Here is a 72,089-nt window from a genome sequence, read left to right as displayed (position 1 = left end):
AATTAACTAAAGCCATCTGTAATCTTGCAGTAATCTGGTTTCTACTAAACTACTCAAATTATGGGTGCTTTAAGTACTGTTTACAGAATGAGATGACTTCAAAATGATTAGTACCTAGTGGATTTCCTAAAAATCAAGGAAAGAATTCCAAATGATAAAAATACATTTGACTATGAAAATTTGTAAGACTAGAGTTCCCTAGGTCCTATAAGCAGCACAAACATTTTCCCACTGAACTTTAGCTATTAAGTCACAAAGAAACCACACCTTCCAGCACTAGAGAAACTTGAGCTCATTGGCAGGTGCCAAATGCCAATCTTCCTCTGGAAACATAGCTTTTCACTCTTCTCAACACAGCATGTGAAGTGAGTCACAATACCATTTTATGAAATGACAGGCATTTCTCCCATCAAAATGCCATGGATTCTAGGTCTTTTCATATTTCTTTCGTAGAGAGACCTACCTATTTAGCTTTCTGTGTCTCAGTCTTTTCATCTTTACAATAGCATAGTGTTTCTTACACATGTTATTGTGATGATGAGATGAGGAAGTGTGTGTGAGAGCACATATATATGAATACAAGAACAACAAAAGACACCTGTGCCTGTGCTAGGAGCAGGAAGGAAAAGCAGCTAGAATTCATTGTGTTCATGTTACACACACACACACACACACACACACACACACACACACACACACACAATTGTTCTAGGTGACCCATGTTAAATTTTAAACTTCCATTAGATCTATGGGATATTCTTAGTTGGTACAGGCTACAGGTGAAGAAACTAAGCCTTATAAAAGGAAATGGTACATATTCAAATGCTAAAAAATTAAATAACTAAAAAGCAAAACAGAACCAAGATTCAACACAGCTGGATGACTCCAAGTCCCAGGCATGTCTCTAGCTGGTTTGTTGATTAAACTTGAAATAGTTTATTTCTACCAAAAGAATGTTAAAATATTTTCTTTCAGAGATAGCATAATGGCAAGCCCTAAAAAAACGAGTTATAATTAGAATGTTTTGATCATGCATGTATCAGTACCACGCATACATAAGAATTCACATACCCTAGCCCTGCAAAGTTGTCAGTGTATACAAATTATTTTTCTCAGTATGTACATATTTAAAAATGGAATAACTTTATGTTTTACACTATGAAATGTATAAGTCTACACTCTGAAGTTTTATGAAATGATTCAAGAACTATCCCACTGCAGAGAAACTAAAGCCAAAGTCCTATTGTGTACAATACAGTCTTGCAAAGTTGGGCACAGAGGTACTGGGATATTCCATATGTATAGGTTAAGAGCTGTTCTTCCAAAGGATTCAGGTTTGATTCCCAGCACCCACTTTACTCCAGTTCCAGGGGAGCTAATGCCCCATTCTGCCCTTGGATGGTAGCAGGCATGTACGTGATGCTCAGACCTGCATGCAGGCAAAACACACATACACATAAAATAATGTTTAAAAAATATAAAACTAAAAACAAAAGTGCTAGAAGGTCATGTGACATCACAAGTTTTTTTGTTTGTTTGTTTGCTTTCTAATTCAAGCAAAACAAACAATGTGGTTGGCTAGAACTAAAATGGTTTTTATAAACTGAAGTATTGTTTTTCTTTTTTAATTAGAAACATCTTATTTTACATATCAATCCCAGTTCCCTCTCCCTCCCATTCTCCCATGCTCCCCCCGCCACGACCTCCATCCCACCGCTCTTCTGCTCCATAGAAAGGGTGAGGCCTTCTGTATAGGAATCATCAAAGTTTGTCATATCATTTGGGGCAGGGCCTAGGCCCTCCCCAGTGTGTCTTGGCTGAGAAGGTTTCCCTCTTTGGGGAATGGGCTCCCAATGTTCATTCATACACTAGGTATAAATGCTGTTCCATTAGCAGGGGCCAGATAGACTGCCCAGGCCTCCTAACTGACACCCATGTTCAGGGGGCCTGCTTCTGTCCTATGCTGATTTCCCAGCTGTCAGTCCATGAGCTCCCCCTTGTTCAGGTCAGCTGTTTCTGTGGGATTCCCCAGCATGGTCTTGACCCCTTTGTTCATCACTCCTCCCTCTCTACAACTGGATTCCAGGAATTCGGCTCAGTGCTTAGCTGTGGATCTCTGCTTCTGTTTCCATCAGCTACTGGATGAAGGCTCTATGATGGCATATAAGGTAGCCATCAATCTCATTATAGGGAAGGGCATTTAAGGTAGTCTCTCCCCTATCATTTAGATTCTTAGCTGGGGTCATCCTAGTATATCTCTGCACATTTCCCTAGTGCAAGATTTCTCTTTAAACCTACAATGGCTCCCTCTATTAAGGTATCTCTTTTCTTGCTTTCCTCGATTCTTCACGACTCAATATTCCTGGTCCCTCATGTCTTCCTCTCCACTCCTTTTCTTCCCTTCTCTTTCTCCTAACTCCCTCTCCTCTCACCAGCCTGTGCTCCCAAAACACCCCCAGAGAAGCTAGGAAACAAGGAGACATACATGGTCCCCCAGAGAAAGGGAAAGGGACAAGTTTTTGATGACATTTTGTAGGATGAAAACAAGGCTTGAGGACAGGAGTACGATGTTACAGGAATTCTGTCAATGGTCTGTTATCCAATTGAGAGGAACATTTTGGTCCAAGAGGAAGGATTTTTACTGGGGATGGACATCACCGAGGAAGAGGCATCTTTTTGAATGAGAAAAGAGCAGAGCATGTGTAAGTGGTGGCTTGTGACTCAGCTCAGGTTCCCCATTTGTCCCTTAATGTTTGTGCACAGATTTTCCTTGATGAGAAATGGTAAAGAAATCATTTATCAGTACAAGGTAGATGCCAGTTGTAGATATTGTGAACTTGGAAGCACCCTTGGTCCCTGATACTATACTTTCAGTTGTGGGCTGAGAAGGTGCACAGTATTTGCCTGTGTGGTTCAGGGGCTGCATTAGTCAGATTCTGAGAGATTGTAGTGCATTTACAAACAAGTTTAAAAACAGTCCACCATATTTTGCAACATGTGTTTATTAGTAACATAAATAAGCCCAAGCAGCAAGTGAGACTGAGCTTGCCAGTCCTCAACACACCATGAAGCAGAGCTTCAGGTCTGAAGTGGCTTGATTAAAACAAGCTTCCTCAGTGTTTCCCACCATTGCAAAAACATTCCTTCTAGTACAGGATGAAGTACGTAGGTTGTTCAGTTTTGTGTTTCCTTTAGTGATTAACATATATGCTTGTTTATGAGCTCCATTGTATTCTATACAATGAGTTCATTCATCCATTTGTTTACTATTTTTTTTCTTTAGCTTGAGTCCAGTAGCATGCTGATAACAAAACTGGATGAGACAGGAACCCTCATTGTTTTTTCTTTTTAATATAGTATTTTTTATCAATTCTTGAGAATCTAATAAAACATATTTTGATCATATTCATCCCCCACTGCTCATAACTCCTCCTAGATCTAGTCCTACCTGCCTAAACGTTGTGGCTCATTTTCCTTCTTTAAGTCATTGAGTCTTTGAGTGCCCATGGCTATCAGGCAATGCACTAGAGTGTGGTTAATGTATCAGGTGTCCCACCTTTAAAAATGGGACTCCCCCAGAAACCATAGACTCTCTATAGCTCCTCAGTTAGAGGTGGGATCTAGGGAGCTTTGACTCCTCTGTGGTAGAGTATTGACTGGTTTGATCTTATGCAGGTCTTTTGAGGGTGACCACAGCTTCCATGAATTCATAAATGTAATGGCTTTCCTATATTTAGAAAGTAACTTTTACTCTGGTGCTCGTGACCTCTGGTTTTTACCATCTTCCTGCCCTCTCCTCCTTGAGCCTTGGTGGTGCAGATGTTGTGGCTGGGTGCTCCATTGACACTTAATCTCTGCACTTCGGTGAGTTGTGAGAATTTGCAAGGTGGACCACAAAGTGAGAGGAAGCTTCCCAGTCAGAACCAACTTGATTTCTCCATTTCCTGTGACCAAAGTTGTGGTGTTCTCAGCAACAAGGTCTGTCTTGCCATTAAATTCTGGTGGGTAACCAAGAACAACAGCAACTGCATGTTTTGTTTTGGTGGTCTCCATGACACCCCTGACTAAGAACTCTAGAGGAAGTACCTACCCTTTATGTGGCATTGGGCTTTGGATTTGGCAGCCTACAGTTCCTGGGAGCAGAAACTCTAGAAATCCCTGTGTAGGGTTATACATATGTGTATATTGCATGCATATATATGGTGTGTGTGTGTGTGTGTGTGTGTGTGTGTGTGTGTGTGTGCACTCATACACGTGCACTCACAGAAATGAATGACATTCATAAAATAGTATGTTTTCATGGCCTTTTCATACACCCTTTGTATTAGCTAACTCTTCCCATAACCCCCTCTTCTGTACTACTCTCTCATCGTTTCCTCACTTAAACATCCTTCCCTATTACTCCTCCTTTCCCTTTCATACCACCTGTCTTTTACTATTCTCCTCTTGTAATATCTCCTGTTTTCACCCTCATCACCTGTGGCCCCTTTCTAGTCCCAGTTCTAAAGATATTTCAAATTAGACACATAAGTCTAAAGATTTGAAGTTAAGATCCACACACAAGTAAAAACGTGTTCTTATCTTTTTTGGGTTTGGGCTGTCTCACTCACTATAAACTTTTCCAGTTCCATTCATTTACTTACAACTTTCATGATTTCATTTTTCTTTATAGAGGAATAACATTTCATTGTGTATTGCATTATCATTATTTATTCATCTCTGTCCTTAGCCATCATGGAAATGCAAATTAAAACTACTTAGATTTTTCATCTTTCCTCAGACAGAATGGCTAAGATAAAGAGAACAAAAGAAAACAAATATTGGCAAAGATGTGTTGAACAGGAAACCTTATTGAACCTTATTGTATGCTTAGTGAAGAGCATACAATTGGTGCAGCCACTATGGAAATCAGTGTGGTGGTTTCTCACCAAACTAGAAATAGATATATGGCCATCTAGCCAGCTGTACCATTCCTGGATTCTACACAAATTCTGTTTCCTACTACATAGGCTCTTACTCATCCATGTTCATAGCTGCTCTATACACAGGAGCTAGGACATGTAAACACTGCTTTTATTGAGCCTATATAATGTGAAAATATTTCATTTTTTTCAGATTTTTTTTATTTGAATTAGAAACAAGATTGTTTAACATGACAATCCCAGTTTCATTCTCCCTTCTGTCCTCCCCATCACCCTCCCCCAACTAAAACCCTACCTATCACATATCCTTTCTGCTCCCCCTGGATGGTGAGGCCTTCCATAGACTGTCATCAGAGTCTATCAAATCCTTTGGGATAAGGCCAAGGCCCACCCCATATGTCTTGGCTCAGGGAGTATTCCTCTATATGGAATGGGCTCCCAAAGTCCACACCTATGCTAGGGATAAGTACTAAACTACTACAGGAGGTCCCATAGATTTCCAAGGTTTCCTCAATGAAATTCATGTTCCTGGGTCTGGATCAGTCCAGTGCTGGTATCCCAGATATCAGTCTGGGGAGCAAGAGTTCCCTGATGTTCAGGTCGGTAACATTGCATTTTAAAACATAATTTTATTATTTTTCTTGAAATGTCCTCAGAAATTTATGTTAACTTAAGTCTGTTTGTAAATGTAAAGAACTAGGAAATCTGCAGTTCATGTCACCATTAGGAAGGTATGCTAGGACAAGAGCAATGTCTACAGTAATGGAGAGAGAATTGTGTCATGGAACCCATAAACAATTGTTTTCTTAATTTACAGATTTTCTTCCTGATATCCACTTCCATGTGAATCTCAATAGGGTTAATCTTTCCACTAGCAGGTGATTAAATTAATTTTTAGATCTTCACACATAAATGAAAGATTAATGGCCAAGAAAAGAGTCAGATGTTGGTGTGGTTTGTTGAAAAATATATTAGTGTGCTGGTGGTGGCAGGTGTAATCGATATTGAAAGCAAAGTGGAAACTCAGGTGCTAATCATTGCCTTGTCACTAAGGTGACCCAGTTCACTGGCTTCATTGGGCAATCCTTTAGTCAGTCCTTCAATCTTTAAATTGAATGGATCACTTGTGCCAAGTACTTGTGGGTTACTGCAAAGGAACATAGGTAAAACAGACATCTTTGTGTGTCTGAGTTATTTGTTTCTCTTGTTCTTTTCATATCCCACGTCTACTCTGTACTTTTGAATGCATTTCTTTTTACTCTGTTCTCAATGTCACTCTTTATAATATACCACTTCTCTCTTTTTGTCTTGATTGAAAAATGCTAAACCACTGTTTGCTATCTCAAGAATGGTGGACTATTCTATCAGTATCAGTGTAAGGTGGATATTTCGGACGACACTGACATCCAAAATAAACACCAACATGCTCTTATTCGGTGTGTTTTGTTGTGTCCGTCCGGTGGAATAATTTCCACAGAGTAGTAGATAGATAAATGAATGGATATGGGCTCAGTGAATGAATACAAAGGATTTTCCACTTTTGCCACCAATTCGACCTCAGTGGTTTTCCCAGGGGAAATGTTCAGATGCTCTGGTGTTAGAAGAGAGAAAATGATGGACTTGGGAGCCCACTCCACATAAAGGGATACTTTCTTGGCCTAGACACACAGGAAGGGTCCAGGCCCTGCTCCAAATGAGATGACAGACTTTGAAGATTCCCCCATGGAATCCTCACCATCCCTGGGGAGCAGAAAGGGGATGGAATGGGGGGGGGTGTCTGGAGCAGGGGCAGGAGATGAGGGGAGGGAGAGGGAGAGGGAACTGAGATTGATATGTAAAACAAGCTTGTTTCTAATTTCAATAAAAAGAAAAGAAAACAAAAAAAGAAGAGAGAAAAATGAAATACCTTTTCCTGAGAATCTGAAAGTTATTATGTTTTATTTAACCTGAGAAATAGGTCACATGTCATATGCATTTACTTATTATTATGGTTTGAATAGGTAGGCCCCCTTAGACTCATATGTTTGGATGCTTGGACCATAAGGAATGTCACTTTTGGAGGTGTGACTTTATTGGAGGAAATGTGTCACTGTGGGAACTGGCTTCGGGGTTTTTATTTTCTTAATACATTTTGAGATTAGGTAATGAGTGTGAAATCAATATTTAATGTTATTTTTAATTGCTCCTACCAGCTTACCTATTATGCTAACATGGTCAGTATCTCAAAGTACTATAAATATATAAGATTACATCTGGATTTTTATTTTCATGCTTTATTGACAAAATTAATGCATTGCATTGTTACTATAGTAGTTACCTGTAGCCCTAATACTTAAAAGATATAAAAGTCATTCCTGCAGATAATGGAATTATTTTACTGGTAAAGCTAACAATTCATAATATAATCCCAATTCCTTTGGTTCTCCATAGCTTTGTACTGTATAAACTGAAGACTACAAATCACAGAAGCTATCCATATTTCCTTCTTATCTGTGTTATCTGTATTTGAATATTTTCATGAATTTCCATTTTTTCTCTCAAAATGTAATGCTACATTAGCAATGATCACCTTGATAACTCTGTATATATGTTGTAGGACATTGATATACTATTTCAGCGGAGAAGGAAAATAATAATCTGTTAAAGCAGATGGAAATTATAGGATAGGCTGCTAAAGAGAAGGAGCTGTTCAAAGAAAGTGACCTAGAAATATGATGATATGCCTTACACAGTCTGGTTCAGTCAAATATGTATGTGAAAAGGGAAAGACCCTAGAGCATTGGGTCTCCACCTTCCTAATGCAGCAACCCTTTAATACAGTTATGAAGGTTGTGATGACCCCCAACCATAAAATCATGCTCATTGCTACTTCACAACTGTAATTTGTCTACTGTTATAAATCATAATGTAAACATCTGTGTTTTTCAATGGTCCTATGGACCCCTGTGAAAGGGTAATTCAACTCCCAAAGGTGTCCTGACCCACAGGTTTAAAATGGCTGCCCTGGAGAATGTGCAATGGACAACCAGAAAGAGAGCCAAGAGCTGACCAGATTCTGATCTTCATGCTCTTAGGGGAATGTACAGTCTCCAAAAAGCCATAGTAGATACAAGGCCTTTGTGACTTCAATGCTGGGCTTGTATATTGTTTCATTCTAGAAATTTCTGCAATAGTTATTAACTAGGAACCCCCCCCCAAAAAAAAAAAAAACAATTTAGAAACCTTCAGAGGACTCAGGTCATTTGACAACACAGCAGCTGTCTGCAAAATGCAATTCAACCTATCTGCCCTCAACCCCCACCACCACCAAAGGAAGAAAATGTCATAATGGACCATCAGAAATATACCCCAAATATCAGAAAGACAACACTTACTGGAAATAGTAAGGTGTCATAAAATTTTGAACCATTAAGAGGTTCATTAAACTATGTTAAAAAATATCATGAAGGGGATGGATACAATAGAGACAAGATGAGAAATTTGAAGAAGGGAGCTATGGAAATCATAAAAGTAAACTCGGTAAAAATTCTAGAACTAGAAAGTATGATGACTGATACAAAAAAGTCAGGGTGTTTAACAGAAGCTTGGCATTGAAAAAGAAAACATCAGGCTTTTTGTAGCATTGTAGGAATCACTCAACTTGAAAACCATAAGAGTAAAAAAGCTAAAATATTAGGTATTTATTAATCTTCAGAACAAAAAGTAGTCTCACACATGGTACACATTGATTTCTTCCATGCTTGTGTGTGTGAGAAGGAAAGGGGATTTGAGGATATTTGAGGTATTGTAAGCTGGGGAGAAGTTACAGTGAAATCACTACCCGACTTCTCTTTGGTGTGCTTTCCTTCTGGCCTGTACATACCTTTTCCCACTGCAGAGTGTTCCCTCTCTAGTTATAGAAGTCAAAAATATTAGCAACTCATAGAGGGGACTTTCACTTTCTCTGTCTCCCTTTTTTTTCTTGTCCCCTAGATCCTCACATATGGCTCAGTTCATAATTTATTCCTAACTCTTTTTTAATACCTTTAACTTCATGCTGTAGAATAGCAAAGTAAACAACAGTCACTATCAGACTAAACTTAAAACACAGTGTTCCTAATTCATTTCCATGCCATAAAAGTCATATGTCTTGAACTCTTTGAATGGAGAGCTCTACTGTGCTGAACCAGTAATTCTTGCCTGCTGAAGCTTTAATCTCTGTAAAACATCCTACACTCTTGGTTTGATATTTTGATAAACAATACAGCACTCTAAGCACACACACACACACACACACACACACACACACACACACACACACACACACACACACACACGTGCCCTTAATCTGTCAATTCTGAAAAGCAACATGGAAATTCTACTAATTGCTGAAAATATTTCAACTTCTAGCTTATGAATAGAGAGTGGAACCTTAGAATGCATTTACCATATGAACTTGAGTTCAGAATCCAAATAATCCTCAAAAGCACAACTCTGTAACTGAGGACAGGCAAGCATTCTTGATCCTCAAGAAGTGAACAGGATCTCCGATCCATGCCCCACTAACTTCTGGTAACTCTAGGCATCTTTGTTCTCAGTGGAGCATTGCCAGATAAATAAGTCTGAAGGATATTTGATGGACTATTAATTTTAATATTGCCTCTTCTCTTCGAGGTACTTGATTTAAGTACCGTTTTGTGAGCTGGCTGAGTACTGATAATATGCATGGACCACACACTGCTCCCTACTTTGGCTCCCTTCACAGGCCTTTTAGCAGGTGCCTTCTTCCTGGGCAAGTCAAGGCAGATTGTAGTATATCCCCAACCTCTTTAAACTCTGGTAACTTTCTACTGGTAACTCTTGCTCGCCATTCTGACCAATCTGTTGGGTGGATCCATGCTGCCATTGTCCATCTAGCTCATCTTCAGTGAACGTTTTAGCATCACCAAGTAACACTGCAGGTATCTCATGTTCCTGTTGGGATCAGCTATAGAATGCAGCAAAGGATGCTTAATCCGCAAATAGTTCTTCAAAGAAAGCAATTAGTGCCTTAACCTCTTCTCTCTGGCTGGGCGTTGGTGGCACATGCCTTTAATTCCAGCACCCGGGAGGCAGAGGCAGAGGCAGGCGGATCTCTGTGAGTCCGAGTCCAGTCTGGTCTCCAGAGCGAGTGCCAGGGTAGGGTCCAAAGCTACACAGAGAAACCCTGTCTCGAAAAAACAAAAAGCAAAACAAAACAAAACAAAATAAAACAAAAACCAACCAAACAAACAAAAACCAACCAACCAGCCAAACAAACAAACAAAAAAACTAAGAAAAGAAAAAGGTGAAAACACTAAAGTCTTTGGTTCCTTTTGTACATTACAGCAATAAATGCCTGATATCTCCAGAAGACATAGAGTGAAACAAAAGTAGCAAATAATTCAACCTTTTAACAACTGTGTGGCTGGATGCCTGGCAAGCACATCAAATGATACAGTCTGGTTTAAAAATGATCCTGCCTTCCTCATTCTCTCACCTTAGAACTCATTTTTGCTTGCATTCCCCCAGAGACTTACCTCTGTAGATGAGCAAAATCTTACATTTCTTTCCTATAGGTCTGACACGACCTAATAGGCTGAGCAACTCCACATTTTCCCTTCTGTCTTAAAGCCACAATGTGTCAAAAATCTGCAGATTTACACAAATGTGTAGCTATAAATGGAAACTGTTTTTCTCACACTATGTTATGGGCTTGGTCTGGATATCCAAGGAATCAAATCATAATCACTGCCAAATATGTGTTTGGCGCAACATTTATGGCTTCCCTTTCACAGTTAGTAATTGAATATTTGACCTTGACATTCCTGCACATTTTAAGAGCTATTATTTTTCGTTATGTAAACAATATAATTGCCATTTATCAGTTTTCTGTGTTTTTATTTTTCCCTGTAGTAAAAAAGATTTAATCTTGAATGAAATTGCTCCAACGTTTTCTTGCTCAGATGACAAAGTTCATTTGAGGAGGAGAGCCAATTTTGACTGTATGGAGGGCCCACTCCCCCACTCCCTAGTGTGTCTTCCTTTCTGAGTCTAGGGTAAAAAAATCTGAGCCTGCTCCAAATGATATATGGGTTGCAGTTCTCCAATGTTGCACTTTCCCAAACCTGCATCCCACCCTATGTGGACCCTATGTTCTCCTAGACAGAAGAGTGTATTGTTCCTGTTTCTTTCCCTTTGTGTGTAAAGCTACCCAGCTTTACATTACCATAGCGAATACTTGAGTTAATTAGCTTAGAAAATATGCAATTGGGCTTATGGTTAGGGAGGGTCAGACCTTGATTGATTGGCTTCATTTCTCCCACTTCTACGTAAGGCATCATGTAACTATGGGAATATACAGCAGAGAAAACCTGATTTCCCCGTGGGTAGGAGGCAAAGAAAGACAGAGACCAGGGTCTAGTAAAACCCTATGAGGGAACCCCTGCATCTCAAAATAGGCCATCCCCCCTAAGTCAAGATCATTTCCTCAACATGTCAAACCAAGGGTCAAAACCTCAGCACTTAAGTCTTTGGGGATAACAATGTCTACTACACTAGCACATACAATGCCAATCAATTCTTTCCATGGGTGGTAGAACCTATTCACCTCTAATGAACTTTTGTTCAGACACCACATAAGCAAAACCAATGCCAGTGTAATAAAACAGTTATTTTTATGTGAAACCAAGTAGAGCTTGCTAGAGCTCTGCTCACCTACAGATCCTGAAATCTGCTGACTTCTTGCTTCTGAAGCATAATTCAGTGTGCCACATGGATGCACCAGACCTCATTAGGCTGAGGATACTGTCTGGCCCATTGTTTCCAGAGCCACACTCCTCTTCTTTCTGCATTGCTCAGTGCTGCAGCAAAGTGGCATCGGCCTCTGCACCAGGAACTTCCCTGATACTCATCTCTGAGAGTTTTTACCTGTGGGGTGGCTCTCAGAAGACTAGAGTGGAGGGCAGGGAGAGACTTGATTCTTTCCTGCCATGTTTCTGGGGGTGCTCTGCAGCTCCCATTCCTTGTCCCTACCTACTACAGTGGAAGCCACTGGGCTTTGCTAACATAATGTCCTATCCTTAAGCATCAAGGCCAGTGGTTCTCAACCTGTGTGGTATGACCCATTTGGGATTGCCTAAGACCATCTGAAAACATAGATATTTGCATTCTGAGTCATATCTAGCAAAATTACAGTTATGAAGTATCAACAAAAATAAGTTTATGGTTAGGGCTACCATAACAGGAGAAACTGTATTAAGAGGTTGCAGCATTAGGAAGGTTGAGAACAACTGATTGAGGTCAAAGGCAATGGTGTTTCCACCCATACGCAGACATCTGGCTGCTTCAAAGTACTTGGTATGTTTGTTCATCCTTTACAAAGCTTTCCATTAGTCTATTTCTCCTTCAGTGGTGACCTGTTTTCGGCATCCTGTTTCCAGATTATCTTGTGCTGCTCTGGTTTGAGGTTCAGCTTAGACTGAAATAACTTTACATGTAGCACTTTCAAGGCAAACTGCATTAGTCATTTATCTCCCTGCTTCCACAATGAAGCATTATTTCAATGTGCTTAATTTATTTATGACCTTTGGAGGAATGTTAAAAAAAACAAAGCTATGATTGCTATAGCTTTTCCCCAAAATACCACATTTTTTACCTTGTGACAAGCAAAATTATTTGTGACTCCATTATTCAAAATAAATCATAATTTTAGCATATACCATTACAAGCTTAATTTGTGCTTCATAAATGTATGTTTTACCCAGTGTTGAATTGTATGTACTAGTGAAAACTTTGAATGTTTTTCTGAATTTGTTGAGCACATTCTAAAGTTTGCATCACTAAACTATATAGAACTTTGTACTTCTTCATCTTCTCACTCTTTTTGTTTCCGTCTGTGTGTGTGTGTGTGTGTGTGTGTGTGTGTGTGTGTGTGTGTGTGTGTGTGCGCGCGCGCGCGCATCCAATGCTCTTGTTTGAGATAGAGTTTCTGGTGTTTGTTTGGTTTTGTTGCTGTTGTCTTGGGTTTTTGTTTTTTGGCATTTCTCCCAGCTGCTGCATACACTAGGCTAGTTGATTTGTGAGCTTCTGGAGACTAATCCTCCTGTCTCTATCTTTGATCTCTTTCAGGAATGTTACATAGCAAGGCACTATTTTTTTTAAAAGGTGTGTGTGTGTGTGAGAGAGAGAGAGAGAGAGAGAGAGAGAGAGAGAGAGAGAGAGAGAGAGAAAGTGAAGCCACTTTTCATGTGAAATAAATAAATCCATTATCCTGCAGTGCTTGGAAATTAAATATATAAAATAATTTTCTCTATCTAGATCAATTTAATTATAAATATCTATGGAAAACAGTTGAGTTTCAAATCTAGAACAGTATACCAAAATGAATCAAAATTAAGTAAACAAAGTATCCACATTTAAGGACAGATGTCGTTGTGTAATTTGACTCACCTGAGTGTGGTTGTTTGAATAGGTATGGCCCCCTTAGATTCATATATTTGAATGTGTGTTCCATAGGAAGTGGCACTATTAGAGGAGTTGGAATTGGTGTGATCTTCTTGGAAGAAGTGTGTCACTATGGGAGTGGGCTTTCAAGTCTCACATGCTCAAGCCATGCCTAGTGTGTACACAGTCTCCTTCTGCTGCCTGGGGATCAGAATGCAGAACTCTCAGCTCCTTCTCCAGCACCAATTTGGGGCTTGCACACTGCCTTGCTTTCCACCATGACAATAATGGACTAAAACTCTGAAACTGGAAGCCAGTCCCAATTACATGTTTTCTTTTATAAGGGTTGCCATAGTCATGTGTCTCTTTAAAGCAAAAGACATCATAACTAAGACATAGAGTCAACTGATTATAATTCTTTGTCATCTTGCTTAGTGTAGAAAGGAGCTGCGTCAATAACTTATGTGGGGAAAAAAGGAAGAGAAAAGTATGCTAACAGAAGAGTGGAACTATTTTTAAAAAGAGGTGCAGAAACACCCCTTGAGGAGGTAACTTTTGTGCTGAAATCTGAAGGAATGACAAAAGCAGTCTTAACGGTGATGGAAAGGGCATAAAGGACATCTGAGTAAACGAAATCACAAAGTAAATTTGAGTTCCCAGTTCTGAGTAGGAGAGTAGCATACTATGAAAAGAGAAATTGGGTCATAGACTTGACCATTAGAGACTTGACAGTCATAGATTTTATTTTGTGTGCAGATGGCAACTTGTCCAGGGAGCCATAAGGAGGGAAATATGAGTTGATTCACACTTAGGTTACCAACTTGGAGGATTTATGGAGAGGAACAAGAATCCTCATAAGCATGTCCACAGTGAAAACAGAGTGGAGACATTCACTGTATAAGGCTATGCTTAGTGTGCCAGGGAGAGTACAATGGGAAGAGTGTTACCGGTATCTAGTAACTTAATTAAAAACTAAAGTGTTGATGTTGGCCCTGGCACTTACAAATTTCTGGATACTGATTCCTTTCTGGTTAGAAGAAAGAGATATTGATCATTAGCTTCATCTACATACCCATAGTTGCCTACGGATCAATTTTAGTATTTTTTTTTTACTGTGGTCTATCAGTTACAAGCCATTACCACCTTTGGTTACATATCCCCACCCATAAAATTTTCCTGCTTACACTATTTTTATTTTATGTGTATCTGAACCTAAGCTTGTGCTCTACATGCAGGAAGTTTCTCAGGGAGATCAGAAGGGAGTGCCAAGTCTCCTGGAACTGGAGTTGTAGGATGTCATGAGCTGCCTCTATATTGTTATTAACTGCTGAGCCATCTCTCCAGCCTTTTGTCCTGTTCTCATACATATGGGAGGACAGATCAAGCTTCTCACATTTTGAAGCTAGATCAGTATCTCCTGCTGCCAAGCCTCGTCTAGGGGTTTTATTTCTTTTATTTTTTCCCATTACATCTTTAAACTGTTTAGTCTTATACCTTTACCATCAGAATTTTCTTGAAGATAGATCTATTCACAAATGACTCTATGTGAAGTTCAGGGCTTAGTTCTAAACTCTTCAGCAAATTTGTTTCCTTTAAGCACAAATTCCTTCACAACAACAACAACAAAAAGGTACATTATGATTGTGCGCTTTTCCATAGGTCAGCTTCCATTTACACAGATGTCCCTGAATACTCTTCAATTTGAATTCCTCTCTAGCGTAGCTTTAAATTCCACATAGAAATTCCTGTCATTTATTGCTAGCCAAGTTAGCTCTTCTGAGTGCCAGGCTAATGTATCTTACTTTGACAAATCTTCATAGGTACCTCATACGCATCTAAAGTTTTGTATGTTCGTGTTTGATCTCACTTCCCTTCCAGCCCTCTATTTGATATCTTTTTTTGAATTGCCTAGTTCAGAAAAGGACACTAGCACACAGTGCTCTGTGCCAGGGTTACTTCCTTATAGCTCCTTTGCTGTAATACCACCAGCTGTTTTTCATGTGTGTTTGAGAATCTTAATTCTTCAGCGATGCAGCAACCCAGGTGAGCCCTGGAGGAAGCATTTTGGAGGCAGAACCCTCCTGGAAGGGGTGGTTGCCTTTCTCATAGGAATAGGCTGACTGCTGAGTGACTTGGGTCCCTCTTTCTTCCTTCTGGGTGACTCTGTTGCCTTTCTGAGTTCCACACCATTCTAAGGCAGCAAGGGAACCTTGCCAGACAAGGCTTCCGGATCTTGGACCACCCAGGACACATCCCTTAAAGAACATCTTAACTTTAATTATTTTCTTCGGCTCACATGCTCAGTTATTGTTACAGGAAGCAGACAAGACACTCTCTAACTAAGGAACACTGAGACATTCCTTCAACAGCATCATCAGACATGACCCAGGAAGCCTCCACTTTTCTCCTCCTGCACTGCTTTCCTCATAATCCTGCCTGCTTCTTCCCTTACTACTACCATAATTCCCTAATTGATTCACCTGATTACAGCATGGCTTCCCTCCACTTCCCAGAAAGAAGAGAGCATACCACAGTGCCTTGTCTCCAGAGGCACAGGCAATCAAACACAGCAGGGTTTCTACTCACATGCAGCACTTCTCTTTAGCTGATTCAAAATTTATTCAATTGCACAATTAATTCAAAGAGGAAGGCACTACAAGGTAGAAATTTCAGCTGAGAAGACAGCCTTCCTATGGTCCTGGAAACATGTAAACATTTCTACTATTCTGGCTGGCTCTTGGGTTTTTAATGTTTTTCCTTTGTTTTCTTGAGAGCTTGTAGCACTGTCTCAAACAGCTCTGAAAGAAAAGCATTTTAAAAGTTTATAACTCAGCCAGGGTGGTGGTGGCTGCAGAGGCAGCAACATGTCTTTAATCCCAGCAATTGGGAAGAAGAGGCAGGAGGATCTCTGTGAGTTCAAGGTCAGGTTGTTTTACACAGTGAAAAAGTCTTATGATTCATCAACTTCATTCTTTGCATTCTGGAAACAATAGTGTCTTTTGGGAGAAGGGAGTCGGTTTTGGATTTCCATTTCCCCATTTCATAAGTTCTTACTCTGTTAGTTTGTATCTATAAAATTAGCAGGTAACAAAAAAGTGATGCGTATGTGTAGGGGCATCACTTGTAAAATGAGAAAACTCAAGTGTATATACACTGCTAAACCATAATTTGGACCCAACACATTGAAAATCTTCACCACAACTAAACTGTAACAAATAAAAATTAAAGGACAAATATTTAATCAAAATATAGTATGAAAGGATATGATTCTTTTTTAAAAATTGTGTATGAGTGTTTCACCTGCATATATTATCTATGCACCACATATGTGCAGTGCCCACAGAATCCAGAAGAGATCATCAGATCCACTGGAACTGGAGTTAGAGATAGTTGTGTCCTATACCATGTGGATGCTGGGAATTGAACTCAGACGCTGTGGAAGAACACCCAGTGATCTTAAATCCCAAGTCATCTCTCCAGCGCAAGGACATGACTTATGGATATAAACTGGTGTGACTTTCAAAGTTATCTTCCTCAACACTGGAAGTTTTGTGTGATAGGAGACATAGATGTGGTTTTTGTTTTCTTAAACTGTAAACAGTGATGTCTAATTTGCCCTCTAACACCAGCTAACTGGGTGCTCGTTGCTTTTGCAGATATGCAGAACTAAGAGAAGACTGAGAATAGCCCAACCTGTTTGCAAATGTATTCCTTTTAGACCAGTGACATGGCCCACCGTCTACCCTTACTTAAGTCCCACTGTCTAACCTCATTCCCCACTGGAACTCAGCTGTCGCAAGTTAGAAGGAAAGCTGTCATTCCATGTCCACACAACAAGCCTGTGCATCACTCTAGATCATAAGAGTCATGAGGTGCTCTCCTCTTTGTGTAATTCTTCATCCCTGTCCAACCTTTTTAAAAATCCTTCTCAGCAGTTATTTGGAATTCACATAGAAGTTTCTGGTCTACAGTTTCTAGAATTCTTTTCATTATTTGCCCCTCATAAAAAGCTGCATGATTATTCTTCTTCCTTTGTTTGGAAACATGGCTGCCCTCTTGAAATTCTCCCCAAGTTGCTGGTGCCATGCTCTAAGAGCCATTTTGGTATGTTTATGGATAATGCTTTCAAAATCTTTCATGTGGTTAAAGCAGGAATAATTCCTTTCTGCATTGTCATAGTACATTGCAAACTCCAATTCCCTTTTAATGAAACCATCAGCCTTTTCCAGACTGAAGTGATGAGCATCAAAAAAAAAAAAAAATCCAAAATGAACACAGACTTTCATCAAACTCCCTCTCCAAGAGCTTTTGAGCAGTTGAAATTTAATATAGCCAAACTATCTACTATTTTATAAGAAACTTTGCCAATTTTTTCTTTATGAAAATTCTGCAGCAATACTAGATTACTTTAAGTTAAGTTTATAAATATTATAGTATATTGTTGAACTTTTTAATGCCACAAGTGTCTGATTTTATAGGATGCATAACTGAATTTTCAAGCTTGTAGCATTAACAGAGAGAGAGTGCACTGTGAAATGTACATTAATCAGTAACTTGTGATTCTTTCCCATCCCCCACACAATGAAAAGCTGAGATTTATTTCCCTACATGCTTGCAAGAGGTGAGGGATGTGGCGCCTCAGCTGGGCAGGCTAGGGGGTGAATGTTTCCTTTCATTGGTTACTAAAGCTACATATTAAATTTAACCACCTCATCTTCTTGCTACAGTTACTACATGATAGAGTTTCAACAGCTTTTTTTTCCTTCTCCTGCTCATTATGGAAGAGATATTATAAGGGCTAAAAGGGGTCGTACATTAACTGGATGAGATCCAATTATAGGAAAAAACCAGAGCAGTACTCCTGGGCAATCTGAAAGCTGCACAGAACTGGTCACATGACTGCACATTAAGAAGCCTGAATGATCACTTTTTTCAAGATAATTTAATATATATTTCAGTAAATGAGTAATGAGTATCTACTTGTTAAAAATATATTATATATGTACAGAGTGACTAGACTTTGTAGAAAAAAGAAACAATTCCTGCCATTCAAAAAGCCATTTCCTAATGGATGTTTGCTACTGTGTCCTTACTTAAATTACTATAGAAGTGTGCAAGTGTGAAATGTAGAACTGAATTGTTTATTTAAAAATAAAGAATGCTTTTGACTTTTCTCTTATGTCTAAAATACTTTTTTTTTATTTTCACTTAGTATTACTAGAATGATAATGCTGGGTAAATGATAAAACAGGTAAATTGTTTAACAACCCAAATCCACAGCCTTTAAATGTAAAAGCCGTGCATCCTTCTAGGAAAGAGTCACTCTCTGAGCTTTAGTGACCTTTCTTATCTCTGTGACTTGATAAGAAATAACTTAAAGGAAGAGGAGGTTGGGGGCTGACAGTCCAACCTGGGAGGAAAGGCACGGGAGTGGGATTGTGAAGGAACTGGCTATGTTTCATCTGAAGCCACAAAGCTGAGCAACTGCAAGTATGGTAGGAATATCAGACCCAGTCTTTCCCTCCTTCCTTCCAGGAGGGTTTGTCTCCTAAAGGTTCAACAGATTTCAAAAAGCCACCACCAAGAGCCAACTAAATGTTCCATACAGGAGCCTAGAGGGTTCACATTCAAAGCACAAGAGTATTAAGGGATGTGCTCCAAATATACTGATCCCAACAGGGCTTCACTTCGGGGAACAGAGTCTGACCATTGTTTAACTTTCAGTTCTGAAACTAAATATACATGGAACACATTATTTCAAGTATAAACTTCTGACATCCAGTGGGACTCTATACAAATCTCAGGAAGTCATGATTTATGTCTGTAAAATACTATTGGAGTCCCTTTGTTATCTTTAATGTTTCAGAGGGATATTTTTTCCTCCAGAATTTCATGTTTGGATGGATAAAACAGTTGCAAATGGATATTCCAGGGAAACTGAACAGAAACTTATTTAAGTACTGATTTTGTTATAAATCAGAGTATCATAAGTAATACTGAGTATCACAAAACTTATCTCCAAATTATTTCACTTGTTAGACTTTTGAAGAGTGAAGTATTTCATAACATTTCTAAATCTCTTGCAAATACTTAATGTGATAAGCAATGATTCAGAGCCAGATCCAGATCCAGTAAGCAACAAGAATGCAGAATTCTTTTCATATGGATGGAATTGACAAATGGAACTCTCCCCTTGCACTGAGGAAATACAAACCTAAACATGGTTCTACTAGACATGTAGATGAACACAGACTCTTCCACCAGTATAAGAAAGGCTAACACATGTGCCTACAAATATAACAAGGTTGTTTCATTAATTATTATGCATCCAATATTCAGCTAAGTCCATTCAAAAGTCAAAGATAGAATCTGTCCCACAGAAAAAGAGGTCTGGCTCTGGTTGATTAGCTAAAATAAATTGGTGAACAGAGAGAAAGAAAGACAACATCTGCTTAGTCATCCATTGTCAGCCAAATCAGCCCTGATACTCTATATCCAAATTGCTCTCATTTGGGCTAAAATTAAACACATAACCAGAGAATATTACAGCATGGTTGTCCCTCTCCCCCAGCTTTATTAAGGTAATAAATGTCAGAAAATTATACATATTTAAAATACAAAGATGATACTTGATATACATAGATGCCATTAAAGAATCAATAAACCAATCAAATTAACATACCTATAACCTCAGATAGTCTGTAAGGGTCTTTTGGGGGCTATGTATATACTTGTGGTCAAAATACTAAAGAGTATCTTTGCAAAATTTAATTATATAATAGGTTGTTATTAAATGCATGACTGGTGGAGCTTATTCATCTATACTGAAATTCTTATTTTCCCACCCCAACTCCTTATAATTACTATTTCATATTGTCTCTATAATTTCAAGTTTTTAGATTCCATATATAAGTGATGCTATGCAAGATTCACCTTCCTATGTCTACCTTACTTGGCATAATTCCTTGTAGTTGCAACCATGTCTATGTTAGGGTTTCTACTTCTGTGACAAAGCACCATTTGTGAAGTAAAGGGTTTATTTCAAACTTACAGTTCTACATCACAATCCATTACTGAAGGAAACCAGAGTGGGAACTCAGAAGCAGGAGCTAATGCAAAGGCCATAGAGGAGTGCTGCTTACTGACTTGCTCCCAGTGGCTTGTTCAGAGAGCTTTCTTATAGCACCCCAGGACCACCAGGTCAGGGCAGGGTGGGACTGCCCATAGTGAGATGAACAATCAGATTTCAATTGGCAAAAAGTACCACATGCTTGTCCACATGCCAATCTAGTGGGGCATTTTTCCCAATTGAGGTTCTCTATTCATAAATGATTCTAGCTTGTTGATATAAAACCAGCCAACACAATATCCTAGCAAATGTCAAGATAATATATGTTGTGAATATGCTGTTGTGAAAAGTGAGTTAATGAACATGAGGGTAAATAAATCAAAAATACAAATTTCATTCTAGATATTTAGATATAGAGGTCCAGAAGAGGGGTTGTTGCTGTGTTTTTAATTTTAACGGAACTACCATATTGCTTTCCACAACAGCACTGCCAAGTGGCATTCCCTTACATGGAATGAAAAGGTTCCCTTGTTACACACCCTCAGAAGGTACTATCCTTAATGGCACATACCCATACCATAATAGTCATGCAAGGAGCAGTGATTTAATATCTCATTGTGGTTATAATTTGCATTTCTCCAACAGTCAGTGGCAGTGAATATCTTGAATAAATGGGTGTCTGGGTCCTTGGGCAATTTTTAATTATCTGTCTTGTGTTATTGAGTTTCACAAGTTAGCTATATGTTTTCAATGCCAACCATTTATTAGATAAATGCTTTACAAATACTCTCGCTTTCCTGTTTGGAAACTTTAAATTTTATGTACTACTATTACATGTATATGTTTTGGGTGTGTATGTGTGGACATATGCCATGACAAGCATGTGAAGGCCAGAGGACAACTGTGTGGAGTCAGTTCTCTACTTACACCTTCCTGTTATTTCCAGGGATCCAGCTCAGGTCACCTGGCTTGCACTGAGAGTAGATTTAACCTGCTGGCCTGTTGGAAACTTTTAAATGCATCTAGTCCTATTTGTTTGGTAAACCCAAGATATCTTTGCCAAGATCAGTGCAAAGAGGATTCTGACATTTCTTCTAGGAGTTTTCCAGTTTCAATTCTTATATTCAGGTCTTCAATCCTCTATGCTGTTTCTGCCTTGCTGTAATATAGGAGTCCAGTGGAAACATGTGAGATTCAATGTTCCTATCACTGTACACCAAAGGACAGTCTTTTACTTGAAATTATCTTGTGACTTGTCAAGAATTAGCTCCAGGATATTTGAGTTTATTTCTGAACTTTCTGCTTTGTTCCATTGGTTTGTAGTTTTTGAGATAAAATCACAGGTTTTTAAAATCATTATAATAGCTTTGTAACATAATTTGAAATACAGTGTGTGATTTCTCCAGAGTCATCCTTTCTAAAATTACCTGGGCTCTTAAGTACTTTTGGTGTATTGTGTAGTGTATTTATTTTATAATTGATTTATATCATCACTGTGAAACTGGCATTGGAGTTTTGATGGGGACTGCCCTGACTGTAGCTAACTATGGTCCATGTTTTTGACAACACTGGTCCTAGGTATGCAGTTCAGGAGCTCACCCACTGTTCAAGTCATTTATTTCTTCCACTGGCATTCATTATTTTCACCTCCCTGATCTTTTACCTTGCAACATAAATTTATTTCTCAATGCTCTATAACAACTCTATTTTTTTCCAACTTTTTTATTTGAATTAGAGACAGGATTGATTTACATGACAATCCCAATTCCCTTCTCCCACCCATCCTCCCCTACCCCCCCAAATAAAACCTTATCTGTCACATGTCTTTTCTGCTCCCCCTGGATGGTGAGGCCTTCCATAGGGTGTCATCAGTGTCTTTTGTATCCTTTGGGATAGGGCCTAGGCCCACCCCCGTGTGTCTTGGCTCAGGGAGTATTCCTCTATGTGGAACGGGCTTCCAAAGTCCACACCTATGCTAGGGATAAATACTGGGCTTCTACAGGAGGTCCCATAGATTTCTGAGGTTTCCTCGAAGAAACCCATATTCCTGGAGTCTGGATCAATCCCATGCTGGTATTCCAGCTATCAGACTGGGGAGCAAGAGAGATTTTTTTAAATTGTAGAATATTTTGTTAGTGTAAAATATGTCACTGATTTTTGCTTTTCAGTGGTGATTGTAGAACTTCTAACTTTACTCTTTTTCATCATACTTGGTTAGATTTTTAGTTTTAAAAATATTATATATATTTAATATATATCATTTCCTAGCACTCATATGTTCCATAGCTGATGAAATGTATGGCTTAATATACATTTACTCCAAGAAGTTCAAAATCAGTATTACTGGGCCAAGGGCCAACTTCTTTAGGGTCTTCAGGAGGCTGCTTGCTGCTTCTTCTTTGACAACTAATGGTGATCTTTAACTTGTCACTACATCACTTCAGTCCCTACTCTGCCTACATGTTGCCCCATCTTTGTGTGTATTTTCTTCTATGGCTTTCAAATACCCCTGTGATCCTCCTTGCTAAGGACACATGATTATATCTGGATCCACCTGGATAATCAGGATTGTCTTCTCATCTCAAAATCCTGCATCACATCTTTTACTACACAACATTATGTTCATGGCTGCCAGGTGCAGTTACTCAACATCAGCATAATATATCACCCATCACCTTTAACAAAGACCTAAATATTTGTAGAATCTACTATAAAGAAGCCCAAGCATTTCAGTCAGCTTTCATGATAGGAACCAGGTCACCCAGGATTGCTCAGCAACACTCAGAAGCAGCCACAGTGAAGTTTCAAGCAGCTGTCTTCTTAATATTTATGACTCACTTTGCTTATTTTTGAATTACACTTTATGTTTCTGTCATTTAAAAGTTTGCTGTATACAAAATGCCTACTCTTTTCAAAACTATGGTACAATAATCTGTTTATTTTCTTAAGAGCTGGATTGTTAATTCGTAGAACATTTTTTTTCCACTGCCCACTGTGAGTTACAAAACACTTTTAAAATTTCACCTGAATATTTTATAACAGGTGTTCTTAATTACATACATTTTCATAACTTCCAGTAAAAATGAATCAAATTGATTTACTCAAATTCCTTATGGCTATGGCTTGCATTAGCACATCCTGGCGAAAATGTTTTTTAGAATGCTGAGTATGTCCTTAGTGTTTTACCGTAGTCTTTGAAAAATAGAAAGTATAAACTATTGTCAAGGAATTATAGAGTCTTAAGGAAACGGGAAAGTGATGTAGTTTGAACAGACACAGTCTCAGCTAGCACAACAGACTTAAAGCAAAGCACATGCTCATGTGGTTCACATTATTTTATTCCACCTGCGTTTCATTTCATACATGGAATTTCACATTCAATGGAGAAATTACCCCCATGAAGCATGGTGCTTCTTAGACTGAGTGGACACAAGGCCTTGGATCCTGCAGCCAATGACTGCTTTCATGATTCTAGCATATGTGTAAGTGAACAGGACATTAGCTTTCTGGAGTGATGCATATTGTGTCTAGATATAGTAGGCTTCTACCATTAATACAGACAACAGAAGAAGGAAAATAGGAATAACCCCCAAACTATTTGACTACAGGCTATGTGTGCCCTTCTATGCAAGACATTTTAAAAGATAACAAAGGCTGCTTTGGAGGCATTTAGAAAGGAAGTCAGAAATATGGGTCCTCAGCCTTTCAGAAATGAAGAAACAGAAGAAATGAGTAGAAAAGCTAACACACACACACACACACACACACACACACACACACACAGAGAGAGAGAGAGAGAGAGAGAGAGAGAGAGAGAGAGAGATGCATACATACACATGCATACACATACACACATTCATACATGCACAACATGCTTGGACACATACAGACCCAGAAAGATATTCATAAACATATGCATACATGTATTGATATGTGCACAACATGCGTGGACACACACAGTGGACAGGAATGGACAGGAGGAAAAACAGGACAAAGTTAAAGCAAGTGAGACTACCACGTTGTGTTTGTGTAACTGTGAGTGGCAGTCCTGGTCACATTAGAGAATGTTACATAAAACTAGAAAATAATGTTATGTGATTAGAGAAGGGACACAGAACTACAGGCTTTAAAAAATCAGATAAAACAATAAAATTCAATATGACAAGACATAAGAAACCACTGAGGTTCTTTGAGCAGAAGAATGGCATGATGGTGATAGATGATAATTTGCATACATAGCAAAAGGATTTAAAGAATGCTAATCAAATGAAATTGGAAACTGAGAAAAATATAGCTTCTGAAACAGACAATTTAATGGAAAATTGTGACAGTATCCAAACAAATAACATAACACGAAAAAGGCTTTGCAGGATATTGACTGAATGTGTCACTTAAGCAAGAGAATAGCTCAAATGTGCATTCTGCATGCTCTAGTTCTTTGTACCTTGGACAGCTTATCTATTTAGCTCCCTCCAAAGAACAGACACACTTTTCTGCATGAATTGTTTGTTTATGATGTATAGACTTGAGCAGTGTGATAAACTGCATTTCAAAGGAATGTAGCGCTTTTAGAAGTTACTCCTTCTTTAACACACATGGCTTAGAATATCATGAATAAAAATGACTAAAATTAAACTTCGTCCAGCAGTAGATAACTGCCATCATCATCGCTTGTTGAAAACTTATCACGTCCAAAGAAATCACTTCAACATGCACAAAAGTTTGTAAATTGCAATCTGACCCCATTGTATAAATTTCAATAGTCATTTGAAACACTGAAAGGACCCATTCAAAATAAGTATGTGGATTCTAAGTTGTGAACTCAAATGCTATGTTCAGTTCAGTCTGGGCATAGGATAAGAATATATGCCACAAAAAGAAGAAGAAAAGTTGAGGGTAGTTATCAAAAACTGTTAATTTGAAGATATAAGCAAGGAAATTTTACCTCTTTAAATAGAGTAAAAAATATTTTAAGGACAAAAATGGTGTGATTATGACCATGAACTAGGTGTAAAATTAGACTTCATTTCATGGAAAGCAGTGTGGAAATCTCTTGGAATAGAGAAATAAATGTCACTCCCCATTAAAATGAAGCAAATGCCTTATTTGGGCAAGACAGCATACATAATTTAATTAGAAGCCCTAATATTGGGAAAATGTCATAAAAAGGCTGCTTAAATATGTGCAGTAATTCTGGGTTTTGTAGGCATTCTAGCTAAATAACGTGTGCTCTTGCAGTACATGTCGAATTCTTCAACATGGCTACAAGGTCTAGGCAGATTTTTAATCCTTTAATGCTACAACACACAATAGGCATAGGAGTGACTGTGTGTGAAAGCTGAGAGGTGGAGAGCAAGTTAGGTGAACTGTCTAATGGTGATCTGAGCACAGGAAGGTTTTCAGTGACCTGGGAATGCCAAGGGCTACAAAGGCTATGGCTGTGGAGTGTTGGGATGGATGGAAAGGGAACAGTTCTTGCAATTGAGATTTCCCATTGGGGATGTGATGTTTGATCTCACTGTTTCCTTCATGGCTGTTAGCAAATAAGAAGGCTGGCCTCTCTTTCTTTGCAAAGCTCTGCATAGTTGTGCAAAGCCCCCCTTTTTTAGGTGGAAGTTAGAATCAATTGAAGAACAATAGTACACTTGAGCTGCCCTCTCCTCTTAGGGAGTTGCTATGACTTTAAATCAAAGAGACAATCTGGATGTGAAATGATAAACGATATAGACAGAGTAAAAACACTGATTGAAAAGCTGATCTAAGGACCTTAATGAACATCAGACAATTCACAGGCACTAGGGGATATAAAACATCAAAGGGACACAGTCATAAGAAATATACTCAAAGCAATATTCCTAGACAGCTGGGGTATTAGGGTTGATGGGATTTGTTTCTCCTAAATATGAAAGGTTGTTTCCTTTATTAGAGGCTCATATAAACAGTATATTAAACAGAGTAACTACATGTGTGCACATACATATATTTACATATATTAAAGCCTAGGAATTAATGCTGCTTATCATTTTACATTCATTGTTTCAGTGCAATTACTCACATCTTATCATCTCTTCCTATAAAGTCAGAAAAGAACATTTTCTCATTTTTGTATTCCACATTGGTGATGCTGGCATAATAGTATATTATAAAAAAACTATTTGTTGACTGACTGGTTCAGTCCTACTATGCATATTAAAAATAAATATTATTCAGATCTCATATGGTACTTCTGACAAAAATCAGACAACATGCATCAGTTCTTTCAAGAAGACTGACTGATACTGAAGAAAGATTGTCTTTCTGTATATAAAATTCCATGTTAACTATTCCAGAGAATCACTGAGGCCTGTTTACTTATCATGTGAAGGGGTGGTTAGAAATGTAGTCTGGATGTCTGTTTCTGTATCCAGCAGGTGTCAATTCTCAGTCCTTAGGACTGATTCTTTGGGACTTGAAGGGATATATGAGATCCAAAACATAAGTTGTCATTAAACTAAAATCAGGAGAGATCACTGCAGAAAACTGGAGAGTTACCATCTGCATATCTCTGGGCTTTACACTGCTTCCTTCTTGCTGAAGACTGACATAACTTTTACTCTATGTTCTTATTGATAATAATGTGGACTTTCCTTTCTTTTAAGTCTGTCCTCTGAACCCAAGTCTCTTAGTTATAACTTGCCATTTCTAAGAAAGAAATTGGATTCGTTGACTTTCAGCCAAGGGCAAAACCTAGATGATAGAGGACTGGTACCCAGCCATCAGAGGTGCTGCATTGGGATTTCCTAAAAGACAGATCTATAAGGATCAACGGTGCCCATCAATGTTGAGTTGATCACACAAGTGGTGACCCAGAGGTGATGATAACAAACATGTTGTTCCTTCTTGCAATGCCCACAACTTTCCTGAAGCCCTTCAGGAGATTGAACGGAGTTTTATTTGCTCTCGTACATTTTAACCTAAAGGATAGTCCTATGACCTCAGCACTCAAATTTAATTGACCTATGTTTGTTTTTTATTCTCCTCCAATGCAGACCTAAACCTCAGGTTCCAACACACTTCACACATTTTCTGTCTACTATTTGCACTGCTTATACTAGCTTTAAAATTTTAACCTTCACTAGTGGAACTTTCTACTTAAATTATTAATCCAATTTAATTTAAATTTTCATAAGTTATTAAAGTAGATTCCATGTGAATAGCTGATTTTCAGATTTAGCAAGTCCTAATTCAAGACAGTGCTAATGTGCAGCCTTTGGGTATTAGCTTTCCTTAAGTAATGGATAAAATAAGTTCTCTCATCCAAGATGAAATGTGAATAGCAGATGCTTTTCCTGGGGTTTAATTAATTATCTCAACACTAGACCACCCAAGAACTGGGAGTGAAGTTGGAGTTGACTATATCAATGATTCTCAGAAGTGTAGTGCTGTCTGCTAAGCTGAATACTTTTCATAATAGAAAATTTGATAAATACCTACTGTGTCCAAGATGGAATTGTCCCGGTTAAGAAATTAGAGTCACAGAATAAAACATTGCCCCTATGTCTTCTACTGTGTTTCATTTTCTTCCAGAGTCAGTAATGAATTTCTTAAAGTTAGTATACCTTTAGATGCTGGCTACCATTAAAGAAAATTCAAGTCATCTGGTATCATGGACTCAACAATATTTCCTAAGGCAATTAAGAATTATGAAAGAAACCTTTGTTAAATAAGGACTCTGAAAGTCTAAAACTTTTTGGTTGAACTTTCCATAAGTATACCCAGCTCCCAAGCAGTGTTTCAAGTATTTCAGCCTGGGCATGTCCTTGTGTCACAAACACATATGTATTCTTAGATGCCGAAAATCTGGATCATCATAGTCAAATCTACCTGGGCTGTCAGAAGAAACACAAATACCCAAAGCAGAAGGAAGTGATGAGGTATTTCATGGTGTTAACTTGAGGATTACAAAATGATTTTACTATGATCAAAAAAATGTTTTCTTTCCAAGTGTCACACTGTCTATAGTTTTCCCACTGGCTACACAAATGAACAAATGTTCTATCTGATTGTACCTACCTGAGAGGGTACTGGCTAGGAAGACAACACTCCTAGGGATTGTTCTTTAACCCAACAAGTGCAGCAGAACATCACATAAATATTTCAGAACCAGTTTTGACAAAAACAGCAGTATCACACCAACAATTAAGAGCATGCACAAATAAAGAAAGCCCCAAGTATCAGTTTTTGAGAAGGTAGAAACATATAACTCAAGATGTCAATAACTGTGACCCCAGTTGAAGTTGTAAATCAAAATCGAGCAGAATGACCTGGGGAAGACAAATGGAGTAGCTAGCCAGTAGCAGGGGTGCATGTTCGGGTTGTGTGTGGAGCCGGAGAGCTGGATTTTGTGGACTCAGTTTGCTGCTATGTGAAGGATGAATGGATGAGCTTTCTGGGACTAGTTCAAAGGTGTCCTTTGAAGTTCAGTGAGTGACTGAGATTCGCTATGCCATCCTTTGAGAGCAAGTTGTGGCACACAGCAAGGAGAGACAACTATAGTTGGGAAAGAGAGGGAACAGAAACAAAGAGGAAGGCTGAGAGAGCTTCTCTCCTTGGGATGACTATCACACCACCAGCAAAGCACTGAGTTTTAATGTTATATCTTAATGTAAGAGTCAAGGCTTTGTGCATGAGGGAAGTCAGTTGACCAGAGCCAGCAGCAGTACTCAGGACTTTCACTGAGAACTGTCTAAGACCATACTTCAGACCATCATAAAAACAGCCTGCATTTTAACGAGGCCTCAAGTTCTTCATGGGCACAATGATTTGGAGCATTTCTGTTTCTATGCGAATATCAAAATATGATATATCAACAAGTGAAAATCAAACTCTCATAAAAATCACTGTTCTCTTTTCTAAATATAAGTATGTTACATTCTTCTGACTAGGGAATGATGTCACTTTGTGTTGGTCAACTTAATTCTATTTTTTGTAATTTTTTTTATTAGTTCAAATTAGGAACAAGCTTGCTTCACATGTCAATCCCTTCTCCCTCTCCCTCTCCCTCCCCTCACCCCTCCCCTTCCTCCCCTACTCCTCACCCCATCCACCCTCCACTCCCCAAACAGGGTAGGGCCCTTGATGGGTGCTCCCCAAAGTCCACCACATCATCCTGGGCCGGGCCTAGGCCCCTTGTGTCCAGACCGAGACATGGGATGGGCTCTCAAAGACCCTTCTTACACCAGGGAAAAATACTAACCCACTACCAGGGGCCCCCTAGAGTTGGTCAACTTAATTCTAAACACAGAGGATCTGTCTACATAGTTGCTTTCCTATGATTAAAGGAAAACAGGAAATACACTTTGCCTTTCAATCAGCTGAGGGTTTGGAATTGGAAGATTAATATACCAGTTGGTCAGATTGCTTATTTTCTCTTTTCTACCTATTGCCAAACAGCTGCATGAAAATGAAAAATCAAAATATTAGGTTATTGGCTCTGCCCTACATAAACCATGTGTATATTTGGCTAAATTATTTAACTTTTGCTACTTGTAAGAAATGTAGTCTTCACACTCTAGAGAAAATAATGAGCCAGAAAAATTAAAACTTTTCAACCATTTCAAGGTAAGAAAAAAAAATCTAAGTTCCCAAAAAGATTAGATTTTTGTCTTTCAGCATTTAACACAAACTGTGAGGGTTTGTCTGTGATGTGTTTGGCTCATCCCTCTGTGATCTGGCCACACTTCCCAATGTGTGCTTATTGTAAATTCAGAATGGCTGAGAAACTTCCTGTTCAGATAGCTCATTTTCATCTGATCCCAATTTTCCCACCCAAGGCTCAGACCACCCATGGCAAATAAACAAAATTGCCACCAAGAGCTAATTTTGTAATGAAAACAATTTGAGCACAAATGTGTGAAAGCAGAAACTTCTGTTAATCTTTTCCTTTTGAATGAAGGTTTGATGCCATGATTCAATTCTTAATTTATTAATTTGCTTGCACGTGCAAGGCACAGGTCATTGTGTCCTCACTGTAGCTTTAAATTTTGAGGGTGCAGAAACATACAGTTGTTTCTATGTTGTTATTTCTAAACACAAAGCATTTTCCAGGTTGCTATTTTTTTATTAAAGGGTAATACTTATACCTCTTTCTTGATTGTTTTAAAATATGAATATTATTGATAAATATGACTTGAAAGTTAAATAACCATGAGATGTGGTGAATCCTGCATAAATATAATGTAGTTATTGAAAAAATGTGTTTTCTTTGAGACATTTTAAGATTAATAACACGTTCTTGTATCTGGGCCTATCTAGTAGTATGTAACTTAGTATGTCCAATTCTGCCATCAAAACTTTCATTTTCCAAAAGATTTCTTTCTGAATGTTGAAAGCAGCAGTTACCCCTTTTAACCCAAATAATTTTTGTGGGACTAAGACTTTTGAAAAGTTTATCAGAGCACATTTCAAAAGCACATCCATGCAAATTTGAAATTTTGAGAAAAATACATCATCATTAAATGAATTTATTGGTGTTATTTGTATTTTCATTGCTATGAGAAGAAAAGGGAGTAGAGTTCCATGAGGTTTTGACAAGATCTAATCCTAACTAGGATGCACTAGTTCATCCTAGTTTAGAACACTGACCTGGAATGGAACAGAGTAAATCATGAGATGTTCATGAGGGTATGCTAATTATCTGTGCATAAAGGTCTCTGGAGAAGACAGATTTTATTTTTCTCCCATATCACCTTTGGTCTCTGGTAGACAGTGAAACTCTCATTGAGTTATTGCACAATTTAAGGAAGAAACAGTGACTTTGAATGTTGAAAGTATTGTATTTGTAGGATTGAGATATTCAAAGAAAAGATGTTGTACAGTCTACACGATCTACAGTTTTGACATTAAGCCTGGGGTGAGGGCAAATGGAAACCAATCTTCAGTATCAAGTTGTAGTTGACAACACAGTGGTGAATGGGATGCAGAGTTTCCCTCTTCATCTTATTCTTACTCTCAATCTTCAGTATCAAGTTGTAGTTGACAACACAGTGGTGAATGGGATGCAGAGTTTCCCTCTTCATCTTATTCTTACTCTCAGTCTGCTTTGGTTCAGCTTTCACAAGTACAATCTGTTCATATACTAAAATCTGTAGAGTAAAAAGTGAAGTCATATAGGTGACTAGGACATACACACACTTCTTTCTTCCTGTAAAGAAACCAGAGGAAGCACAGTACAAGAAACGAACAAAAAAAAAAAAAAACAAAACAACAACAACAACAACAACAAAAAGCCTTGGAGAGGCAAAAAGAAAATTAGGAAAGTAGAAGACCAAAAGGAGGCAAACTTTCAAAAACAGGGAGCAGCGGTCTTTGCAAATAGTTCAGAAAAGTTGGCTTATTTGAAAGACTGAAATTTATAGATATTATTTAGTGCACAGAGGCATTTAATTGCCCTATTTAGAAGAGAACGAGAGGGAAGGGCAGGACCCTGAATTTCCCAGGTTGAGATGAACCATTTGACCCTCATTTTGAAAGGTTCCAGGACTTATTTGTCTACTAATTGATGAGTTTCAGCTTTGGACCAGTACTAGTGCTTCTGATGCCCAGATGACACTCTAGAAAATTTTCAAGGTCTAATGACCATAAACTATAGTGTGAGTCTGTTATGGTGCTCTGAAATAAATATGAGTCCACAGTTGTGCCTTAACTGTGGGCTGTGTTACAGTATAACCTGAACCTGAACCTAACATAATAGTGAATAATGCTTTCTTATGCTTAAATATTCAAGTATATTGCACCAGGAAGGGAATAATCCAGGTAAGTGATGCATATGGACACTTCATGAGAGTTCCTGTGTTGTCTATGTAAAAAGATGAGAGTTGCATATGTAAATGAGAAAGCATCACATAGCACCAACTGCCAACTCAGAACCTAGAACGTCTTGAACCTCATTTCCTCATCTCTGAAATGTGGGTAATGACAACAGCTGACAGCTTCTGGGCAGGCAAATTTCAGTTGTTATTTTTAAGGGTGTGGCTGCTGGTGGGTCGACTTCACTCCAGTGGATGGCACTATACCAGTGAGTAAATTGAACTAGATGGGTTATTTAAGGAGAAAAACAAAACAAAACAAAAAAATATAAGAGGATACAAATGGGGCAAGGCGGTGGATGGAGATTTGGGAGGAATTAGATGGAGGAAGTGGGGGGTGAATATAATCAAGCTATGTTCTAAGAACTTCTCAACACATTAATAAAATATATTAAAACAAACAGCTAACTCAGTTACAGTTGTGAGGATGGGATAGATCCCTGGCATGAAGTACAGTATCCAGAAATAACCGTAATTATTCTGGGAGGCATGAAAATGGAGGCATGAACAATGAACGGGTTAAGAACCAAAAGAGAGCATTGTGGAGAAGAGTGAATCTCTCACTGAGAAATCAAAGAGATAAAACAGACTCCATGGGTTATTGTGAAGACAATAAATGAAAAGAGGGACTGGCTCTTTAGAGGTACTGTCAGTGAGGGTGCTGTTCTAGCAAGATGGTTTTTATTTGACAGAACTCTGCATTAGTGATAGGAGGCGGCCATTATTTGTCAGGCACACCCAGATCACCTTCAGTATTGGGAGGGTGGGATTTGATGATGGATCGATCGTTAAGGGACCTTAACTTTTAAGTCCTGACAAATACCTCAGTGTTTTAAGAAATCTGGTGCATAAATATTCCCAGAATAACTGGAAAATACAGTCTCCAAGTTTCGTGGACATTTTATGTTACTTAAAGAAGTCATTAAAGATGGGCTTTGAGTGAGAAGAATGTATTTCCTCGTTAACCCAGTTAGTTTGAGTCTCTGATTTAATTACTTTGGCAGTTTGCCTTTTGATATTTTCCAGTGTTATTTTTCCCTTGGTTTTCTCCAAAATGAAATAAAGACTCAAAAACTTAATTCTGTTGCTGGCGTCACTAATGAATAATTTATTATGTTGGCTTAGAACTGTGTACCAAAGCCTCCTTAATTTTCAAAATAAAATTAGGAAACTTATCATTGGAAGACCTTGATTCTGCGCTCCTCAATAGGTCGGATTCTGCAAAGGAATGCAATGATAATTTATTTCTGTCATCTCTGAAGCTGAGGGGAGAGCAACAGCAACAACATTTTTCTTAAAGGCAAATCACACACAAAATTTCAGGTCAAGGGGATGAACAGGGAAAGAAAGCATCTTGCAAAAGCTGAGCTTCCCACCCCCTCCCACAGTTCTGGGAGGAATGACTTCAGTGGCTCCTAACTGATTCTGTCACTGTAAAATCCTACAGTCATTCTTCCACACATAAAGGACAAATAGGCAGAAAAGGAGGACCTTGATGCTTTCAGTTTTAACTCTTCACCAATAGTGGAAAAGGCAGAATGCCTAAGCTATGGCTCTGTGGCCAATAGGATGGCTGTGTGTCTCTCACATGACTGCCTGCCCCTGCCTTTCGCATGGGCTCTAATTTAGTTCAATTCAGAACTGCAGATAGTACGGTTTCCACAGGAGCAGGGATGCCTGAGCACAAGTAGCTGAGTTCCGAGGGACTTTAGGAAATGCTTCCCTGGCTTCCTGGGCGTGCAAACAGGAGTCTGCACCTGCACTCCAGTCAGGCTGGGGAGAAGCCCCTGCTCTGCCTGCAGGGACGAGGAACTACAGCAAGAAGCAGCAGTGGGGAATTGTAAGTATACATTTCTTCCCGTCTAGGGTGCTGATTAAAATAGTTTTCTGCCAGAAGCAGAAGGTTTTCGAAGATTTGTCGGAGAATTCTTTTATGTGTACTTTGAAAGGGAGCCAAGGGGCAGGGAAGTATTCCAGGGGCATTTGTTGCATGCTTTCTTATGTGGAAGATAAAGAATTAAAAAAAAGAAAAAAGAAAAAAGAAAAGTCAGGCTTTCTGCAGAGTAGCTAGCTGCAGGAGGCTACACACTGGGAATGTGCTTCAGCATGCTGCTTTGTTCATAGGGAAAAATGAAGGCACCCACATATGCACTTAGTTGATCTGCTCTCTCTTTATGTCTAATCAGGTTTGATTTGTCCCCAGGCAAAATAAAAGACAAACTTTGCTGACTCCACTGACTAGGGCACCCCACACTTTCCAGACATCTGACAGTTATTATAATTAGCCATGAAAGACTGCTAAAGACACTTGGAGGCAAATAGCTCTTAAATCTGAACAATGGCTTCAAGCCAGGGCTTTCTTTTGATTCATTTTTGAAGTGTTTTAAATTTCATAATAATGTCAGAGACCTAACTGGGTTTTGGGTTTTGTCCACAAAATTTGAAATAATGTCGGAGAACGAGTGAGGGCAGCGGAAAGTGGCCAGTGTGGAGAAGGAAAAGACAGCTTTCTGTCTTAGGAGCCAGGCCTCCATAGAAAGATTTTTTTTTTTTTAAATTCCTAATAGGGTGGGGTGAGGATGTGTGGGTGGGGAGGAAGCATGCCGAAGCTTCTTCATAGAAGAATCCTCAAAGAATAAAATATTTTAGGATGTCTTCCTGCCGGAGGGGCAAAGCTATAGCTTACATCTAAGTTGCATTTGTGGTAAGATTTTTTTTTTTTTTTTTTTTCTGGATGGAGTTTTAAACAGAAGTGACATTCAAAGCAGTGTTTTTTTTTCTTAAATTTATACAATAATTGGAAACAAATGGTAGAAAATGTTCCTACCACTGCTTTCTTTTCATATTCAGCTAGAGTAATCCAGCGATGCATTATGTCTTTCCTTCCAGAATCACCAAATCCTTAAAAAGTTCTAAGTTTAGTCTCGTAAGAAATGAAACTGCAAATCAAAACCGTGTGATTATGACTGATGAGGACTTTGGACAACAAAGCCTCTGCCCGAAAGAGAGTTTATAACAACACACTGCCCTCCCCATTTTTAAAAGAGAATATTAACTCCATCAATTATTGAAAGGAATTATTCAAAGGCTCCAGACATAACTAATTATGGCTTAGCGAGGTACTAGGGCTGAGCCGGTGCTGTAATTACAAAAGTCCAAGACATTAGGAATCTTTTTTTTTTTTTTAAAGGAGGCTTGAGCACGAATTTTCACATAATCTTTTAAAAATACACCAGTTTTTCTTTGTCTGCTCTCATGTTATCTACACCTCCCCCACCGCCGCCCACTGTGTGCTGAGACACCTGAAGGCTAGCCATAATGATCAACAGAGCTCCAGCCTGTCTGGACTCCAGCCAGGGTGCCCCCCCCCTTCTACAATCAAGGAGCTTGCACGCAATGCATGCCGAGCCTATTCCACCGCTATGTGCAGATCCGGGATGGAAGTCGTACACATACTGCGGAAAGATTAAAGACAACAATATCCCCTTTCTCCTACCCTAGACAGACTCAATTTTTAACCCTTTCATTACCTTTAAAACCAAGATGTATCAAGCACTGGAAGGCAGGTCTCCAGGGACTCTGCAACTCCCGCACCATTTCACAGAAGCACACACCTCATTTGGTGTGGAAACCCCATCTCCACGGATCCTGGCAGAATATTTGAGGATTCACAGTGTGTTAACTAAACAAAACAGAATTTGCTTGTGCGGAGAAAGCATTTTTGAACAAACTTAAGCTCTATAAGATCTCGGGGCTGTGGGGAAGGGGGGGTAAAAGTCGGAGGTCTGTGGGAAGCTTTGCAGAGGGCTGCAGAGGGTTTCTGAGGTTGCTGTACTGGAAGCATCGTTCTGTTTGCCCCGGGTGTCTTCCTCTCATTCTTTCTCACACACACACTTAAGATGCACACACCAGCCAGACAAATACATCACTCTATCACAGCAAGGCCAGGTTAGCTGGTGATGTCATCACAGATTAAATTTCGCCTTTGTGGGCAACATTTTCGATCACCTAGACGCCAGCGTCTGCTGGGTGTGTGCCCATAGGAAGTTCAAGTGTTTGTGGGGTTAACCGACACCCACAGGGAAGCAGTCTTTTATTCGGAGCCATCTCTCTGTGTATTGAAGATGTGTTTACGGGGTAGGATGGGTGTGCTTATCATGATGTGTGTAGTTAAGCAGAGTTCTCTGTTCTAGGACGCCTTATTAATATGCTGATTGAACATGTCAGAGGTGGCTGAATTTCAATATGAATACGTGTAGAAATGAACAGCATTTTAAAATCATTTGGCTCGAAATTTTACAACAGTAACCATCATTATGAATCAACATCTGTCATTTGTTATTAATTTTGGTGACTTTTAAATGATTTTTTTGCTATTACAATTCCTCAAGGGAAGGTTAATTTGTACGAATGATTGAAGTGATGTTCTCGTGCCTTTGTGAGCAGGATTCTGCATTATATGAAACTTGGATGCAGTTTGTGCAGCAGTTCACTCTATTTTTCCTTTTTACTTTGTGGGTCTTGCCCTTAAGAGTCACTCACCAAACAAGTATTCAGATCTTTATGAACATACATGTGATATTATTTTATTTTTATTGTATCAAATGGGAAAGAGATAATTACTTTTACCATACTATGTGACTGGATTTGAGACACAAATGGAGAAAAAGTCTAAATATATGCTATGCCTTAGCTATCAAGTTTTGATATGTAACTTAAGAATAATATTGAATGGTGGGGTGTTTACCAGCTTAGACATGCCTGGCATTGAAGATACAATTTTGTAAGCTCTGAAATTCATTCTCTGAAGTTCTAATTTAGGAAGAGATTTTCAAAGCACATGTATTCGAAGAGTTCCACTAATGTATTAGCAATCAATGGATTTGTTTGCCAATATATTATGTGATTGTTTAAAAGCAAGAGAATAAAAAATAGTTACTTCAATTGGTTATTGTTCAGAAAAGTTTATAGTTGAATTGACACATTTTGTTCTTAGAAAAAGCAATTTAGACAAGTTGAGTGATATTTCTGTGGTGTAACGCTCCACTGTAAACCAATAAATAGCTTTTTTGGAGGCATGACTTTCTAGCTTTATGTAAACAATCCCAACACAAACTGGACTTCTGGCCTGATGAAAACTAATTTAATTTCTTTATCAAAGAGAGCAAGTGAATAAATAGTTTTATTTAGAGTCCACCTACTTTCTGAAAGCCAGGCCTGCCATGGCCCTCTGGGGATCCAGGTTACTAGAAAGGCATCTTTCAAAGACAAGAAGATAATAGACTTGATTGAAATAGTTGGACTACGTAAGACCAATTCAAGAACAAATGGTTTTTCAGAGCATAGCGAAGAAAGAACAATTTCCTATAGTTTATTCTCCTTTCACAATGGTAATGATTTATTGGAAATGGCAGGGCGAACAGTAGATAGATGTACCCAAACAGAAAATAACCAGAGGTATTTTATGTCAGGGATGCATCAAAATTCTTGGTTTATAGAGATGATTCTCCCTCCAAGTTTCTTGTTGTAGATTTTGTTGACTATGATCCTCAGGGTTAGGAACAGTGTACACATTATATTTAACATGTACATTAAAATACAGTCTTGTGACCTCAATTTGTGTTTGTTATTATATTATGTGAGTGTTTGAAATGTTGTAAACTATGATATATTCTAATATAATGAAATTTGGATAACAACAACAACTAGCTCTGATTCTTCTAAGTGAGAATCATGCTCAAATATTGAACAAATGAGTTTATTGATGAAATAATTATTATGGGTACTTCACGGTGGGGGGGGGAAATCAACCCCAAACTCCAGTCCTAACTGAATGAACAGAACAAAAATTACTACAAAACCAAACAGTTTTTGAGTACTTGGATGATTTCTAAAAGTAGACTCAGCTGTCATAATCTCTCTTCATGAAGAGAGAGATTGTGTTTTTCAGCTTAGCCTGTAGGCTGAAGGTCTGATATTATTGTGCACAGATGCCCAGGCGCTGTTCAGAGAGCACACAGGAAACTCTGGCTGCAATAAGCAAAGAAGGGAAGCTGGTTTGGCGGCTTTATGCTGCAAATTTTATTCCTCCAATCTGGATGCATGCTACACTCAAAATTAATTTGAGTGAAGACTATCAAAGTTATTTTTGTAGCTTACAAAAGAGCCACTGTTTTGTTAGATGCCCCGTGAAGGAAGAGAGTTTGAAAAGTGATTGACTGACCCTCTGCGTGCAACCCACTCAGGCTCAGTGAGACACTGGGGTCAGACGGGTTCATGAAGCACAGATAGGAAATGAACCAAATGCATATTTGGAGGTTTAAAAAAACATTTAGGACCATTTTTGTTAAACCATACACGGATTTGGGGTTGATTTTTTGGCACATCTTTTAAAATACCAATCCTTAGTTCAGCTGAAACAACTTCTTATACGTATAGCTGAGGCCAGATGGCCGCATGCTCCTTTCTTATTTAGATGAGACTCTCCCTTTCAATAACATCTTTCTTTCCTGACCTGCTTAAAAATTCCAGCGAATGAAATCAGCAGAGGATTTTCAATTCTAATTGACCATGTGCAGAGGAAGGGCCAGGACAGAAATCAGTGGAGGCATTGTGAGCCTCAGTTCTGTCTTTGTATTTTACCCTTACTAGGCAATCTGAACTAACTGCAAATACTTACAATTTTTAACATTAAGAGAGCTGCAATACTATTCCTCAGTGAGAATTATTTGATTGATCTAACTCTCTCGTTACATCTTAAAAAAATCAGAAAGTTATCATGTACTTACACAGCTTGGTTTTCTTGGGTTAAAAAGTACATTAAAATATTAGCAATGATAGTTGAACTGAGATGAAAGAATGAAATACCATATTTATTTTTCTCATCACTTATATGAATCATTATTAGAATATATGCATGTATTTTCAATTTTCCATCAATCATCAAGAGTTTTGACTTATTGTGTATGTGAAAAAATAAAGAAAAATATTTTCCTAGAAGTTTATTCATACCTTTACTAGCAAATGTATTAGAAATAGAGGATGAGATGTATATGTATATATGTATTCAACGTAGTGTGGTGAATTCTGTATTATATATGTACATATATAGTTCAGTTAGTTATATATTCTTTGAAGGTGGATGTCTATTTTGGTAGGCATCCATTTTTTGTCGTTGGCAAGTTCTTTCTAGGGGTGTGGTGGTGCTGAGGCTTGAACCCAAAGTCCAATATGTGCTAAGCACCCATTCTACCACTGAGATATATTTCAAGCCCTGTTTTGGATAAAGTCTTGATTCAAATTATTACATTAATATTTATTTTTTTCAGTTAAAAATACTCAGATCTAAAAATCTATTTCTGGAATGGCAAACCTGTGATATCCTGACATTGTTTTGACATACAAGCTTAGAAAAAAAGTTGACGTCAAGGTGCACATTTAAAAAACAGGTAGAAATTAAGAAATCAAGACCAATTATCAATTTCACTGAAAAATCCTGAGGAGGGCTTACAGCAGACCAGTCCTTGGTTTCATGATTATACTCACTGTTTTGGGGGAGTCACCTGTCTGAGACAAGCATCCCAACTGTCCCACAAGAAATGCTTTATTACAGGCCACACTCCTGCCATGTTTGAAAATATGTCTTGGGAATGGAAACACTCGTTAGATTTAAAAAAAAAAATGGTTTTTTTTTGCGTCAAAACTATACAAAATTTGAAGTAGACTATCCTGGAATTTATAATTCTGAAGGTTGTTCTCTAATCACTAATGTATGAAGTCAATCTTTACAAACCTTGAGAAGATTAAAGTTCTGAGATCTTATAGATATCTTTCTATTATTGGCATTGTGTCCTAAAGCATTTGCTTTGATTGCTGTTCTCCTATCAAATTACCTTTTTGTTAATGATTTAGAATTGGAAAAGCCAAAGCTGGGCAGTAGTGCCACCCTTCTTTAATCCCAGTACTCTGGAGGCAGAGGCACTCAGATTTCTGTGAGTTCGAGGCCAGCCTGGTCTACAGAGTGAGTTCCAGGACAGGCTGTAAAGCCACACAGAGAAACCTTGTCTCGAAAAGCCAAAAAAAAAAAAAAAAAAAAAAAAAAAAAAAAAAAAAAAGGAAAAGCCAAGTAAGTTCATAGTCGTGATTTACCCAAAGTGATTATGTATAAAGTATTAAGAGATCAAAATTATGTACTAACAACAAAATGACAGTAAAGTGGCATCTAAGGTATTAATTCATGAAGAACTAAATCTCATCCTCTCCTTCAGAACCACAGAGTTTATTTAGTCATGAATTGTAGCTGGAATATATAAGATGATGGATAATTGGATCGTCAGAATTATTAAATTGCTATTGAAATTTTGGTTCATTCCTACTAAATAATCAAAATGTACATTTAAATAAGGATGATGACTCTAGACTACTTCCATTTTCTTCTTTTCTGTAGTATGATTGGCTACATATTCTTCTTTTCTGTGGTATGATTGGCTACTATGCAAGTTTTGATTATGTGGTGTCAAGTTTGATTACAAATATTTAATACAACGTTAACTTTACATCTCATTACAATGAGTGTCAGTATTTTTAACTTATATAGGTTTGTGGTTGATACTCTTGCTCTATTTTGCTCCATGAATCCTAATTTTCATTTAGGTAAAAAAAAAAAATCCAGGAAAAATTACAGTCAGTTATGGAATCTTTGCAGCTGTGTGAAATGTCTGCCCTCACTGTAGCCCCTTTTCCTGTCTGTGAAACTGTGGGAATGACTCTGAGATAGAGATCCATGGGAAACTCAGGCCCCCCTCAGCTCTCCTTGGACACCATTTGCAGTTTTTCCTTTCTTAGGACAGTTCCCCAGCTTAAACTCTCCTCTACAGCAGTCAGCACCTCCCATCCAGTTTGACGTGAACTCAGCCATCGCTTTTCAGTGAGCTTTGGCCTCATCCTTCTTTGGGAGTTTTATGAGTCATGCACACACTAGTGCGCTCTTGTGTTGTTTTCTAATTTTATATTCTTAACTGTAAAGGAAGTGGGGCTATCTGGATAGATGTGAGGATAAATATAGGGGCTCACACAGATGTCTTTGGCATTCTGAAGGTCTGCAGTGTCGTAAATAACAAGCCACCAAATTTGCCTTTGTGGCTGTCACTCCCAGTTTCCGCAGTGAGCCCACCTCCAAGTGGAAGCGTTCTCTCATTTAATATGCTCAAGGTGGAAGCCCAGTTTATTCTTGTGTTCCTCTTGAGTAAGTTTGCTTCCTGGAGGAAAATCACTGTTTTAAAAGAATGTGTTAAAAAAAAAAAAAGCCACAAAGGTTAAAGAGAAGAACCAGAAGACAAGTGTACAAGCGTGACATTATTCCAATAAAATTATGAGAGTACAAACTGTGTCACCTAAGCTGAAGTTAGAAGAGTCTCAAAATGTGGACATTTTCAGCACTCATATGCACATATAGAAACTCATATGTAAATTTAACTTCTTTGTGATAGTAAGTGAGAAAAAGACAATTCCTTTTAAGGTTTTAAGTCTTCATTTAAGTCTGCCACAGTGGAAATATTCATGAAAGAGACACGTTTTGCTGACTGTGTAGTTGTTTGATGGTCTTGATCCATTAGTCATTTACCAGAATTTTATTGAAAACGTTTTAGGAGAAAAGCCCTCAACCAGTACTCGGTCTTAGGAAACACTTAGAGTGCCTCTCGTCCTGGAAAGAGTTATGGATGGAAGCTAACAGTGACATTCTTTAGTTAAGAAGAGGATGCAAAAGGGTTAAAGTTTAAAATCCTTTTGAAGAGGAGGCGGGTTGGATGGGTGGGGGTTTCCTCTAGGCTAAGCTGCCAGTGATTTGGTTGTATTTATGGATTATACCACATGTTGAAAAGAGGAAAATCAGATGGAAGATGACTCTGCAGGGGGCGTCTGGACTTTTCACTGATGCTAAAGTCTGTTTAGTCAATGCTTATTAAGGCCTGGTTTTGACCTTTGCCCCTTCACTTCTCCCTGTTCCAGGTGCAACATTTGTGCAAGTGCTCGGCCATTATTGGGTGCTCTGAGCAAACTTCCAGACCTGAAAGAACAGACTATGTTGAACATTCAAACACTGCAAGGTGGTTGTGATGGGTACATTTTTCAAGGCTCTGTAAAGTTAGAGCCACTTCCTTTGTAATTAATAAGCAGTGAATATGACTCTTCTTTAAGCTATAACTGAGGCTGTTAAAGTATAATTTGCACCTAAAACACCTTAATATATTAGTATTGTAATATTTTCGAGAATATCTAAAATAGACACTTCTTCCCAAACTATGTCTCTTTCTAGGGAGCATAGATATTTTATATAGGTATTTCTTTTTAAATCTTTGTACTCATGTGTATTCTAAAATGTATACTCTTATATTGCCCATTCTTAAAAGATGATTTTATTTTATAAAGCATAACTAAGAGAGAGAAAACGACGGAAGAGAATAGTATTTGGAAAATATTTTTACAATGATATCTTATAAACTGTATTTATGTGTTTATATCATGTTTGGTAAGTATTTATAGTTTGAGTGAAACAACTACACTTATGCCTCTAAAATCTAATGATGAAATGCATGCATGTAACATGAGATGGCTCAACACTCAATCACAGAACACACGTGAGAAAGTTAGACAGCTATTAAACCACATTTTAAAAGAATGGGGATTTTACTTTATTTTAAATGTATTTTTGAATTCCAAGGAAAATAACATCTCTGACTTTTGACCAGAACCATGATTTAAAATTCCACTGGTGGAGTTATATACAAATGTTTTTTTGTGGCTAGAAAAATATAGAGCAAACTTCATACTAATTTTAAGCTATTTCAAACTATACAGAAAATTGAAGGCAAAAATAATATTTATATCCAGGTGTCTACTATCAAGATTTATAATTTTTAGTGTTTTGCTTTATTTATTCCAAACAATTTTTATAAAATTAAAATACAGTTAAAGACCCCAAAACTATGTCCTGATTTCCCTCTAGCTATAGAGTGGAGGCCTGCCTTATAGTTGGTTGATCAACTTTTATATCTCTATTTTCATGGTTTAATCAGTTATATGTCAGAAACTATTAAACATAAGACATCATGAATAAAATTCTTAAAACTTATCTTAAAATCAAGGAAGGGGAGGGGACAAAGTGGTTGCCGTTAGATACATATTCACTTGTATAATTTGGTGGCTGTTGTGGTAATTAAATATAAAGACATTCAGAATTTTTTTGGATGGCAGAAATTGAGAAAACCTGTATCTAGCTTCCCTTCCTTCAGTACCTTTACAACTCAGTATTTTAAACCATGTTTGTATAGTGCATAAGGCATGGGTAGCAAGGACATAGCATTATTCCTGTTTATCACATTCCCTTGCATTCAAGGATCATATATTAGAGTTATCTTCATTCATAAGTGCATTCATCTTCCTCACTTTAGTAGATGATTGTAAGGATGCTTTATTTTAAAATATTCTGAGGAACTCCCAGAATTACACTAAGCTTGGTTTGTGAAGGAAATTCAGTAATATCTTACATAGTTATAGAAATGAACAATGACATTGGGATAATTTTTTTTTCTGTTGGCTTCTTCATTTGGAGTCAAATGTCCACCTTAAAAAGAAGAAGTGAATGTATTTCTGGAAAAGTCTCTTATTTGTACATGTTGTCACTATAGATGTGCATTCACCAAGGGTTGTTACTACAGATGTACTTTAGCCACATGGTGATATATTCTGATGCAGACTTGTCAGGGGTCTTTCTGAGCATGGGCATTAGAGTATAAATCTCCATCATCACTTCATGTGTTATCTTAAACAAAATCTAAGCAAGAAAACTTCAAAACACATGGGTAAGATGAATGGTTTCTTTTATAGATTTCCTAGTAATTAAATTGCATGCACAGAGTATATGAAGAGACATCTGTAGTAATTTACAACTTAAGCCAAAAACCATAACACTTCAAATGAGGTTAGATACTTAAAGGCAAGTAGTCATGTAAGCTATAGTCGGCTTCCATTCATAAACTACATGCTATCTCAAGATTGGGCAATTAGAATCCAGTAATAAACATTGATGAGAGACAATGGCCTAACATGACTCAAATATAATGACCAAAGAGTATAAAGGCTTCATTTTTTTCTAGCTTTCATTCAGAGTTATCACAAACCTCACTAAATATAACCATGCATTATTTTATTCTAGATGTACAGAAAAACTAATACAATGATTTTAACTATAGTGTTTCTTTAAAAAAAAAACACATGTTTTTGCTTCACAGTCAATCTTAGATTATCTTCACATGTATTCTGTAGATGAAGCCCTTTATTTAGACATATTTTCATTATAGAGGAAACTAAAGAATAAGGCTTTTATAAAGGCTCTCATCTTATGGTTTTATCCCAAGAATTACAGATGTATGTGCTAGTATTTTAGTGAGAGTTTTTCTTTTTTTTTGTTATCTTCAGCCGTTTATATCCATTAGCCTTTAAATTACCACTATTCTGTCATTTCAGCTAATTACATAGTTGATGTCACTTGGCCATTTTTGTTATTTTTCCATCATCCTGATCAATTCATTAACAGTTTTTCAAAATCCTCATGTCTGGCTGTCACTATGTTTAATCAACAAATAAGAAACACCTTGGTAAGCACCAAAAAAGGATGCTTTCTCTGGAAATGTGATGACTTTCTAATCCGAACAGTGTAATTATTCTCTATAGACCTCTGGTTTCTTACCAGTGACTGACAAAGTTTGAGCAATGTTTACATCTCTCTCTGTCAGTATGATTAGACCATTACTGACCGATGAGCTCTGGGCTCTCAAAATACTCTATATGTTATACAAGTGTTCTATCTTTTTAAAATGTAGACTCACCTTTATAAAACATCATCCTTTTAAATTTATTTTCCTCTTTAAAATGTCACTGGTCCTGAACTTTTATTCCTGTGCATCTCTTCTGGGGTATAGCTTTTGCTGGACCCCACTGCTGTCCTGTGGATAAGTATCATCTGTGAAAATCTCATAGCTGAACAGGTCAGATATGTTTGATAACATGCTGATAAAGCATTCAAAGTGAGGAAACCTTGCTACTCACCCACTCATGGGTAAGGATGCTATTGAAGACTCTCCAAAATTCTGTGGTCATCTGAGAATACTCAGTAGCCTAGCAACAAGGGGTAGGACTCAACTGCTACCATTGGAAAACCATGATTTGACCCTGGCATTCCCAGGCACTGACCAGTATATAAATAGGAAGAATTAAATAATGGGTGTTTCCAATGTATCATGAAATGTACTAAGTTTTAATTTGGCATTGTCACCATTTTTATTAAAAGGAAGTTAATACTTGAGTGAATGTTGAGATCTTTGCCAATGTTTTTCCTCTGAATCGTAGCAATGCAAACCTGTTCAGATATCTTGTTTGTGAACAACTTGCCTTGTAAATTCTCCTGCTAGTTAAGCCTATGCTCCAGTTTAATGAGGCTTGCAACTGTGGTGAACAAATGCTTTCTCACATTGGGAATGGCCATAGAGATTTGAACTTAGATTTTCAAATATCAGACACAAAAATACTACCAAAAGCCAGGACTGCAGCATGAGTAATGGGACCTCACAGAGGAACATATTACATCAAATTATTTAAATAATGAGTATAATATTCACTTCAGCTGTTATCAAGCTATAGAAGTTTTAACTATGTTGAAATTATTTTTCTAGTGTGGTCCCTATAAAAGACTTAATTTGTTCATTTAACAAATGGTAATCAAACAACCACTCACAACATGCCATGAATTTGACAGCAACAAATTTCTTAAATCTATTTGTGTGTCCAAACTATCTCCACTTCTCAAGTAGTCTACAAACAGAGTAGATGCAAACTGAATGGCTTTTGTAAAAACTCAAATGCACACAATCCATTGTTAATGACTACATTTGGCCTTGAAACCCATTACTTCTGTGTCACTTTTGAGTGTATAGGTCTTAATCCTCTTACAAGACATTTTTAAATGAAATGTTAATCTAAAGAAAGAACTGAATTGGACTAGAAATTGTCAGTGCCTACTAAAGTGTGCATTAAATATAACATTTTGTTAAAATAAGAGTTCTTTTTTTAACTGAAGGTCAGTCATTTTAAGTAAAAATTCAGTGTTCAAGAGATTTAGTTCATAAAATGATGCAACATTATTTTCTGCCGAAAAATCCAATAGATTACTAGAGCATTAAAAAAAATTGAATCCAAGCAGGTTGGCAGGGGTGCACACCTTTAATCCCAGCACTTGGGAGGCAGAGGCAGGCAGATCTCTGAGTTTGAAGCCAGTCTGTTCAACCTATGGAGTGAGTTCGAGGACAGCCATGGCTACACAGAGAAAGTGTCTCAAATAAATAAATAAATAAATAAATAAATAAATAAATAAATAAATAACCACCACCACCAACAACAACAAAACCAAACCAAAAACAAAAAATGAATCTGGGGCAGAGAGATGGTTCAGTGGTACTGCAGATACTGCTCTTGCAGAGGACCTGAGTTTGATTCCCAGCACCACACACTTACAGGATACTCCCCCAGAAAATCTCCAAGTCCCTGATATCAATATGTGCAATTTCTAGGGAGCATGAGGAATCTATCCATCTGCCTCCAATGTCATTAAGGTGAATTGCAAATTAGTAAAAGACTAAATAAGCCACTCCTCATGAGTAGGGTATACAAAAGAAAAGTAGAGAGACAGTGTTGGTGAAACTGATAGAATGTAGGAGCTGTTCAACAGTAAAAGTGAGACTCCAGGAACCATAGCAAGTCTGAAAGCAACAGAAAACAAGAATTCGTTGATGAGCAATTCTCCCAAATCAATGACCCTATGGGCTACTGAGAATCACACTCCACAAAATTCAGTGTTTATTATATAATTGTAGGATTTGGGAGCATTTACTCCTGTTGTCATCCTGAAGAATTTCAATTTTTTGGAACATGCTGAAGATTCCTGAGAATTTTCTTGATATTTCTGTTCATTTAGGATTATATAGGTGTGTTAGCTTGCTCGGTTTAAATTCAAGAGTTTCACAAATAAAATGTTACATGAACTTGAGAATATTGGTTTACTTCTTAAACCTTGACAAAGAAACCGACGACCATAATAACATGTGTATGACTAAAAATTCTGTAGTGTGTTCATTATCCAACCCACAATCAAGATTTTTTAGGAAGATGAGACACCCAACAAGAATGTTCAGGAATTGACTTATATGCCTTCTTCAAGAAAGAAGCTGATTTTGAGTCAGAGTTTCACATCTAAAAGCTTTCAGTTGAAAGCTTAGGAAGTCACGAGGGAGATTTTAAGGGTTGCACCACACTTCTGAGTAAATCAAAATATGGTGGGGAAAAATTAAATCAAAGAAATCAAGAGTTTTGAAAACTCTATATACCTAGTTGCATATTTTAATCCAGAAAACCCCCATGAAATCTCTACACAGAATATTGTCAACAATTTTAGATAATTAAAGCATGAATTATATAAATTTTTACTGCCTTTCTCAATAGGTATTTATGATTGAACACTTAGATTCAGTTTGGCCCTTTCATAAGGACTATAGTGACTTCTTTCATTTGAACAGAAGGCACTGCGGGATAGACTTCTGGGCTTATGGTGAATGACTTATGGAGAGGCTTAATACAGTTATAAAATGGCAAACATTTCTGATATGTTTTTGAGGCGTTATGTCAGTTTTGGTGGACTAATAGAATATTGAATATTGAGTAGATAAAGGAGATTAAAAACCAGAAAACTGATGAGCTGTGAGGAAATATGACTGGCCTCCAATGATCTTCTTGAAACAAATATAACTGCTGTAAAAACGAATTTTATATTTAGAACAACAGAAAGAAGCAGCCATTGGCTTTACTTTTGTACTCCTGTTGACACCACCAGGCTTCAACAGGTAGTCCTAATCCAGTGGTCACGCAGATGACCCTGGCTACACCAAATGAGTTACACAAGAAAACCAAAAGTAGTGAATCTGGGAAAAGGACAGGTAGGGAAAGGAGGTAACAGGAAGAGAAGGGAGATACGAGAGCATGGTGGAAAGAAAGAGCAACTAGAATGAATTCCATACACATGAAATTGTCAAAGAACTAACTTAATAAAAACAAAAGAATCGACTATTATCCACAGAGGTCATACTTTATTATGGTGTGTATCAAGAGAGATCAGTATATAGAAATATTAACAGGTACAGTAAATGGACTTTTTCTGTGACGTTTAAACATATTCCTTCTCAGCCTTCCCTGTAATGGAACTCATTAGGGATCTGACCCCCACATTGAAATATTGATTACCTATAATACTATGAGATAGCACTGCATCCTTCTTAGAGTGAATGCCAGCTTGCATTTGAAAATGCTTTACTTCCTTGATGTTTCCACCACCTCTCAATGATCAAAACAAAAAAGGAAGAAAGAGAATCATTTGCATTCGTAGATAGGTTTTTCTTGCTCCGGGTTCTAGTCTGAGCCCTTAAATACCACACTGCTTGGGAATCATCATTTAGTCACTTTTTAAAGTTGCTTCATTTCCATATGAGGATAATAATGGGATTTATCTGAAGACAGACAGTCGGGCTGAAAGCTAGATACAGTACACACACACACACACACACACACACACACACACACACACACACACACACACACACACGCACGCACTATTTACTTTAGTAAAGACTTAACGAGTGTCTAAGATGATGAGACATCTGCCTGTGTACTTCAATGTGCCTTTAAAGGATGGCTGAGCACAGATGTGGAAACAACAGCAAAGCCATGAGTGCTTCTGAAGGAAGTTTGGTCCTTCTTATCAAACAGACTGCTGGACCTCACCTTCTGTTCTCTTCAGCAGAACTTCTATCTGAGCTGATGTTTGCAGCCAGATGACTTTATATGTCTGTTTTCCTGAAGCAACAATTCTAAGGAGTCACAGCCAGGAAGTAAACAGCATCATGCCCATCATTCTGGTTATTTATGTTCTGAATTTATTGTGTCCTGAATTTAGATTACTGGTTTCTAGTCTCACTTTTCTGTTTTTTTTTTAGTCTTTAGTTTCTTGTGTGTGTGTGTGTGTGTGTGTGTGTGTGTGTGTGTGTGTGTGTGTGTGTAGGGGTTACGAAGGCCAGACACAACATACCCCTGGAGCTGCATTTATAAGCAGTTCTGAGTCACTCAATGTGAATCACTACAAAGATTTTGAGCTAAAATCCATTTCTTAAGCTAAAATACATGAAATTATTTTATAAAGGAAATCAAAGTTTAGACTGACAGCAAACAGAGGAGTTAGAGGCCAGGTGTAGGACATTCTGATCTGGGAATATGTGCAGAGACCCTGGGGCATTCAGAAACAAAAGCTACACAGATAACACGTAACAGAGAGATTCAGGTGCACCATGCTAACCTTAGAGCGATTTCAAGTGCCATGAAATGCATTCTCTGCCATTCTGCACGTTTCTCTCATTTCTGGGGAAATGACACTTCAGTAGGTTTCCCAATAGCAATCATAGCAGCCACAATGATGCGCTCCCTGGAGTGTATTCTCCCTTCCTCACAACAAGGCTGATTTTCCCTAATGAGCCTTTTGGTGTCAATGTGGCTCTTTATTAACCATCTCTGAACTACTGTTAGGTCTTTATGTCCTCAGATTATGTTCTTTACTGTATTGCTGTATTTCTTTGCCTTAATGCAACCACTTTCAAGAGATTTTGACTAACTGACCATAGCCTTTATGTGAATAAGTAGCAAATACTATTATGGGGTGGAATTTCTGTTACTGAGAGGGTAGTAAAAAATAAGATTTTATTTTTATCATTCTGGAACTTGAACCCAAAGCCTTGTGCATACAAATTGAGATGTATCCACAAAGGATGAATTTTAATATTTTCTTGATTTTCATGTTTTTGTCTTACTGGAGAAAAATGTTGCTTCTGAATTAATGAGAACACTCAAGGAAGAAGTTAAGAAAACATCATATAGGGCCAGGGCAAGAATCTTCAACCTCTACCTTGATGCCTGGTGTGTTTTAAAATAATAAAGAATTAAAAGATTCTGTAACAATAGCATTTACAAATATTAGTAAAATATAAAAAAAGAACATCATTAAAGCTATTTGATTTGTTTAAACTCTCTATCAGGGGAAGGTGTAACATATGTGTTTTCATTATAAGTCTCAATATATATTTATGTTACATATTACCATAATTTTTATAGACATTGTCATTTTCTTTACAGGAATTAATTATCAACAGGTCTAATCAGGGTTGTTAAAAGAGGAACTAAGAGTAATTTGCTAAATTAGATACTACTATACTATATTATTGAATATGTTTGAAAAGTGAGGCATCATGGTAAGCAAATGAGATATACATGTTGTATGCTGGCAACAGGAGCTCCTGTGTAGAAGCAAACATTTGTTTCAAGCCATGTATTGCTTCAAACACCTCTCCTACTTGAGGCAATAAATTAGATCCTCCTTCCTCCACCAAGCTCTGAAACAGAGTGAAAAAGTAAAATGAGCGAAAATAGACTATTACCATTATCCCTGCAGCAGCGGGCTCTTTTGTCAAATGTGGCTCTTACCTTCACGCGTCTAGATTGAAAAATTACACTGTGGGGAGGACCATCCAAGAACTTAACACACGCGGGATACCGATCAGTTCCTTTGGGATAGGAAAGAGAAAATGAGGAAGTAGAAAGACAGAGACAGGGTTAGAAGAAAGGTTAGAGGAAAGGAGATATGGAAATATTCATGCTCATGAATATGTTTTTTTCCAAACTTCGTTATTACAAAATAAGTAGAGTGTGGAGGCAGAGTGAATGGAAGCTCTAAGAACGTTGGTTGGTGGAGTTCATTACTCATAAAAAGTCAGGAGCAAGAAACTTTTCCTCCTAAAGATATTTATGAAAATTGAAAAGACATAAAGGATAAAAAGACATTTTGAGGTACAAAACAGAAATGTGAATTTTAATTCTCTCTTGACATTGTAAATATAGCTGAAAACAGTACATGCACACATATGCATGCACACTCATGTGAGCGTGCGCGCGCGCGCACACACACACACACACACACACACACACACACACACACACACACGTGCACACATGGTGATAAGGAGTGGCTTTTCTACCTAGGAGAATTGAAATGGTTCCCAAAATTTCACTCATAATTAAAGAACTTCTGAAATTTTATATTAGAGACCCAGACCATCTTTTCTAAGAAATGGCACTGTGAATTGCGGAGACAAAACAAATTGATCCTCCCTCCAAATCGGCCTCAGCAGCATTGCTCCCTCGGACTATTGTTCACATCTGTAAAAAACAGCTGTCTGACCTCATCAGCAGATTCAGCACAGCCTTAAAATACATTCTTTCATCCACCACACCAACAGAAAAGTCCCATGAAAACTGTCTAACATGGATGCTTAAAATAAAAGAATGTGTGGAAATATCTAGGAAAATACTTCATCATGTAAAAAACTACTCCTTTAGATTCTTACTCTGTGAAGATGTTTAATAATGGTGAAAGTGTTTTCATGCCCTAATCCAAAGAATAGGACCTCTCTAGGCAATTTACTATGTAATATTACTTAGTCTGCAGAAGATAGAAATAACTCTTTGAGACAGGATTTTTCTGTGTAACTTTTTAGACCGGTCTGGCCTCAAACTCACAGAGATCCACCTGCCTCTGCCTCTCCAGTGCTGGGATTAAAGCAGTGTGCCACCATTGCCTAGCCATACAGAGCACTTTTAAGTGATGGTAGTATTGAGCACTAGGAAGACTAGCCCTATAAGGTGTACTAATTTTAGTGTAAGAATATAGATGATGCAACAGATTTCTAGAGGCTGAGTTATAAAATAATTTTAAGAAGGATTCTGGGACAGATTGACCAAGGTTTTCAAATAACCAAAAAAAACTTGTCAGTATTTCTATAGCCATCTTCAAGACATAGGGGATACTTGCATTCAGATTTTTTGGGAACAAAATTAACAGAATGTTAGTTGTGGTGGAGCTAGGAATTGGCTCAAAGGACTGTAGGTACTGTCAAGACCAGAATCTGTAGAGTAGGCCAGTGTTAGGCTGGACACCTGGAAGAGTTTTGAGTTGACTGACTTCTCATAACCCATGTATCCACAGAGGCATCTTCGCAGTATCCCCTCCTCAAAATGAAACTCAGCAAGCAAGCAGATTAGTTTCTTCTGGGAATCCCCTCTAACTCTTTGCACAGCACTGCTTCCCAAGCACTTCCATTAGGCAGTTGACAGTCATTTGAAGATCACAAACCAAAGTATGAAAGGATGAAGTTTGCCTTTTAGAAAGATGATTCAAGAAATCATTCACACTAGTTACTACCGATTTCCTGAACTCAGATACTGAGGTTTGAGTATGAAATGTAACCTTGTTTGTACTAAGCAAATAATTAAGATCAAGGAGCCATTTTCCCTCCTTAGCCTTGTCCTTACTTTCAAATCAATCAATGTGGTTTCAGACTCAATAGAATGTTATTGTCTGTAAGTATAGAACATACCTGTGGTCTACACAGAAAGAACTCTCACTAGTCATCCTGGAATTCATGGGAGCCTGCACCATAAAAGGCTGATGATGCTTGGAGCTCCCAACAACTAACTCACATAGATGGACTACCTTGCCAACAACCCATTTTCCACAAGAACATTTAAAAAGCAACTAAAAAGGGTTTGTTCTCTCTCTCTCTCTCTCTCTCTCTCTCTCTCTCTCTCTCTCTCTCTCTCTCTGTGTGTGTGTGTGTGTGTGTGTGTGTGTGTGTATGTGTTACACAGTGCTGACATTCTAGTTCATGGTGTGCCATCTCTTGTGCTATACATTGGAACAGATAAAAAAAAAAAAAAACCTATAGTGAAGTCACAATTATTTGCACATGGATGGTAAAACGTTGATTTTCGCTAGAAAATCCAAAATAGAAGAGCAGTCTTCTGCCAGGATCTTTAACAAGTTCTTCAGGTTTGTACTCACTGGGTATGCAAAACAGTAGAAGTACTTCAATGTTCATGCAAAGGTACATAACTCACTATTGAAACCAAACCCTAATAACTTTAACACATTTGCAAAGCAACAGTATATGCATTCATATCCTGATTACAACAAATTCAAAGAATAGCTTAAGGATTATGTCATTTCTATCTGCAAGGACTCAAAGCTGGAAATGAGGCAACTGCTCGCAATAGTGACTCTATGTATTACTTAGTGACTTCTCTAACTGGCCTTGGTCAATGAGAATTTATTTTGGTTTTAAACTATAGACTAGAGAAAACAATAGAAATCTTTCCATTTTAAGCATGTATCCCCACTGTATATCCAAGTGTATTTAGCTTTTATGGAAGATGTAGAATCCTCTTCTATAGAGAGTGTAAGAATATAAACAATCACAGCCCAAGGTTTCCTATCATTATGTGGAGGAGCTATTGTTGTCTTTCCATATACGTCTCAAGTTCGCTATTTCCTCCTATTGAAATTATTTTTCCTCACTGCTTTTTGAACATTGAAATGCAGTCCAACTGAGGTGGAATCACTCTAGATGCATCACCCCATCCATCTTTGCCCAGTGGAATCCCTTCTTTGAACTCCAATAGTTTTACAGCTCTGTTCTGTCCTGGGTACTTACCATGTTTTTCTTTTGTAGTGTCTCTTCATCTTTTGAAGACCATTCTGTAAATGGTATGCCCTTGATATAGTGAATTCCAATTGAATATTTATTGAAATACTGAATTAATGGGTAAAGATTAAGGGGAAAAAGCCTGCAGACATCAAAGAGGAAATCTGATGACAGAAGTATCTATAAAAAATTTGAGAGCATCAAGTTGTTTCTGCCTGAATGATAGCATTCAAACAGCCTTATTTATTTCAACAGTCTGAATAAAAATTTCCTCTGTAATTGAAAATCAGATAGGAATTGTTTGATTTCTATTATATAAATTGCATTTTCCTTAATTCCCTTGACTTTATATGTCTGTGCTCAACAAATGGCCAGTATTGAAGACAATGGCATTAATCATTACAAAATACAAATGATGAGCTCATCAAATAAACCATAGGAAAGAATCAGACTTAAAAAACAAAAAAAGAAGTGCCATTATACAACCAGGAGAAGAGATGGCTGTGGAATTCAAGAAATAAATAAGCCTAAGAAGTCTTGTGGTGCACATAAATTTGTATCTGGTTGCTAGTCATTCTTTTTCATCCAGAAAATATTTATTGATCACATACTTAACCCCCAGCATTCTTCTTGCTGCTGAGGAGACAATTGAAAATAAATGGTTAGCAACTTCCTAGCTCATCATAAACACACACTATAGTCTTATATGCATAAATACTAAAAAGAGAAACCAAAGAATGGTGAAGAAGATCTATGAAGTTATACACATATGTATCAAGAAATATGTACCTATGGAAGTGAGGTATTTAACCTAAATCTTGAATGAAAGGATATGGGCAAAATATGAACTTGAGGAGCTCTTTCCAGTCCATTGACATAAAAGTACAAATGCCCTGAAACACAAATGTCATTATGGTCCATGAGGAAGAGTAAAAAGGCCATCTTTGTCAAAAGAGAGTGACTATGAAGAGGGGGGAAGATATACAATGAAGAAGTTGGGGTGGCAGTCATGTACCCATTGCTTAGAGCTTTGGGTAAGATTTGGGGTTTATTTTATAGCTTCTAAAGAATATGAACAGGTGTCTATGTGATTTCTCTTCATTGTCAATAGACATCATGACTGCTGCTTGTAGAGCAGGCCCAGAGGGATTGAGTAAGGGTCTAGGACGGAGCCCACTTAAAACAGTGTGCTCACCAGGGTGAATAGTGGTGGAGATGATGAAAAGTAGCTGCAGTCTGAATACAGTTAATTTGTCAGTAAGCTTCTCATTTTTGCTAAGACTTGTACTTGGTGAGATTCAATCCAATGTAGATTTAAAAACTGCCTTTATGAGAGGATTCCATTGTATTATATTCATAAGATAATTATTCTCCAACTTACTCTCCAGAGAGCTCAATGTCAGGATTAACCTAGCTCTTTGAGAGGTCAGGGTGACATGCATTGTGTCACAAGTCAAGCCAGATCCCAGAGCTCAAGGCTACTACTGTTCTGTCCACCAAATTTCACATTTTTTTATTCTGCATATCTAAGAAGAGATTTGATTTAATGTATACAGTATTTTTAGTAGAATTAAGAAAAAAGTTGAATTTAAGTAGCCGGTTTTATAAAGAACTGTTAATATGTTTGAAAAGATAGACATAATTTTCAGCTATGTCTTGTATTCTATAGACTGAAAACCATTATGTAGCAAGTCAGTTTGAGAAAATGTAATAAGTATTTTGTGCAGGACCATTCTTGGTGTCTGTGAGCTGTGTTTTCTGTGTTACTTGGGTTTTAAATATGCAAGTTTCACATTTACATAGTCATAAAATGGTGCCCAAAGATACACTTAACAAGTTGTCAAATGTAAATTTAAATGTTAATGTCTTTAAATGTTGAAATGTAAGGTTCTTGCTAGTCCTGGTCATTCTTATATTTGCTTATTCTTATACATTAATAAAAAGCAAATAATTTTTGCCTCAAAATACCTCTTTAACCAATCATACCTGTATTCAACACATCAATAAATTCACAAATTCATTTATAATGACCATATTGTACTAGAAAAAACATATTATCAGAAGTATGGAGTCCCCGCATATTCTCTTCTTATTACTATTAGTGTGACAGAACATGATATAACAGCTCAGTTTTAACCAGGAAATATGGATGCCAGTAGTAAAGTCTTCCCTTCGCATACATGTGAGTCACTTTTCCTCCTCTGGGTTCACTTCACACCCTCCACTAGGCTCACATCTGACTCATGGAGACTGCCTCCTGAGTCAAAGGCTCATTCTTTTTCCCAGCCTCCTCCTCTGGAAGCTCAATGCACTGTGCACCATTCACGCCTTCATTTGCTTGACCGTGAAGGCATAATGACAAAGAGTTGGGCACAAACCTTGCTCTCTAAATAATCAGTGAAGTTCAATCTAACCAGGCAAAAACACTTTTCCATTAGTTATGGGAAGCTAAATAATTGATTATCTAATGACGTCTCCCCATGGCTTATACTTAAAGAAAATGAAGTGAAGACATTTTAAGTGTTCAAAGATAATTTTAACTCCTTTGCTGCTCTAGTAATGATGTGTTCTGTTATTCCCTTTAGGATATTTTCCTCTAAGTTTATTTTTTAAGACAAATACTTTCCTTAGTATTGTTTGAACCTTGATTAGAGGAAGTATCTAAGTGTGGGAGACAGAAGAGTGCAAGGAGTGGGAAGTTCTTATTTTCTTCTGCTTGGGTTATTTTTGTTTAGTAGAATGGGGAAGGACTGTCCTGGAATAAGAAGGGAACCTCATCAGTTGATGAATGCACCCTAACCAAGGAGAACCAAGAACATACTGGGTATTATTTTCTGTGAACAGTGTCATTGGTTACAAGGTGTGTCAGTTTTGTTTCAATGAAAACCCAGTTTGTCTTTGATGGTACCATATCTAATTGAAGGGAAATGAGTGCTTTTTCTTGCTGTGGAGACACTACAGTAGATGCACACAAATTTGCTAAAAAGCAGTTTGTAATAACTTACTCTGTCAAAGCTATTGATATTCAATTCTGTCTTTTTGGAGATAGTATTCACAAAATTCAGGCATGCTGAAGGACTGTTGCAAATTTTACATAATTTGAAGAGATAATAGATGGGTTGCACTTTTCTGTCCCAATTCCAGTGAGTAGAGAGAGGATGATAATAGAACATGGTTACATTCTTCCGGCTCAGGGTCCAGCATGTCCCAATCCCATTAAAACATTCTATCTCTTAAAACCACAAATATTTTAAATATTTAAGTCTAAGTTTACTAAGCCTAAAACAAGCATAGAAGACATTTTCTCACAGGACATCAGAGCAAACACTTCCAAGATTGTAGATGAGAAACTAATTACATATGTGAGAAAAAGAAATTGTTTGTATCTATAATGTATTGTTAATCACTGCTATAATCCAGTGTCAATAAAAATTACTTTTTAAAAGGTATCCCTACACAATGAATCATAAAAAATATAACTAAAAGAAAAAACTTTAAATGGTTTTACTTTAAACATAGTTAACAAAGTAACTTTCACTCTAGAATTATAGGACTCACACTTTTACAGCCATTCTGGCTTTATCACTCTGTCCCACTAAAGAACTATAGGAAAAAGTTTACAGTAAAACAGAAAGATGAGACATATTTTTCCTTCTAATACATCTTTCCTCCTAGATAAAACTAACTAAAAATGACTGCCCCTCCCTTGTGACATGTGATAACCAGTGAAGCAGGATTTGCCAGATTAATAGGCACACAGCCTGTTTTAAGAGCCACTGGTACTCAAGTAGGGGACGAAGAAACGCTAGAAACCCGCAGAGATGTTTTGCCTGCTAGTTTCTAGGTAGGAGTAAGCATGCCTCCATCACCCTCAAAAGGGGAACTGAAAACTTAGAGCAGCTGCACCCCACGCAGAGTGTTGCAGCACCCATCCCATTCACGAGCTGCCCGCGCATTCTCTGATTTTCTGCTGAGGGGAACTAATGCTCATGTCATGTGAGAATAAGTTTTCAATAAATCATTTACCAGGTGGCAAGTAGAGTTTGAGATGAATCATGTGCGCTTGGATTTTCTACAGACTCTTCAGGGAATCCAGAGGTTATTAAAGTTGGGACTTTAAAAAAACAAAAAACAAAAAAGCCAAACATGCTTTCAAAAAAAAAAAAAAAAAAAAAAAAAAAAAAGCCGGGCGTTGGTGGCACACGCCTTTAATCCCAGCACTCGGGAGGCAGAGGCAGGCGGATCTCTGTGAGTTCGAGGCCAGCCTGGTCTCCAGAGTGATTGCCAGGATAGGCTCCAAAGCTACATGGAGAAACCCCGTCTCGAAAAAACAAACAAAACAAAACAAACAAACAAAAAAACATGTTTCTTACTTAGATTTAAAAAAAAAAGAAATGATAACTTGTAGTTAAAATTGCTTTCTGAAGTATCCATAGACCTTTGTTAAAACAAATAAACAACAAATAAATAAGAGTCCAAGATTTGGTATTTTTAATGTATTAGGGTGGGGGGAAGCCAGGCATTGGTGGCGCACGCCTTTAATCCCAGCACTCCGGAGGCAGAGGCAGGTGAATCTCTGTGAGTTCGAGGCCAGCATGGTCTCCAGAGCGAGTGCCAGGATAGGCTCCAAAACTACACAGAGAAACCCTGTCTCAAAAAACCAAAAACCAAACCAAAACAAAAAGGGTGGGGGGTGTTATGAATACTTATTAAGCAACTGAGACAAATGGTATGTGTTTGCTTTCTAAAATTACAATTTATAAACATAATTTTCTGTGTGTGGCCAAGTGGATTTGATTCTCTTTGTAAATGGTGGGAAAGAGGAAGCAGAAAGGAGAAATTGATTGGCAACAATGATAGTTCACTGTCTGGCTCTGATTGTAAGGCAGACAAGTTTTTTAAATATATCTTGAGTAGATTCTGTTGTTTATCATGGGAAAATCAGTGATATTCTGACACTTAATGACACTATATATGTCTATTCCAGACCTATAATTATACTGCCCATAAAATTTTAATTGTTACTTCAATGTAGGCACATTACAATCATTGCTGATTCATGATTGAAAAGAAGTTAAAAATTGCTGCTCGATCTTAATAATTTCTGCTGCTAGCACATTATTAAGAAAAAACATGTTTTCTTCCTGGAGGATCAGTTTGTATTACAGGTTACAGTGTTTATAAAATGACAATGGCAGGAAATGTATAGGGATGTGGTCTCTAAAGTACACAAAAATGCAGGACAAAACCATCTCCAGAATTTGAAAGAACATCCTTATTTGAGGAACTGTGAGATAGTCTTAGATGTTTGCTTGATGATAAGAAATCTTCAGAAGGAACAGGAAGGGACTGTCCAAACTACTGAATTATCTGAAAGAAAGACACCAATGTTGTAGCTTGTTCATTGCTCTTGAGTTCTGTTAATGAGGGTTGTCTAGTTCCCAGTTCCTAGTTCCCAGTTGTCAAACTGCAGGAGCCATGCAGCTTGCACTACAAATTCATTCTGTGACAGATATACTACATTGGTCCTAAGGTTAGTTTTGCCAGCTTTCTTCTATACTCAAGTATTTTTATCTCTTTCAAATACCCATTAAAGAAAATTTGTCAATGATCAATTAGCAGGAGCAAAATTCAGGAAGCAGAGTCTCGGTATTTTTGAGGCAGGTTACAAAAAAAGAAATAAAGAATGAAAGAAAGAAAAGTAGAAGAAAGATAGAAAACAAAACAGAGAAACCATCTGTCATCTGTCACACACTGGTGGCATGAGCAAACAAGAGAGCGTCTTGTGTCTGTATTGTTGGAGACTGTGCTAAGAGACCATTTCCCAAGTCCTAACTTAGGACTTTGCTTCATGGATCTTAGTTCTTCCACCAAGCACCTTACACATCCTAGTCATTCACCCCCTCACTGAGCTATGCCCACAGCCCCTTTTGATATAAATACCTGTCCAAGTCCAAGAGAATATATAATATTGAATTCACATCTCCATAATGTTGCTTTCTTCTACATATCATTTTCAAGAAATAAAACACATTTTGTTTGTTGTTTTGTGTTCTGAGACAGATTCTCACTCTGTAGCTCAGGCTGGCCTGGAACTCACCTGGAAACTAAGATGGTTTCCAGAACCAATGGTTCTCTTTACCTCAGATCCCAAGTGCTTGATCAAAGCCATAAATGGCACTAAATTCTTAATACTTTCCTGTACAGGCAAGGTGATTTAGTGACTGTGTGACAGTTCTGCACAGGACTCTTCAGCGCTCTCTCTCTCTCTCTCTCTCTCTCTCTCTCTCTCTCTCTCTCTTGTTTGTTTGTCAAGACAGGGTTTCTCTGTGTAGCTTTGGAGCCTGTCCTGGAACTCTCTCTGTAGACCAGGCTGGCCTCCAACTCAAAGAGATCCCCTTGCCTCTGCCTCATGAGTGCTGGGATTAAAGGTATGCACCATCACGGCCCGGCTATTGTTCTCTTTTTAAAGTATACTAAAATTTCCCCATGAGCCTCTTCTAGGGACTAGCCATTATGCTTTGGCAGAATCAATGAAAGGAAGCAAATGTTCATCTTCACAGCCACTAAAGGTTCTATACAACCTGGAAAACCAGCCTAACCAGGTCTCAGTGGCTCTGACCACTCCACTACACACTAACAGCACCTACATATTCTTTAGGGCAAATCATTTTCACAAATGAACATCTTCAAACATCACAGCATGAGCATATAGTGGGATGAGTTATCTTTTAAAAAATAGATAATTTAAAATCCTTCTTCCTCTGGTCTCTGCCCCCTTTGTTTCCTCTTCCTTCACCAACTTTAGAGTGTCCAAATCCACACATAGTAAGCAGTCTATTACCTAGTACACCTCCAGGCCTTGTTTGCTTTCATGTAAAAATTATATTTAATACTTAAACTAATAAATTATAAGCTTTATATTTTATCCCTAGCAAGCTTCCAAGAAGATCTCTACTTTAAAAACAAGTGGGGTGTATGTGTATTTTATGCTTTCTAAAACATCAACTTAGAAGTAGCATGAATCTGTCTTTTATGTATCAGTCTATGGAGATCTGAGAGAATACTACACTATAATCAGTAGTATACATTGTCAGTCTTATCCTAAGAAAGTACACCTTAACTATAATAACTTGAATTTTTGTATTATTTCTTACCTCTAGATTCTCTAAAATTTTACAAAACTGCATTCTTATTTGCTCCAATTTTTAAATACTCATTTCACTGCTTACAACTTGGACAGTATATGTAGATGCTAGATAGATAAAGTGAGACATATTTACTTCTCTACACACACACACACACACACACACACACACACACACACACACACACGAAAATAATTAGGCCTAGCTAACTTTTCCTACCATTTTCCTGCCTCAAAGATGTAATTACTGAAGGTTTCGATAAGATAACGAGGTTTTTAGCCCCAGTGTCAGCCACATGCGTGTATTACGCATGTTCTACCTCTCAGAACAATGTGGAGTTTCATCTCTCTGGAGCTAAGACCAGTTTTCCTGGGAGCAGCCAGCAGAGCACATGGCTGCAGCTCCATGGCACCATGGAGGTGTGTTTTTGCTGTGATATGGCCCAAATGCATTTTCACATACAATAGTACAATACACGACTTAATAAGTGAAACTGTCGCTTACATTTGATAGCACTCCTTATTCTCCTGTTCATTTTATAAAATCAGAAATCCACCTTTGACTGACCTGAGCCTCATATTTAATATTTTTAGAGCAATTACCTTTCCCTTACAGGGTTCACTTGTTTTAGTTGTTTTTTTTTTTTAATTTAAGAGATGAAACACTTCACTATAAAAATGAAATATAAGTTAAGTATCTAATTCTGTTTTTGAAACTTCGAACTTTTTGTTTGACTTCAACCTTTCCTTAGAACAATGACACTACACATCACTTCAGTTTGCTGCTTTCAAGGTCATGACCGGGATCAGACAGTCCCCATTTTTTGATACAATTAGAAGATAAAGACCTGTCAATTCCCAGAGGGCTTAGCCCAGAGCTCTGAGCAGAAGTGGGTCAATCTCCCTGCCCTGTTATCTGTCTAATTAATGATGCATTTAGTTCAAGACTCATAAATCTACTCATCCACTTCCCCAAACACTTTACATGTACACAAATTCCCCTACTAGGTATTACCATTTCCAAAAAGGTACACAAGTATGGACCTTAAAAATCTCCAAACAATACCTTTCAAATATATTGTCTTCCTCCATAATTCCTTGCCATTTTTGTGCCTAACTGTTAACCATGTCAGGGTCCTGAGATCACTTCCAGATACTATACTGCGGGAGAAATGACTGCACATGCCAAGCATGTGTTTAAACAGTCAGGAATGGAAAATGAGTACTTATTTACTCCCAAGGGGTTACGTGGGTGCACATCTCAAAGTATTTCTGTGCTGAACCACTTGGGGACCTACACTGCAGTTGCTGCTTTCCCGGTTTCTTCTGTTACTGTTTGCGACTCACTTGTAGGCAAGACTCTGTTTACCAGCTTCCTGTTAATTATGGGAAACAGATTTTCTTAAAATGTTAGGGACACTCATATAATTCTTGTTCAGACACTTCAGACAAGATACCAGCCCTTTAGCATGTCTACAAAGCAGCAAGTTCAGCTGAAATGCATGTGTTTCTTCTCTTACCCTACAACTTCTGATCTCTTCCTGAAAAGGCTGAAAAGGCAGAAACAGCTTCAACCCAGTTGTGAGACACTGAAGTGACAAATTTACATACTTGGGTCGTCTGCAGATGAAAAGTGTGAGTTCTGAACTCTACTGGCTCAACTGAGTAGCAAAATTCAACTCAAATAGTAAAATGCTATGAGACAAAATGTATTCTAATGTAAACCTACAAAGAGGAAAAACACTGCCTGGTGTGTTACAAAGCTTCTCTTATAGAAACATCTGGTCAGTCCATCTATCTTGTTTTTGTAAATGCTCGTCTGCCCCTTGATGTGTGGGTGCCCCCCTGTCCCTGTCACTCTGCTCCCTCCTCTCTAAAATATCAGCAAATATATTTGCATACATTAAAATCATAAAGAACCCAAAACATCTGGAAATTTTAGAAGCAAAGCAAAATAGTCAGGGGAGAAAATCCAATTTTAAAATGCAGATGTTTAATTGTGCTGTCAGTTTTGGTACAAGGGAGTAAGAGCAGAAATACCCAGAAGCCACCAGAGGAAAATTAAAATACTTTCTTTCTTAGGTCCTTGCCATGGCAAAAGCAGTGAAATTGGTAACACAATATGGACAGAGCCTTTCTAGGCTAGGGTCTGAAAATGTTACTATGTACAATTTCATAAATAAGCCATTTCTAAAAGCACAATAAAAAATTTTCATGTTCTCCCTTTCCCTCCGGTCATCAACATCAAGCAGTTATTCGGGGTTTGGCTTTCATCAATGACAAGCTCTTTCCCCCACCCTTCGCGCCCCTTTCTAAGACCCTCTGATAGTGCTGAGTGGCCAGAAATTACAGATGCAGGACAGCTGACAAATGACTGCCAGGCCCCTCCCCCAGGGCCTTGGCAGTCACAGCTCCTGCCAGAACACGCCTGAGCACAGCGCGCCTTCCAGACAAAGACACAAAGATTCCATTTTCTCAAGGAAAATAGATTTCATGTGTAAAACACTGGTGAGAAAAATTGAAAGCTGACACATATGTGCGGTCTCCAAGAGGCGGGCCTGAATCTCTCTGAAAATTGAAATTTCACTTGATTGCATCAAACTCTAACAAACGTTATTTAACCTAAAAGTATTTCAGTATAAACGACATCTAATGGTAAGATGTTTTATTTGTTTAAGCACGTGGTTAAGAAGGTAAAAGACTTTAGAGCTCAGTAAAGAGATATTGATCATAGACGACTGTTGAGTAAGGAGAAATCGAGGCTGAGTCAACAAAGTTAAGAGGGATATTCTTTTGTTAATTAAAACCTTATTGAATCAAAGGGTTTAGCAAGATAGTATTAAATTCTTATGAGTATATTTCCTGTGGAAAGAATCTCCTCCTAGCAGCCCCAGGATGTCATTACTGGAGAGGCAGCGAGTAGGTTATTAGAGATGAAACCTTGGCGTGTCAGCCTTGCCAAGCCTGCAGGTTTTGTCTCGTGGGCCCAGAGCCCTTGCTTCCACAGCGAAGGCCATCTGCTTGGCCTCCCGTCATGCCAGGCAACGTGTAGGTGCAAAGGCCAGGATGGAGAGACAAAGAAAGGCTATCTCCTGAGTAAGATTATGCTTGTCTTCTAGTCTGCCTGGATGCCCATCCACATAACTCAGAAGATGAGTTCAGTGTTTGCAGAAAACTTAGCTTTAACACACTTAAGGAAGGAAGTGAACCCTTAACAGGCTAATGTATAATGAAGAGCAGCTGTCAGGGGTAATAGAGCAAGAAAACACATTGAGGATGTTTTAATTTTTAAAAAAGCTGTACAGCAAATTAAAAAACAAATAAACAAATGAACACATTTTGTATTTTCCTGTACTTTTTTCAAGGTCCTGCAATTCTTAAATTTCTTTAGCCTGTAGAAACATCAGAGTAAGAGGGAGAGAGCACGAAAAAGAGAGATTATCAAATATTTCAGAATCCAAAATGAAGTATTGTGGAGGATAATGAAACTATTAGGTAAACCTCTCAGCTGCTAAAATACATTATATAAACTATTCACAAAAATATACAGTTCAGGACACTGTAGCTATCATGTCCAATGGTGTGTGTGTGTGTGTGTGTGTGTGTGTGTGTGTGTGTGTGTGTGCTAGCATTTTAAAAGATATTTCTAATATTAGCTAACAAAACTGACACTTCATGTATGGTATTAAAATACTGTGGCTATGTATCAATATGCTTTTGAGAAGCAAACACCAGTTTATCTGGAAGCATAATTTTATTCTCCATTCAGCCATGCTGCAACCTTCCCCCTGTTACATCAAAGGTATTGCAGGTTGCAGAAAACTTTTGGAGAACAATCTTTGGGGAAAACGTTCTGTTCTAAATACAGATTCCTGTGGTGAGGGGAAAGGATGTGAGATATTTACTGTTTTAAAAACTTGAACGTACAGCATGCTAAGCAGCTTTGTCTCCCTCGTGCATTCATTGACATAAACCAGTCCAGAGCTCTGAATCAGGAACACGGCTGTGCTGATGGGTGTGTGCACTTTTCATAATATTTCATCATCTCTGTAACCCTAAGTGCAATACTCTGCTTCAGATTTTCTTAATGTGTACACCACATGTTTACTCATCCATGTTGATTCTCCCTGTTCTCCCTTGACCATTACTCTGCTAACCGAGTGACACAGGCAGAGGTAGAATAGGAAACTTCCCACCAGAAAACAGACTTTTTCAGTCTCCTCCCACCCCAGATAGCCTGTGTCAGGAGGACGTGCGGAGTGGTTGGTACCCTTCTTCACACTGTCAGCCAACAGGTTCATCCTCTCTTTTTGAGCTGCATCCTAATAGGCCCCGGAGTTCAGCTCCAGGAGACAATGAAAACAGCCTGTCCTGGGAAGGAGACAAGCTGTGAGATTAATAATAATAATAATAATAATAATAATAATAATAATAATAATAGAAGAAAGACCGCCACAAGCTTTGGAAATAAAAGTAAGAGAAATATATTTAAATTTAAAATGCATAATGGCAAACTTAAGAAAGTCAACAAACAAATAAGAAACAGGTTTTATGTTTGTTTGTTTTTTGGTTTGGGGGGATTATTCTTCCTTTGTTTCTAATTTGCTAGGATTCTCTAATTCAATAGTGAAAGGAAACACTTTTACATTCACTTGACTGCCTCTAGCCCAGTTAAAAGAATAAATCACATTACTGAACCACAGAATCTCTTTTCTGAGAACTTACAACTTCAACAATGATCACAGGCTAAAAGAATGATATAAAAATAGCATGATGTCACTAGGTAAGCTCTTCTCTTAGAGAAATGAGATGATGAAAACAAAACTAACATACTTAAGATATTTTAGAAGAAAGGTAGATTTCATTGATAATTGGAGCATTTAAAAATATTTTAGATGCTTTTGTGTGTGGGAAATGCATTCCAGAGAAGGCTAATCCTTATAATTAATGCATAGGCTCAAGATAGCCAACATTTTAAACTTACTTTTACCAGGGTCTTTTATTACTAGAAAAGGTGTATTTATGGAAGTGGAGAACTTCAGTGGTCTTTGGTACTAAAACTAGCCATAAGATGGTGAAAGTGGGTAATCCTTGTGGATTGATGGATGGAAAGTCATCTCTATAAAATGATAACAAAGAGCTTAGGATAATTTGCTTGATGTGAGAGAGTCTTTTCTTGTTTTGCATAGGCTCTGGACACAAGAACTAATCCATGAAGGAGACTGAAAGCAGCTCCATCTACGTGTTCAAAGGCAATCCAGTAGGAACCGGGCAATGTGCATGTCTCTGAGTAACATAGAGGTTGGTTCACTGTACCCTACAATTAGGATGTGATTAAGGTACGTCATTTCTTTGAGCTCACTCAAAACACTTTGTTCTCTTCATATTGAGAGTTTCTTTTCTGTTTTGACCCAATGTCTCCGTGATCTCTCTCTCGTCTCTCTCTCTCATCTCTCTCTGTCTCTCTCTCTCTGTCTCTCCCTCCCTTCTTTTCTCCCCCCCATTTCTTCTACCCTTTCTTGCTCTCATTGGCAAATGTCTTTTATAATTTATGTTGTTTACTGTACTTGCATTAAATGTAGGCTGCATCACTTAGGCTAGCCAGCAGCCAGAGCACCTCAGTACACAGGGGAGGAGCGGCATACAGGAACCGCTCCCACTGTCTCATCAGGGTCGTTCTAATAAGCATCTTGGTACCACTGAATGCAAAGCTGCAATCAAATGACAGCTTTCATCTTCATGCTTTATTAAATATAAAAGTAACCCTCGAAGCCCTTTGAAGGACCCAAAGACTAAACACACACAAGAAAATAGATCAGCAAGGCTTTTAAAAACATGCTTGCACAAAATCTGCAAAGCACCTTACCATCTTTATCAAGAAAGACATCTAGGTAAATTATGGCTTTTAATAAGACACATGACAATCTCAATTATGAGGGTCATTATTGTTTGTTCTCTGTGCTGTTTTATGTTCCCAGCAGGGTGTTTTTCTTTTTTCCCCTTCACATCCAAAATTTCAGGACCATCTACAGTACTCTGTGTATATAATGTACCCCACAAAGATACAATAGTTTGTGTTTTACTTGTTTTTAGTAAAGCCTCCCTCCCCTGCCTGCACCAAAAAACAAAAACAAAACAACAACAACAACTTCATTAAGTAGCCAGACAGACTGGAACTAGACAGTTATATATAAGAGGGATAAAGTGAAGGGTAAAAGGTTATAATTTCTATCTCTGTGATGGCAAAAATTCAGCTCCTGTAGTCAGGAGCCTAAACCCTGGAAGAGCAGACTGCCCAGTTGGTGGTATTCGGGACCCCACTTTTCAGGATGTGCTATGTGGCATGGTGGGAAGTCCTCACTGAATGCCTTCCACAGTTAGTGACCACCACCCATACCATACTGTGGCCCACTTCCCAGTCTTTGTATCCCAATCTTTGACAGTTCCATATTTGATTTTCCTTCCTCCTATTTCCTTACTTTAAAGAACAGCAAAACAAAACAAAAGCAGCAGCTACCAGGTCCCTTGACTTCTGTCCATGCTGAGAGCTCCTAGAGAAAAAAAAGAGGGGATCAAAGAGCATGTTTTCAAAAGAGACACTGCATCTAAAAGCATCCTCAGTGGACGGGAGGCACATGCATGCTCTGTTGTAGATTTTTGGTGCCAGACCCTCCTCAGGAATACACAGATTTTAAAAGGGTTAAAAGCCAGAGACTTGTCTAGTGTGTGTATTCACCATGCACTTGAGATTTTCAGTCCTTTGTTTAGTTTTAGCTTCATTTTTTATTGAATTGTAGAGATGATAGGAAACATAGGAATTGTCCAATGTGACTCCTATCAGTGAGAATTGGAAAGTCCTGAAGGTATATTCTAAGACCTAAGTCTAGCTGAAAGTGGCATTGGTTTTATTACAGGACTGCATATATGTACACCAAGAAATCACACACACTCGGAGTGGATGTTGTAGAAATGTTTAAGTAGAAATATAGTTATCCAAACGCACACATAGAACAAACTGGAATTACCATCCAACACAGACAAGAATGGGTTTGAAATTGCCTGAGGATATTTTTCACACAGCAAACTGACTTCAGTTGTTTATCTTTTGACATCTGTGTACATATGAAGCTGAACAAAATTCTGCTCATAATCAAATATTTTCTTTTGGACACATGTGTAACCATCCATTTGGCCTTTTTGTATTCTGATGTTTTTTTTTACTCACATTCCTATAGTTTTGAGTACTCAGGAGGAGGCCCAGAAGAAAGGAAGGTAAGTTAATGCATAAGTCACATTAGGCCTTTGGAAATTCATTCCTTGTTTTCACTTCTTAAACAACTGGGTGAGATGGCAGCCCACTTTCTCAGTTATGAATATTCCCATAGAAATGTTAGCTGAAGGAACAAAGAGAAGCATGGCAGACAAAGCAGTACATCTTCTCGTTAGAAGAATTGGCAGGATTCTTTGCCAAATACAGTTTATTCTGGAAGATATGATTGGAATGATGTTTGAAAACAAGATATTAAGTAGACCAATAAATATTTATGTACATTAAAGTTGTGAAACTTTTTTTGTTGTTGATTTTTGAGACAAAGTTAAGAAGGCAAGCCTAAAGTGATTTTAGGAAATAAGAGCACCATTCTTCTACAATGTTTGGATTGCAATATTTTAAAGATGGCTGTCTCTTCAGTGCCACATGAACATTTTGACAAAATAGTAACCTTTAAGTGGTTTGCAGTCTCTAGTAGCAAATGCCATTTGCTTTGTATGCAGGACAAATATCTCACAAACTGGGGTTGCAACTAAGTAAAACAGGAATTCTAATGTCATATTTTTAAAATAATTAAACCAGAATTTATCAGTCATATTTCTTCAGTGTTAACTTTACATAGTAATATTATACTATATTTTGAAAGACATCTTCAGTCAGGGAAATGTAGGAACACTTATGGGAGGGGTCACATTATGCACACTTGAATGTATTCCAGACCTACTAGGGATTTTTGAAGGCACACTGAAAGGTGTCTGTTAATCATAATTCATCTCATTTAGAAACACTTTAGCATATAATTCTGAATTGAGAAAAATTACAGATAACATATGGCCTTATCAAGAACACTGTTTACACCACCATCAAAGTGAGCACATGCAATCTTACATAGCAGCTTGCTTTTTCCCAAGAAGGTGATTAACTAAGATAGACATTCATGTGGGGCATGAGACATATAACTCAGAATTTCAGCACAAAAAGAAACCTTCAGTACAGACCCCCTGCTGATGCAAACCAATTAGCTGTATTTTCTGCACTGGGGTGGAAACTCTTTGGAGGCCTTAGAAATTAAAGTGGAGCTTTGAGTAGAGAAAAGGGGAATTTCACTCATCTCACAGGGCCATACCACTGAGGTGGAGGCTCTTATTTTCTACATGGACACAGAAATTATAGTAAATGTGGCCAATTTATGTTGAGTAGAGAGCATGTTATTTTTCTCTAGGTCAGGGTCACTCATCCTGACCTCTGCTGATATTTTAGTCCAGATAATTCTTTTCATGGGGAGATTCAGCAGCTTTGGCTTCTGCCTGCTGGGTGACAGTCTCACTCTCCCTTAGCTCCTCAGATTCAGATACAGGCACAGGCCCTTCAGAGACGAGCCCTCCCTGACTGAGAACTACCTGCTTAAGTATGTTGGGTTTCTTCCTTGATCTACACATAATACAAGTTATATCAGAGCTTCGAACTCACTTAAATAGAACTTTTGTGTGCAACCATTTTCTGAACAGAGAGAAGAGCTCTGACACAAATGCTTCTGAGGAACATTGTTATCTATGTATGTTAAACTGCAATTCCAGCTGTGAATTCATCATCTGCATCACTCATGTGGTAACATAAGGATTTTAAGGGCCATCGAATGTGGACCAATGCTTTATTTAAAACTATTCAAAGTGCCCAGCTATGTTGACATAAAATACTTGCCCTCATTTGGATACTAAACACTTTTCTCATGTGTTTTCATTAAATATAGTAATACGTGTTCAAAACAGAGTTTTGATAACAAGAAAGAAAAGAAGGAGATTTGAATGATTCTATGTGAAACTGAGCTCACAGAAAGAGTCCTAAATGTACTGTGTCATCAGTTTGGAATTTCTGTAACTACGGAACAGTGTTCTTGGGAATGCTCATAAAATATTGAACAATGACGAAAGTTTGAAGAGATTTTGTAGGACCATCAGGAGTGTGAGTTGAAAACTTGGTCCTTTTTAAGCAGTGAGGATGTGGCAGAGAAACAACAAACTTGATACATCTTTCTTTTGTGTATGCATGAATATGTTTTTATGCTGGTGGTGATTTTGATTGGAAAGAAAAACATAAAAAATATGATAGTCACACAGAAACTAAGAAGATAGGTGATCAAAAGAAAATGTTCTGTGAAGTATAGCATCTTAGGCTTGAAACAGCAGAGAAAATACATTCCATGGGCTTAGTTCTTTTCCAAGTTGTTAGCATTCTAAGAATAAAAATGCTACATGGATAATCTACATCTATAAACTGATAAAGAGTAACATGCTGCCTAAGTTTATAATTGTCCATTGAGCGAGACTGTATGTGTATTTGCACATACATGTGTATACACATGTGTACATGTTGTGGACTCCCCATTGTGCACCTGTTTGACAAGACTGATTTTCTCCTTGTTTGTTTGAGTTTTTGTCAATTTTTCTAAGGTGTCTGTGGTTTTCTGCTTTATGACCTCTTCCAGGTGATGTGGAGGCCTAAAAATTTGAACATACCATGTTTATATATCCTTATGTGTTTGCAGTTTGAGATTTTAAGTCATCTGGATCCATGTTTAGTGAGCTGGCAGTCTTTCCTTCATACATGTACTCTAAGGCTAGCTAGACATGGGCTCAAATCCACTCAGGAGTTAATTGTAACATTGCCAAATTTACAGCCATATATCAGTAGTATCAAGATTAAGACATAAGAGGCAGAATCCTTTAGAGTGCTGGTTGTAGTAACTATGTCATACGGCGGCATTATGCTGATCTCTCATGCTTTCCTTCAGGACTTCCTATAATGGTTAGGATTTGCAATAATATGTCACTTTAAAAAATAATAGTGGAGTCTTTCCCTGGAGGTAAATAGCATGATGTAAAATAAAAGGAATATATATTATATATATATATATATATATATATATATATATATATGTATGAGAACATTTTGCTAGTAGGTGTTGCATGTGAAGTGAATGAGTTCACATTAAGAAGAAATTACAATTTGGTTAAAATGATAGACTAGGAAATGGTTTTCAGCAACTTTGTTACTAAAGCCACTTCCAACTATCACAGACTTTTCTAGATCAGAGTTTCCTAAACTTTGGTTGTATCAGAACTTCTTGCCGGGCATTGGTGGTGTACACCTTTAATCCCAGCACTCGGGAGGCAGAGGCAGGCGGATATCTGTGAGTTCGAGAGCATCCTGGTCTACAAGAGCTAGTTCCAGGACATCCCCTAAAGCCACAGAGAAACCTTGTCTCGAAAAACCAAAAAAAAAAAGAACTTCCCAAAGGATTTGTGAAAATGCAGGCTGCTCAGCTTTGGGCCTAGAGTATGTCTTCAGGTGAACCTGCCAGCCAGCATTTATAGTCAATCTCCAGTGATGTCAGATGGTCATTGTCTTACAACTTCCCACACACTCAGGAACCACCTCTTCATTTGAGCTAAAATTTTTCCCTTTGTTAGAAATGGCAAAGGCTACATGGGTTAAATAAATAAACTCATGACTTGGGAATAGACTGACTGCTTTACCAGTAAAATAGATGGATTATAAATGAGGCTGTTTTCACTGTGATATTTCACATGTTATTGAAAGACAAGAATCTTTAAGAGATAAACAAAACAGGTGTTCCCTTCCCAAATACAAATTTCAATCAGTTTAATTTTTTATTTTAAATACTTTTTATTTAGAAGCACTCTTATTTA

At 37.9% G+C, this 72,089-nt stretch overlaps 1 long non-coding RNA gene across 1 annotated transcript; it reads left to right on the top strand.

The window, feature by feature from the left end:
- The first annotated feature begins 33,903 nt into the window (after positions 1-33,903).
- Positions 33,904-71,257, top strand: LOC118238890. Its single transcript, XR_004770286.1, has 4 exons — positions 33,904-34,119; positions 66,299-66,448; positions 68,345-68,381; positions 69,888-71,257. It is a non-coding gene; the product is annotated as an uncharacterized LOC118238890 (long non-coding RNA).
- The last annotated feature ends 832 nt before the right edge of the window (positions 71,258-72,089 follow it).

Source organism: Cricetulus griseus, chromosome 5 (genome assembly GCF_003668045.3).
Source record: "Cricetulus griseus strain 17A/GY chromosome 5, alternate assembly CriGri-PICRH-1.0, whole genome shotgun sequence".
Lineage (NCBI taxonomy): Eukaryota > Metazoa > Chordata > Mammalia > Rodentia > Cricetidae > Cricetulus > Cricetulus griseus.
Note: the sequence above shows the minus strand (reverse complement) of the source record. Positions and strands in the feature narration are given on the sequence as shown.